Genomic DNA, 72,089 nt, shown 5'->3' on the forward strand with positions numbered 1-72,089 from the left:
CCCGGGTTCGATTCCCGGTCAGGGAAGTTAAATGCTTTTATCCCCGTTCGAATCTGGCTCACCTTTTGGATAGTAGCAATAATGTAACGTTAAAATAAATTAAAAAACTATCCTTCGAGCCGGATTCGAACCAGCGACCTAAGGATGGCTACTAGTAAACCTCTACAATCCTCCGCTCTACCAACTGAGCTATCGAAGGTGAAATGCTTGCTGGTTTGTGTCGATGAGCTAGCAAATGGGACTGTTGACAAGAGTTTATTTCAATTAGGCTGTTGCAACTATTGGCACCAAGTGTTTAAAACCAACCCATCTCAATAGTGAACAAATAGATATAGATATATACATTGAACATAAAACTTTTCTGTCAAAGCAGTAAGTCCATTAACAGTGTTTAAGGCCAAGACATTTGTGGTCCTTTTTCCGAATAATTTCTCTTGCCAAATTTTGCATCATTGACTGCCGTTCTACTTAGAAAATTATTTTAAATACACCAAAAATAAAACTGTCACAAGTCACATCATAAACATTTAATTTCCAATACAGGTCTACTAACCAAGTTTTGTTGTGTTTGTTTTTTGTTACTTCTTTCTTTGCAGCTTTTTGGCTCTGTGAAATTTTTCACTGGAGAACTCAAATCTTGACTAATTAAAACCAGTGGCAGTCACAGAGAGAAAATCTGCAAAACCTTTGGCTATTTAACTGACATCTTGTGAAGAAAAATTGTATCTGGCCATAGATATTCTCTGCTGACTCTGAAAATCAGTCTACAAGCTCTTGGAAGTAATGTGCTCACCTGCTAGAAGGTATGTGGGGTCCATGTCTAGGCACCAATGGGCATCAGAGTCATTGCCCTCAGACCGCATAGATGGAGTGGTAATGACCAAGACCAGCCGCTGGAGGATTGCTCTGCTCATCGCCTCCCTGGTGGTCTAGTGGCTAGGATTCGGCGCTCTCACCGCCGCGGCCCGGATTCGATTCCCGGTCAGGGAAGTTAAATGCTTTTATCCCCGTTCGAATCTGGCTCACCTTTTGCATAGATGCAATAATCTAACGTTAAAATAAATTAAAAAACTATCCTTCTAGCCGGATTCGAACCAGCGACCTAAGGATGGCTACTAGCAAACCTCTACAGTCCACCGCTCTACCAACTGAGCTATCGAAGGTGAGATGCTTGCTGGTTTGTGTCGATGAGCTAGCAAATGGGACTGTTGACAAGAGTTTATTTCAATTAGGCTGTTGCAACCATTGGCACCAAGTGTTTAAAACCAACCCATCTCAATAGTGAACAAATAGATATAGATATATACATTGAACATAAAACTTTTCTATCAAAGCAGTAAGTCCATTAACAGTGTTTAAGGCCAAGACATTTGTGGTCCTTTTTCCGAATAATTTCTCTTGCCAAATTTTGCATCATTGACTGCCGTTCTACTTAGAAAATTATTTTAAATACACCAAAAATAAAACTGCCACAAGTCACATCATGAACATTTAATTTCCAATACAGGTCTACTAACCAAGTTTTGTTGTGTTTGTTTTTTGTTACTTCTTTCTTTGCAGCTTTTTGGCTCTGTGAAATTATTCACTGGAGAACTCAAATCTTGACTAATTAAAACCAGTGGCAGTCACAGAGAGAAAATCTGCAAAACCTTTGGCTATTTAACTGACATCTTGTGGAGAAAAATTGTATCTGGCCATAGATATTCTCTGCTGACTCTGAAAATCAGTCTACAAGCTCTTGGAAGTAATGCGCTCACCTGCTAGAAGGTATGTGGGGTCCGTGTCTAGGCACCAATGGGCATCAGAGTCATTGCCCTCAGACCGCGTAGATGGAGTGGTAATGACCAAGATCAGCGGCTGGAGGATTGCTCTGCTCATCGCCTCCCTGGTGGTCTAGTGGCTAGGATTCGGCGCTCTCACCGCCGCGGCCCGGGTTCGATTCCCGGTCAGGGAAGTTAAATGCTTTTATCCCCGTTCGAATCTGGCTCACCTTTTGGATAGTAGCAATAATGTAACGTTAAAATAAATTTAAAAACTATCCTTCGAGCCGGATTCGAACCAGCGACCTAAGGATGGCTACTAGTAAACCTCTACAGTCCACCGCTCTACCAACTGAGCTATCGAAGGTGAGATGCTTGCTGGTTTGTGTCGATGAGCTAGCAAATGGGACTGTTGACAAGAGTTTATTTCAATTAGGCTGTTGCAACCATTGGCACCAAGTGTTTAAAACCAACCCATCTCAATAGTGAACAAATAGATATAGATATATACATTGAACATAAAACTTTTCTATCAAAGCAGTAAGTCCATTAACAGTGTTTAAGGCCAAGACATTTGTGGTCCTTTTTCCGAATAATTTCTCTTGCCAAATTTTGCATCATTGACTGCCGTTCTACTTAGAAAATTATTTTAAATACACCAAAAATAAAACTGCCACAAGTCACATCATAAACATTTAATTTCCAATACAGGTCTACTAACCAAGTTTTGTTGTGTTTGTTTTTTGTTACTTCTTTCTTTGCAGCTTTTTGGCTCTGTGAAATTATTCACTGGAGAACTCAAATCTTGACTAATTAAAACCAGTGGCAGTCACAGAGAGAAAATCTGCAAAACCTTTGGCTATTTAACTGACATCTTGTGGAGAAAAATTGTATCTGGCCATAGATATTCTCTGCTGACTCTGAAAATCAGTCTACAAGCTCTTGGAAGTAATGCGCTCACCTGCTAGAAGGTATGTGGGGTCCGTGTCTAGGCACCAATGGGCATCAGAGTCATTGCCCTCAGACCGCGTAGATGGAGTGGTAATGACCAAGATCAGCCGCTGGAGGATTGCTCTGCTCATCGCCTCCCTGGTGGTCTAGTGGCTAGGATTCGGCGCTCTCACCGCCGCGGCCCGGGTTCGATTCCCGGTCAGGGAAGTTAAATGCTTTTATCCCCGTTCGAATCTGGCTCACCTTTTGGATAGTAGCAATAATGTAACGTTAAAATAAATTAAAAAACTATCCTTCGAGCCGGATTCGAACCAGCGACCTAAGGATGGCTACTAGTAAACCTCTACAATCCTCCGCTCTACCAACTGAGCTATCGAAGGTGAAATGCTTGCTGGTTTGTGTCGATGAGCTAGCAAATGGGACTGTTGACAAGAGTTTATTTCAATTAGGCTGTTGCAACTATTGGCACCAAGTGTTTAAAACCAACCCATCTCAATAGTGAACAAATAGATATAGATATATACATTGAACATAAAACTTTTCTGTCAAAGCAGTAAGTCCATTAACAGTGTTTAAGGCCAAGACATTTGTGGTCCTTTTTCCGAATAATTTCTCTTGCCAAATTTTGCATCATTGACTGCCGTTCTACTTAGAAAATTATTTTAAATACACCAAAAATAAAACTGTCACAAGTCACATCATAAACATTTAATTTCCAATACAGGTCTACTAACCAAGTTTTGTTGTGTTTGTTTTTTGTTACTTCTTTCTTTGCAGCTTTTTGGCTCTGTGAAATTTTTCACTGGAGAACTCAAATCTTGACTAATTAAAACCAGTGGCAGTCACAGAGAGAAAATCTGCAAAACCTTTGGCTATTTAACTGACATCTTGTGAAGAAAAATTGTATCTGGCCATAGATATTCTCTGCTGACTCTGAAAATCAGTCTACAAGCTCTTGGAAGTAATGCGCTCACCTGCTAGAAGGTATGTGGGGTCCATGTCTAGGCACCAATGGGCATCAGAGTCATTGCCCTCAGACCGCATAGATGGAGTGGTAATGACCAAGACCAGCCGCTGGAGGATTGTTCTGCTCATCGCCTCCCTGGTGGTCTAGTGGCTAGGATTCGGCGCTCTCACCGCCGCGGCCCGGATTCGATTCCCGGTCAGGGAAGTTAAATGCTTTTATCCCCGTTCGAATCTGGCTCACCTTTTGCATAGATGCAATAATCTAACGTTAAAATAAATTAAAAAACTATCCTTCTAGCCGGATTCGAACCAGCGACCTAAGGATGGCTACTAGCAAACCTCTACAGTCCACCGCTCTACCAACTGAGCTATCGAAGGTGAGATGCTTGCTGGTTTGTGTCGATGAGCTAGCAAATGGGACTGTTGACAAGAGTTTATTTCAATTAGGCTGTTGCAACCATTGGCACCAAGTGTTTAAAACCAACCCATCTCAATAGTGAACAAATAGATATAGATATATACATTGAACATAAAACTTTTCTATCAAAGCAGTAAGTCCATTAACAGTGTTTAAGGCCAAGACATTTGTGGTCCTTTTTCCGAATAATTTCTCTTGCCAAATTTTGCATCATTGACTGCCGTTCTACTTAGAAAATTATTTTAAATACACCAAAAATAAAACTGCCACAAGTCACATCATGAACATTTAATTTCCAATACAGGTCTACTAACCAAGTTTTGTTGTGTTTGTTTTTTGTTACTTCTTTCTTTGCAGCTTTTTGGCTCTGTGAAATTATTCACTGGAGAACTCAAATCTTGACTAATTAAAACCAGTGGCAGTCACAGAGAGAAAATCTGCAAAACCTTTGGCTATTTAACTGACATCTTGTGGAGAAAAATTGTATCTGGCCATAGATATTCTCTGCTGACTCTGAAAATCAGTCTACAAGCTCTTGGAAGTAATGCGCTCACCTGCTAGAAGGTATGTGGGGTCCGTGTCTAGGCACCAATGGGCATCAGAGTCATTGCCCTCAGACCGCGTAGATGGAGTGGTAATGACCAAGATCAGCGGCTGGAGGATTGCTCTGCTCATCGCCTCCCTGGTGGTCTAGTGGCTAGGATTCGGCGCTCTCACCGCCGCGGCCCGGGTTCGATTCCCGGTCAGGGAAGTTAAATGCTTTTATCCCCGTTCGAATCTGGCTCACCTTTTGGATAGTAGCAATAATGTAACGTTAAAATAAATTTAAAAACTATCCTTCGAGCCGGATTCGAACCAGCGACCTAAGGATGGCTACTAGTAAACCTCTACAGTCCACCGCTCTACCAACTGAGCTATCGAAGGTGAGATGCTTGCTGGTTTGTGTCGATGAGCTAGCAAATGGGACTGTTGACAAGAGTTTATTTCAATTAGGCTGTTGCAACCATTGGCACCAAGTGTTTAAAACCAACCCATCTCAATAGTGAACAAATAGATATAGATATATACATTGAACATAAAACTTTTCTATCAAAGCAGTAAGTCCATTAACAGTGTTTAAGGCCAAGACATTTGTGGTCCTTTTTCCGAATAATTTCTCTTGCCAAATTTTGCATCATTGACTGCCGTTCTACTTAGAAAATTATTTTAAATACACCAAAAATAAAACTGCCACAAGTCACATCATAAACATTTAATTTCCAATACAGGTCTACTAACCAAGTTTTGTTGTGTTTGTTTTTTGTTACTTCTTTCTTTGCAGCTTTTTGGCTCTGTGAAATTATTCACTGGAGAACTCAAATCTTGACTAATTAAAACCAGTGGCAGTCACAGAGAGAAAATCTGCAAAACCTTTGGCTATTTAACTGACATCTTGTGGAGAAAAATTGTATCTGGCCATAGATATTCTCTGCTGACTCTGAAAATCAGTCTACAAGCTCTTGGAAGTAATGCGCTCACCTGCTAGAAGGTATGTGGGGTCCGTGTCTAGGCACCAATGGGCATCAGAGTCATTGCCCTCAGACCGCGTAGATGGAGTGGTAATGACCAAGATCAGCCGCTGGAGGATTGCTCTGCTCATCGCCTCCCTGGTGGTCTAGTGGCTAGGATTCGGCGCTCTCACCGCCGCGGCCCGGGTTCGATTCCCGGTCAGGGAAGTTAAATGCTTTTATCCCCGTTCGAATCTGGCTCACCTTTTGGATAGTAGCAATAATGTAACGTTAAAATAAATTAAAAAACTATCCTTCGAGCCGGATTCGAACCAGCGACCTAAGGATGGCTACTAGTAAACCTCTACAATCCTCCGCTCTACCAACTGAGCTATCGAAGGTGAAATGCTTGCTGGTTTGTGTCGATGAGCTAGCAAATGGGACTGTTGACAAGAGTTTATTTCAATTAGGCTGTTGCAACTATTGGCACCAAGTGTTTAAAACCAACCCATCTCAATAGTGAACAAATAGATATAGATATATACATTGAACATAAAACTTTTCTGTCAAAGCAGTAAGTCCATTAACAGTGTTTAAGGCCAAGACATTTGTGGTCCTTTTTCCGAATAATTTCTCTTGCCAAATTTTGCATCATTGACTGCCGTTCTACTTAGAAAATTATTTTAAATACACCAAAAATAAAACTGTCACAAGTCACATCATAAACATTTAATTTCCAATACAGGTCTACTAACCAAGTTTTGTTGTGTTTGTTTTTTGTTACTTCTTTCTTTGCAGCTTTTTGGCTCTGTGAAATTTTTCACTGGAGAACTCAAATCTTGACTAATTAAAACCAGTGGCAGTCACAGAGAGAAAATCTGCAAAACCTTTGGCTATTTAACTGACATCTTGTGAAGAAAAATTGTATCTGGCCATAGATATTCTCTGCTGACTCTGAAAATCAGTCTACAAGCTCTTGGAAGTAATGTGCTCACCTGCTAGAAGGTATGTGGGGTCCATGTCTAGGCACCAATGGGCATCAGAGTCATTGCCCTCAGACCGCATAGATGGAGTGGTAATGACCAAGACCAGCCGCTGGAGGATTGCTCTGCTCATCGCCTCCCTGGTGGTCTAGTGGCTAGGATTCGGCGCTCTCACCGCCGCGGCCCGGATTCGATTCCCGGTCAGGGAAGTTAAATGCTTTTATCCCCGTTCGAATCTGGCTCACCTTTTGCATAGATGCAATAATCTAACGTTAAAATAAATTAAAAAACTATCCTTCGAGCCGGATTCGAACCAGCGACCTAAGGATGGCTACTAGTAAACCTCTACAATCCTCCGCTCTACCAACTGAGCTATCGAAGGTGAAATGCTTGCTGGTTTGTGTCGATGAGCTAGCAAATGGGACTGTTGACAAGAGTTTATTTCAATTAGGCTGTTGCAACCATTGGCACCAAGTGTTTAAAACCAACCCATCTCAATAGTGAACAAATAGATATAGATATATACATTGAACATAAAACTTTTCTATCAAAGCAGTAAGTCCATTAACAGTGTTTAAGGCCAAGACATTTGTGGTCCTTTTTCCGAATAATTTCTCTTGCCAAATTTTGCATCATTGACTGCCGTTCTACTTAGAAAATTATTTTAAATACACCAAAAATAAAACTGCCACAAGTCACATCATGAACATTTAATTTCCAATACAGGTCTACTAACCAAGTTTTGTTGTGTTTGTTTTTTGTTACTTCTTTCTTTGCAGCTTTTTGGCTCTGTGAAATTATTCACTGGAGAACTCAAATCTTGACTAATTAAAACCAGTGGCAGTCACAGAGAGAAAATCTGCAAAACCTTTGGCTATTTAACTGACATCTTGTGGAGAAAAATTGTATCTGGCCATAGATATTCTCTGCTGACTCTGAAAATCAGTCTACAAGCTCTTGGAAGTAATGCGCTCACCTGCTAGAAGGTATGTGGGGTCCGTGTCTAGGCACCAATGGGCATCAGAGTCATTGCCCTCAGACCGCGTAGATGGAGTGGTAATGACCAAGATCAGCGGCTGGAGGATTGCTCTGCTCATCGCCTCCCTGGTGGTCTAGTGGCTAGGATTCGGCGCTCTCACCGCCGCGGCCCGGGTTCGATTCCCGGTCAGGGAAGTTAAATGCTTTTATCCCCGTTCGAATCTGGCTCACCTTTTGGATAGTAGCAATAATGTAACGTTAAAATAAATTTAAAAACTATCCTTCGAGCCGGATTCGAACCAGCGACCTAAGGATGGCTACTAGTAAACCTCTACAGTCCACCGCTCTACCAACTGAGCTATCGAAGGTGAGATGCTTGCTGGTTTGTGTCGATGAGCTAGCAAATGGGACTGTTGACAAGAGTTTATTTCAATTAGGCTGTTGCAACCATTGGCACCAAGTGTTTAAAACCAACCCATCTCAATAGTGAACAAATAGATATAGATATATACATTGAACATAAAACTTTTCTATCAAAGCAGTAAGTCCATTAACAGTGTTTAAGGCCAAGACATTTGTGGTCCTTTTTCCGAATAATTTCTCTTGCCAAATTTTGCATCATTGACTGCCGTTCTACTTAGAAAATTATTTTAAATACACCAAAAATAAAACTGCCACAAGTCACATCATAAACATTTAATTTCCAATACAGGTCTACTAACCAAGTTTTGTTGTGTTTGTTTTTTGTTACTTCTTTCTTTGCAGCTTTTTGGCTCTGTGAAATTATTCACTGGAGAACTCAAATCTTGACTAATTAAAACCAATGGCAGTCACAGAGAGAAAATCTGCAAAACCTTTGGCTATTTAACTGACATCTTGTGGAGAAAAATTGTATCTGGCCATAGATATTCTCTGCTGACTCTGAAAATCAGTCTACAAGCTCTTGGAAGTAATGCGCTCACCTGCTAGAAGGTATGTGGGGTCCGTGTCTAGGCACCAATGGGCATCAGAGTCATTGCCCTCAGACCGCGTAGATGGAGTGGTAATGACCAAGATCAGCCGCTGGAGGATTGCTCTGCTCATCGCCTCCCTGGTGGTCTAGTGGCTAGGATTCGGCGCTCTCACCGCCGCGGCCCGGGTTCGATTCCCGGTCAGGGAAGTTAAATGCTTTTATCCCCGTTCGAATCTGGCTCACCTTTTGGATAGTAGCAATAATGTAACGTTAAAATAAATTAAAAAACTATCCTTCGAGCCGGATTCGAACCAGCGACCTAAGGATGGCTACTAGTAAACCTCTACAATCCTCCGCTCTACCAACTGAGCTATCGAAGGTGAAATGCTTGCTGGTTTGTGTCGATGAGCTAGCAAATGGGACTGTTGACAAGAGTTTATTTCAATTAGGCTGTTGCAACTATTGGCACCAAGTGTTTAAAACCAACCCATCTCAATAGTGAACAAATAGATATAGATATATACATTGAACATAAAACTTTTCTGTCAAAGCAGTAAGTCCATTAACAGTGTTTAAGGCCAAGACATTTGTGGTCCTTTTTCCGAATAATTTCTCTTGCCAAATTTTGCATCATTGACTGCCGTTCTACTTAGAAAATTATTTTAAATACACCAAAAATAAAACTGTCACAAGTCACATCATAAACATTTAATTTCCAATACAGGTCTACTAACCAAGTTTTGTTGTGTTTGTTTTTTGTTACTTCTTTCTTTGCAGCTTTTTGGCTCTGTGAAATTTTTCACTGGAGAACTCAAATCTTGACTAATTAAAACCAGTGGCAGTCACAGAGAGAAAATCTGCAAAACCTTTGGCTATTTAACTGACATCTTGTGAAGAAAAATTGTATCTGGCCATAGATATTCTCTGCTGACTCTGAAAATCAGTCTACAAGCTCTTGGAAGTAATGCGCTCACCTGCTAGAAGGTATGTGGGGTCCATGTCTAGGCACCAATGGGCATCAGAGTCATTGCCCTCAGACCGCATAGATGGAGTGGTAATGACCAAGACCAGCCGCTGGAGGATTGTTCTGCTCATCGCCTCCCTGGTGGTCTAGTGGCTAGGATTCGGCGCTCTCACCGCCGCGGCCCGGATTCGATTCCCGGTCAGGGAAGTTAAATGCTTTTATCCCCGTTCGAATCTGGCTCACCTTTTGCATAGATGCAATAATCTAACGTTAAAATAAATTAAAAAACTATCCTTCTAGCCGGATTCGAACCAGCGACCTAAGGATGGCTACTAGCAAACCTCTACAGTCCACCGCTCTACCAACTGAGCTATCGAAGGTGAGATGCTTGCTGGTTTGTGTCGATGAGCTAGCAAATGGGACTGTTGACAAGAGTTTATTTCAATTAGGCTGTTGCAACCATTGGCACCAAGTGTTTAAAACCAACCCATCTCAATAGTGAACAAATAGATATAGATATATACATTGAACATAAAACTTTTCTATCAAAGCAGTAAGTCCATTAACAGTGTTTAAGGCCAAGACATTTGTGGTCCTTTTTCCGAATAATTTCTCTTGCCAAATTTTGCATCATTGACTGCCGTTCTACTTAGAAAATTATTTTAAATACACCAAAAATAAAACTGCCACAAGTCACATCATGAACATTTAATTTCCAATACAGGTCTACTAACCAAGTTTTGTTGTGTTTGTTTTTTGTTACTTCTTTCTTTGCAGCTTTTTGGCTCTGTGAAATTATTCACTGGAGAACTCAAATCTTGACTAATTAAAACCAGTGGCAGTCACAGAGAGAAAATCTGCAAAACCTTTGGCTATTTAACTGACATCTTGTGGAGAAAAATTGTATCTGGCCATAGATATTCTCTGCTGACTCTGAAAATCAGTCTACAAGCTCTTGGAAGTAATGCGCTCACCTGCTAGAAGGTATGTGGGGTCCGTGTCTAGGCACCAATGGGCATCAGAGTCATTGCCCTCAGACCGCGTAGATGGAGTGGTAATGACCAAGATCAGCCGCTGGAGGATTGCTCTGCTCATCGCCTCCCTGGTGGTCTAGTGGCTAGGATTCGGCGCTCTCACCGCCGCGGCCCGGGTTCGATTCCCGGTCAGGGAAGTTAAATGCTTTTATCCCCGTTCGAATCTGGCTCACCTTTGGATAGTAGCAATAATGTAACGTTAAAATAAATTTAAAAACTATCCTTCGAGCCGGATTCGAACCAGCGACCTAAGGATGGCTACTAGTAAACCTCTACAATCCTCCGCTCTACCAACTGAGCTATCGAAGGTGAAATGCTTGCTGGTTTGTGTCGATGAGCTAGCAAATGGGACTGTTGACAAGAGTTTATTTCAATTAGGCTGTTGCAACTATTGGCACCAAGTGTTTAAAACCAACCCATCTCAATAGTGAACAAATAGATATAGATATATACATTGAACATAAAACTTTTCTGTCAAAGCAGTAAGTCCATTAACAGTGTTTAAGGCCAAGACATTTGTGGTCCTTTTTCCGAATAATTTCTCTTGCCAAATTTTGCATCATTGACTGCCGTTCTACTTAGAAAATTATTTTAAATACACCAAAAATAAAACTGTCACAAGTCACATCATAAACATTTAATTTCCAATACAGGTCTACTAACCAAGTTTTGTTGTGTTTGTTTTTTGTTACTTCTTTCTTTGCAGCTTTTTGGCTCTGTGAAATTTTTCACTGGAGAACTCAAATCTTGACTAATTAAAACCAGTGGCAGTCACAGAGAGAAAATCTGCAAAACCTTTGGCTATTTAACTGACATCTTGTGAAGAAAAATTGTATCTGGCCATAGATATTCTCTGCTGACTCTGAAAATCAGTCTACAAGCTCTTGGAAGTAATGCGCTCACCTGCTAGAAGGTATGTGGGGTCCATGTCTAGGCACCAATGGGCATCAGAGTCATTGCCCTCAGACCGCATAGATGGAGTGGTAATGACCAAGACCAGCCGCTGGAGGATTGCTCTGCTCATCGCCTCCCTGGTGGTCTAGTGGCTAGGATTCGGCGCTCTCACCGCCGCGGCCCGGATTCGATTCCCGGTCAGGGAAGTTAAATGCTTTTATCCCCGTTCGAATCTGGCTCACCTTTTGCATAGATGCAATAATCTAACGTTAAAATAAATTTAAAAACTATCCTTCGAGCCGGATTCGAACCAGCGACCTAAGGATGGCTACTAGCAAACCTCTACAGTCCACCGCTCTACCAACTGAGCTATCGAAGGTGAGATGCTTGCTGGTTTGTGTCGATGAGCTAGCAAATGGGACTGTTGACAAGAGTTTATTTCAATTAGGCTGTTGCAACCATTGGCACCAAGTGTTTAAAACCAACCCATCTCAATAGTGAACAAATAGATATAGATATATACATTGAACATAAAACTTTTCTATCAAAGCAGTAAGTCCATTAACAGTGTTTAAGGCCAAGACATTTGTGGTCCTTTTTCCGAATAATTTCTCTTGCCAAATTTTGCATCATTGACTGCCGATCTACTTAGAAAATTATTTTAAATACACCAAAAATAAAACTGCCACAAGTCACATCATAAACATTTAATTTCCAATACAGGTCTACTAACCAAGTTTTGTTGTGTTTGTTTTTTGTTACTTCTTTCTTTGCAGCTTTTTGGCTCTGTGAAATTATTCACTGGAGAACTCAAATCTTGACTAATTAAAACCAGTGGCAGTCACAGAGAGAAAATCTGCAAAACCTTTGGCTATTTAACTGACATCTTGTGGAGAAAAATTGTATCTGGCCATAGATATTCTCTGCTGACTCTGAAAATCAGTCTACAAGCTCTTGGAAGTAATGCGCTCACCTGCTAGAAGGTATGTGGGGTCCGTGTCTAGGCACCAATGGGCATCAGAGTCATTGCCCTCAGACCGCGTAGATGGAGTGGTAATGACCAAGATCAGCCGCTGGAGGATTGCTCTGCTCATCGCCTCCCTGGTGGTCTAGTGGCTAGGATTCGGCGCTCTCACCGCCGCGGCCCGGGTTCGATTCCCGGTCAGGGAAGTTAAATGCTTTTATCCCCGTTCGAATCTGGCTCACCTTTTGGATAGTAGCAATAATGTAACGTTAAAATAAATTTAAAAACTATCCTTCGAGCCGGATTCGAACCAGCGACCTAAGGATGGCTACTAGTAAACCTCTACAATCCTCCGCTCTACCAACTGAGCTATCGAAGGTGAAATGCTTGCTGGTTTGTGTCGATGAGCTAGCAAATGGGACTGTTGACAAGAGTTTATTTCAATTAGGCTGTTGCAACTATTGGCACCAAGTGTTTAAAACCAACCCATCTCAATAGTGAACAAATAGATATAGATATATACATTGAACATAAAACTTTTCTGTCAAAGCAGTAAGTCCATTAACAGTGTTTAAGGCCAAGACATTTGTGGTCCTTTTTCCGAATAATTTCTCTTGCCAAATTTTGCATCATTGACTGCCGTTCTACTTAGAAAATTATTTTAAATACACCAAAAATAAAACTGTCACAAGTCACATCATAAACATTTAATTTCCAATACAGGTCTACTAACCAAGTTTTGTTGTGTTTGTTTTTTGTTACTTCTTTCTTTGCAGCTTTTTGGCTCTGTGAAATTTTTCACTGGAGAACTCAAATCTTGACTAATTAAAACCAGTGGCAGTCACAGAGAGAAAATCTGCAAAACCTTTGGCTATTTAACTGACATCTTGTGAAGAAAAATTGTATCTGGCCATAGATATTCTCTGCTGACTCTGAAAATCAGTCTACAAGCTCTTGGAAGTAATGCGCTCACCTGCTAGAAGGTATGTGGGGTCCATGTCTAGGCACCAATGGGCATCAGAGTCATTGCCCTCAGACCGCATAGATGGAGTGGTAATGACCAAGACCAGCCGCTGGAGGATTGCTCTGCTCATCGCCTCCCTGGTGGTCTAGTGGCTAGGATTCGGCGCTCTCACCGCCGCGGCCCGGATTCGATTCCCGGTCAGGGAAGTTAAATGCTTTTATCCCCGTTCGAATCTGGCTCACCTTTTGCATAGATGCAATAATCTAACGTTAAAATAAATTTAAAAACTATCCTTCGAGCCGGATTCGAACCAGCGACCTAAGGATGGCTACTAGCAAACCTCTACAGTCCACCGCTCTACCAACTGAGCTATCGAAGGTGAGATGCTTGCTGGTTTGTGTCGATGAGCTAGCAAATGGGACTGTTGACAAGAGTTTATTTCAATTAGGCTGTTGCAACCATTGGCACCAAGTGTTTAAAACCAACCCATCTCAATAGTGAACAAATAGATATAGATATATACATTGAACATAAAACTTTTCTATCAAAGCAGTAAGTCCATTAACAGTGTTTAAGGCCAAGACATTTGTGGTCCTTTTTCCGAATAATTTCTCTTGCCAAATTTTGCATCATTGACTGCCGATCTACTTAGAAAATTATTTTAAATACACCAAAAATAAAACTGCCACAAGTCACATCATAAACATTTAATTTCCAATACAGGTCTACTAACCAAGTTTTGTTGTGTTTGTTTTTTGTTACTTCTTTCTTTGCAGCTTTTTGGCTCTGTGAAATTATTCACTGGAGAACTCAAATCTTGACTAATTAAAACCAGTGGCAGTCACAGAGAGAAAATCTGCAAAACCTTTGGCTATTTAACTGACATCTTGTGGAGAAAAATTGTATCTGGCCATAGATATTCTCTGCTGACTCTGAAAATCAGTCTACAAGCTCTTGGAAGTAATGCGCTCACCTGCTAGAAGGTATGTGGGGTCCGTGTCTAGGCACCAATGGGCATCAGAGTCATTGCCCTCAGACCGCGTAGATGGAGTGGTAATGACCAAGATCAGCCGCTGGAGGATTGCTCTGCTCATCGCCTCCCTGGTGGTCTAGTGGCTAGGATTCGGCGCTCTCACCGCCGCGGCCCGGGTTCGATTCCCGGTCAGGGAAGTTAAATGCTTTTATCCCCGTTCGAATCTGGCTCACCTTTTGGATAGTAGCAATAATGTAACGTTAAAATAAATTTAAAAACTATCCTTCGAGCCGGATTCGAACCAGCGACCTAAGGATGGCTACTAGTAAACCTCTACAATCCTCCGCTCTACCAACTGAGCTATCGAAGGTGAAATGCTTGCTGGTTTGTGTCGATGAGCTAGCAAATGGGACTGTTGACAAGAGTTTATTTCAATTAGGCTGTTGCAACTATTGGCACCAAGTGTTTAAAACCAACCCATCTCAATAGTGAACAAATAGATATAGATATATACATTGAACATAAAACTTTTCTGTCAAAGCAGTAAGTCCATTAACAGTGTTTAAGGCCAAGACATTTGTGGTCCTTTTTCCGAATAATTTCTCTTGCCAAATTTTGCATCATTGACTGCCGTTCTACTTAGAAAATTATTTTAAATACACCAAAAATAAAACTGTCACAAGTCACATCATAAACATTTAATTTCCAATACAGGTCTACTAACCAAGTTTTGTTGTGTTTGTTTTTTGTTACTTCTTTCTTTGCAGCTTTTTGGCTCTGTGAAATTTTTCACTGGAGAACTCAAATCTTGACTAATTAAAACCAGTGGCAGTCACAGAGAGAAAATCTGCAAAACCTTTGGCTATTTAACTGACATCTTGTGAAGAAAAATTGTATCTGGCCATAGATATTCTCTGCTGACTCTGAAAATCAGTCTACAAGCTCTTGGAAGTAATGCGCTCACCTGCTAGAAGGTATGTGGGGTCCATGTCTAGGCACCAATGGGCATCAGAGTCATTGCCCTCAGACCGCATAGATGGAGTGGTAATGACCAAGACCAGCCGCTGGAGGATTGCTCTGCTCATCGCCTCCCTGGTGGTCTAGTGGCTAGGATTCGGCGCTCTCACCGCCGCGGCCCGGATTCGATTCCCGGTCAGGGAAGTTAAATGCTTTTATCCCCGTTCGAATCTGGCTCACCTTTTGCATAGATGCAATAATCTAACGTTAAAATAAATTTAAAAACTATCCTTCGAGCCGGATTCGAACCAGCGACCTAAGGATGGCTACTAGCAAACCTCTACAGTCCACCGCTCTACCAACTGAGCTATCGAAGGTGAGATGCTTGCTGGTTTGTGTCGATGAGCTAGCAAATGGGACTGTTGACAAGAGTTTATTTCAATTAGGCTGTTGCAACCATTGGCACCAAGTGTTTAAAACCAACCCATCTCAATAGTGAACAAATAGATATAGATATATACATTGAACATAAAACTTTTCTATCAAAGCAGTAAGTCCATTAACAGTGTTTAAGGCCAAGACATTTGTGGTCCTTTTTCCGAATAATTTCTCTTGCCAAATTTTGCATCATTGACTGCCGTTCTACTTAGAAAATTATTTTAAATACACCAAAAATAAAACTGCCACAAGTCACATCATAAACATTTAATTTCCAATACAGGTCTACTAACCAAGTTTTGTTGTGTTTGTTTTTTGTTACTTCTTTCTTTGCAGCTTTTTGGCTCTGTGAAATTATTCACTGGAGAACTCAAATCTTGACTAATTAAAACCAGTGGCAGTCACAGAGAGAAAATCTGCAAAACCTTTGGCTATTTAACTGACATCTTGTGGAGAAAAATTGTATCTGGCCATAGATATTCTCTGCTGACTCTGAAAATCAGTCTACAAGCTCTTGGAAGTAATGCGCTCACCTGCTAGAAGGTATGTGGGGTCCGTGTCTAGGCACCAATGGGCATCAGAGTCATTGCCCTCAGACCGCGTAGATGGAGTGGTAATGACCAAGATCAGCCGCTGGAGGATTGCTCTGCTCATCGCCTCCCTGGTGGTCTAGTGGCTAGGATTCGGCGCTCTCACCGCCGCGGCCCGGGTTCGATTCCCGGTCAGGGAAGTTAAATGCTTTTATCCCCGTTCGAATCTGGCTCACCTTTTGGATAGTAGCAATAATGTAACGTTAAAATAAATTTAAAAACTATCCTTCGAGCCGGATTCGAACCAGCGACCTAAGGATGGCTACTAGTAAACCTCTACAATCCTCCGCTCTACCAACTGAGCTATCGAAGGTGAAATGCTTGCTGGTTTGTGTCGATGAGCTAGCAAATGGGACTGTTGACAAGAGTTTATTTCAATTAGGCTGTTGCAACTATTGGCACCAAGTGTTTAAAACCAACCCATCTCAATAGTGAACAAATAGATATAGATATATACATTGAACATAAAACTTTTCTGTCAAAGCAGTAAGTCCATTAACAGTGTTTAAGGCCAAGACATTTGTGGTCCTTTTTCCGAATAATTTCTCTTGCCAAATTTTGCATCATTGACTGCCGTTCTACTTAGAAAATTATTTTAAATACACCAAAAATAAAACTGTCACAAGTCACATCATAAACATTTAATTTCCAATACAGGTCTACTAACCAAGTTTTGTTGTGTTTGTTTTTTGTTACTTCTTTCTTTGCAGCTTTTTGGCTCTGTGAAATTTTTCACTGGAGAACTCAAATCTTGACTAATTAAAACCAGTGGCAGTCACAGAGAGAAAATCTGCAAAACCTTTGGCTATTTAACTGACATCTTGTGAAGAAAAATTGTATCTGGCCATAGATATTCTCTGCTGACTCTGAAAATCAGTCTACAAGCTCTTGGAAGTAATGCGCTCACCTGCTAGAAGGTATGTGGGGTCCATGTCTAGGCACCAATGGGCATCAGAGTCATTGCCCTCAGACCGCATAGATGGAGTGGTAATGACCAAGACCAGCCGCTGGAGGATTGCTCTGCTCATCGCCTCCCTGGTGGTCTAGTGGCTAGGATTCGGCGCTCTCACCGCCGCGGCCCGGATTCGATTCCCGGTCAGGGAAGTTAAATGCTTTTATCCCCGTTCGAATCTGGCTCACCTTTTGCATAGATGCAATAATCTAACGTTAAAATAAATTTAAAAACTATCCTTCGAGCCGGATTCGAACCAGCGACCTAAGGATGGCTACTAGCAAACCTCTACAGTCCACCGCTCTACCAACTGAGCTATCGAAGGTGAGATGCTTGCTGGTTTGTGTCGATGAGCTAGCAAATGGGACTGTTGACAAGAGTTTATTTCAATTAGGCTGTTGCAACCATTGGCACCAAGTGTTTAAAACCAACCCATCTCAATAGTGAACAAATAGATATAGATATATACATTGAACATAAAACTTTTCTATCAAAGCAGTAAGTCCATTAACAGTGTTTAAGGCCAAGACATTTGTGGTCCTTTTTCCGAATAATTTCTCTTGCCAAATTTTGAATCATTGACTGCCGTTCTACTTAGAAAATTATTTTAAATACACCAAAAATAAAACTGCCACAAGTCACATCATAAACATTTAATTTCCAATACAGGTCTACTAACCAAGTTTTGTTGTGTTTGTTTTTTGTTACTTCTTTCTTTGCAGCTTTTTGGCTCTGTGAAATTATTCACTGGAGAACTCAAATCTTGACTAATTAAAACCAGTGGCAGTCACAGAGAGAAAATCTGCAAAACCTTTGGCTATTTAACTGACATCTTGTGGAGAAAAATTGTATCTGGCCATAGATATTCTCTGCTGACTCTGAAAATCAGTCTACAAGCTCTTGGAAGTAATGCGCTCACCTGCTAGAAGGTATGTGGGGTCCGTGTCTAGGCACCAATAGGCATCAGAGTCATTGCCCTCAGACCGCGTAGATGGAGTGGTAATGACCAAGATCAGCCGCTGGAGGATTGCTCTGCTCATCGCCTCCCTGGTGGTCTAGTGGCTAGGATTCGGCGCTCTCACCGCCGCGGCCCGGGTTCGATTCCCGGTCAGGGAAGTTAAATGCTTTTATCCCCGTTCGAATCTGGCTCACCTTTTGGATAGTAGCAATAATGTAACGTTAAAATAAATGTAAAAACTATCCTTCGAGCCGGATTCGAACCAGCGACCTAAGGATGGCTACTAGTAAACCTCTACAATCCTCCGCTCTACCAACTGAGCTATCGAAGGTGAAATGCTTGCTGGTTTGTGTCGATGAGCTAGCAAATGGGACTGTTGACAAGAGTTTATTTCAATTAGGCTGTTGCAACCATTGGCACCAAGTGTTTAAAACCAACCCATCTCAATAGTGAACAAATAGATATAGATATATACATTGAACATAAAACTTTTCTATCAAAGCAGTAAGTCCATTAACAGTGTTTAAGGCCAAGACATTTGTGGTCCTTTTTCCGAATAATTTCTCTTGCCAAATTTTGCATCATTGACTGCCGTTCTACTTAGAAAATTATTTTAAATACACCAAAAATAAAACTGCCACAAGTCACATCATAAACATTTAATTTCCAATACAGGTCTACTAACCAAGTTTTGTTGTGTTTGTTTTTTGTTACTTCTTTCTTTGCAGCTTTTTGGCTCTGTGAAATTATTCACTGGAGAACTCAAATCTTGACTAATTAAAAACAGTGGCAGTCACAGAGAGAAAATCTGCAAAACCTTTGGCTATTTAACTGACATCTTGTGGAGAAAAATTGTATCTGGCCATAGATATTCTCTGCTGACTCTGAAAATCAGTCTACAAGCTCTTGGAAGTAATGCGCTCACCTGCTAGAAGGTATGTGGGGTCCGTGTCTAGGCACCAATGGGCATCAGAGTCATTGCCCTCAGACCGCGTAGATGGAGTGGTAATGACCAAGATCAGCCGCTGGAGGATTGCTCTGCTCATCGCCTCCCTGGTGGTCTAGTGGCTAGGATTCGGCGCTCTCACCGCCGCGGCCCGGGTTCGATTCCCGGTCAGGGAAGTTAAATGCTTTTATCCCCGTTCGAATCTGGCTCACCTTTTGGATAGTAGCAATAATGTAACGTTAAAATAAATTTAAAAACTATCCTTCGAGCCGGATTCGAACCAGCGACCTAAGGATGGCTACTAGTAAACCTCTACAATCCTCCGCTCTACCAACTGAGCTATCGAAGGTGAAATGCTTGCTGGTTTGTGTCGATGAGCTAGCAAATGGGACTGTTGACAAGAGTTTATTTCAATTAGGCTGTTGCAACTATTGGCACCAAGTGTTTAAAACCAACCCATCTCAATAGTGAACAAATAGATATAGATATATACATTGAACATAAAACTTTTCTGTCAAAGCAGTAAGTCCATTAACAGTGTTTAAGGCCAAGACATTTGTGGTCCTTTTTCCGAATAATTTCTCTTGCCAAATTTTGCATCATTGACTGCCGTTCTACTTAGAAAATTATTTTAAATACACCAAAAATAAAACTGTCACAAGTCACATCATAAACATTTAATTTCCAATACAGGTCTACTAACCAAGTTTTGTTGTGTTTGTTTTTTGTTACTTCTTTCTTTGCAGCTTTTTGGCTCTGTGAAATTTTTCACTGGAGAACTCAAATCTTGACTAATTAAAACCAGTGGCAGTCACAGAGAGAAAATCTGCAAAACCTTTGGCTATTTAACTGACATCTTGTGAAGAAAAATTGTATCTGGCCATAGATATTCTCTGCTGACTCTGAAAATCAGTCTACAAGCTCTTGGAAGTAATGCGCTCACCTGCTAGAAGGTATGTGGGGTCCATGTCTAGGCACCAATGGGCATCAGAGTCATTGCCCTCAGACCGCATAGATGGAGTGGTAATGACCAAGACCAGCCGCTGGAGGATTGCTCTGCTCATCGCCTCCCTGGTGGTCTAGTGGCTAGGATTCGGCGCTCTCACCGCCGCGGCCCGGATTCGATTCCCGGTCAGGGAAGTTAAATGCTTTTATCCCCGTTCGAATCTGGCTCACCTTTTGCATAGATGCAATAATCTAACGTTAAAATAAATTTAAAAACTATCCTTCGAGCCGGATTCGAACCAGCGACCTAAGGATGGCTACTAGCAAACCTCTACAGTCCACCGCTCTACCAACTGAGCTATCGAAGGTGAGATGCTTGCTGGTTTGTGTCGATGAGCTAGCAAATGGGACTGTTGACAAGAGTTTATTTCAATTAGGCTGTTGCAACCATTGGCACCAAGTGTTTAAAACCAACCCATCTCAATAGTGAACAAATAGATATAGATATATACATTGAACATAAAACTTTTCTATCAAAGCAGTAAGTCCATTAACAGTGTTTAAGGCCAAGACATTTGTGGTCCTTTTTCCGAATAATTTCTCTTGCCAAATTTTGCATCATTGACTGCCGTTCTACTTAGAAAATTATTTTAAATACACCAAAAATAAAACTGCCACAAGTCACATCATAAACATTTAATTTCCAATACAGGTCTACTAACCAAGTTTTGTTGTGTTTGTTTTTTGTTACTTCTTTCTTTGCAGCTTTTTGGCTCTATGAAATTATTCACTGGAGAACTCAAATCTTGACTAATTAAAACCAGTGGCAGTCACAGAGAGAAAATCTGCAAAACCTTTGGCTATTTAACTGACATCTTGTGGAGAAAAATTGTATCTGGCCATAGATATTCTCTGCTGACTCTGAAAATCAGTCTACAAGCTCTTGGAAGTAATGCGCTCACCTGCTAGAAGGTATGTGGGGTCCGTGTCTAGGCACCAATGGGCATCAGAGTCATTGCCCTCAGACCGCGTAGATGGAGTGGTAATGACCAAGATCAGCCGCTGGAGGATTGCTCTGCTCATCGCCTCCCTGGTGGTCTAGTGGCTAGGATTCGGCGCTCTCACCGCCGCGGCCCGGGTTCGATTCCCGGTCAGGGAAGTTAAATGCTTTTATCCCCGTTCGAATCTGGCTCACCTTTTGGATAGTAGCAATAATGTAACGTTAAAATAAATTTAAAAACTATCCTTCGAGCCGGATTCGAACCAGCGACCTAAGGATGGCTACTAGTAAACCTCTACAATCCTCCGCTCTACCAACTGAGCTATCGAAGGTGAAATGCTTGCTGGTTTGTGTCGATGAGCTAGCAAATGGGACTGTTGACAAGAGTTTATTTCAATTAGGCTGTTGCAACTATTGGCACCAAGTGTTTAAAACCAACCCATCTTAATAGTGAACAAATAGATATAGATATATACATTGAACATAAAACTTTTCTGTCAAAGCAGTAAGTCCATTAACAGTGTTTAAGGCCAAGACATTTGTGGTCCTTTTTCCGAATAATTTCTCTTGCCAAATTTTGCATCATTGACTGCCGTTCTACTTAGAAAATTATTTTAAATACACCAAAAATAAAACTGTCACAAGTCACATCATAAACATTTAATTTCCAATACAGGTCTACTAACCAAGTTTTGTTGTGTTTGTTTTTTGTTACTTCTTTCTTTGCAGCTTTTTGGCTCTGTGAAATTTTTCACTGGAGAACTCAAATCTTGACTAATTAAAACCAGTGGCAGTCACAGAGAGAAAATCTGCAAAACCTTTGGCTATTTAACTGACATCTTGTGGAGAAAAATTGTATCTGGCCATAGATATTCTCTGCTGACTCTGAAAATCAGTCTACAAGCTCTTGGAAGTAATGCGCTCACCTGCTAGAAGGTATGTGGGGTCCATGTCTAGGCACCAATGGGCATCAGAGTCATTGCCCTCAGACCGCATAGATGGAGTGGTAATGACCAAGACCAGCCGCTGGAGGATTGCTCTGCTCATCGCCTCCCTGGTGGTCTAGTGGCTAGGATTCGGCGCTCTCACCGCCGCGGCCCGGATTCGATTCCCGGTCAGGGAAGTTAAATGCTTTTATCCCCGTTCGAATCTGGCTCACCTTTTGCATAGATGCAATAATCTAACGTTAAAATAAATTTAAAAACTATCCTTCGAGCCGGATTCGAACCAGCGACCTAAGGATGGCTACTAGCAAACCTCTACAGTGCACCGCTCTACCAACTGAGCTATCGAAGGTGAGATGCTTGCTGGTTTGTGTCGATGAGCTAGCAAATGGGACTGTTGACAAGAGTTTATTTCAATTAGGCTGTTGCAACCATTGGCACCAAGTGTTTAAAACCAACCCATCTCAATAGTGAACAAATAGATATAGATATATACATTGAACATAAAACTTTTCTATCAAAGCAGTAAGTCCATTAACAGTGTTTAAGGCCAAGACATTTGTGGTCCTTTTTCCGAATAATTTCTCTTGCCAAATTTTGCATCATTGACTGCCGTTCTACTTAGAAAATTATTTTAAATACACCAAAAATAAAACTGCCACAAGTCACATCATAAACATTTAATTTCCAATACAGGTCTACTAACCAAGTTTTGTTGTGTTTGTTTTTTGTTACTTCTTTCTTTGCAGCTTTTTGGCTCTGTGAAATTATTCACTGGAGAACTCAAATCTTGACTAATTAAAAACAGTGGCAGTCACAGAGAGAAAATCTGCAAAACCTTTGGCTATTTAACTGACATCTTGTGGAGAAAAATTGTATCTGGCCATAGATATTCTCTGCTGACTCTGAAAATCAGTCTACAAGCTCTTGGAAGTAATGCGCTCACCTGCTAGAAGGTATGTGGGGTCCGTGTCTAGGCACCAATGGGCATCAGAGTCATTGCCCTCAGACCGCGTAGATGGAGTGGTAATGACCAAGATCAGCCGCTGGAGGATTGCTCTGCTCATCGCCTCCCTGGTGGTCTAGTGGCTAGGATTCGGCGCTCTCACCGCCGCGGCCCGGGTTCGATTCCCGGTCAGGGAAGTTAAATGCTTTTATCCCCGTTCGAATCTGGCTCACCTTTTGGATAGTAGCAATAATGTAACGTTAAAATAAATTTAAAAACTATCCTTCGAGCCGGATTCGAACCAGCGACCTAAGGATGGCTACTAGTAAACCTCTACAATCCTCCGCTCTACCAACTGAGCTATCGAAGGTGAAATGCTTGCTGGTTTGTGTCGATGAGCTAGCAAATGGGACTGTTGACAAGAGTTTATTTCAATTAGGCTGTTGCAACTATTGGCACCAAGTGTTTAAAACCAACCCATCTCAATAGTGAACAAATAGATATAGATATATACATTGAACATAAAACTTTTCTGTCAAAGCAGTAAGTCCATTAACAGTGTTTAAGGCCAAGACATTTGTGGTCCTTTTTCCGAATAATTTCTCTTGCCAAATTTTGCATCATTGACTGCCGTTCTACTTAGAAAATTATTTTAAATACACCAAAAATAAAACTGTCACAAGTCACATCATAAACATTTAATTTCCAATACAGGTCTACTAACCAAGTTTTGTTGTGTTTGTTTTTTGTTACTTCTTTCTTTGCAGCTTTTTGGCTCTGTGAAATTTTTCACTGGAGAACTCAAATCTTGACTAATTAAAACCAGTGGCAGTCACAGAGAGAAAATCTGCAAAACCCTTGGCTATTTAACTGACATCTTGTGAAGAAAAATTGTATCTGGCCATAGATATTCTCTGCTGACTCTGAAAATCAGTCTACAAGCTCTTGGAAGTAATGCGCTCACCTGCTAGAAGGTATGTGGGGTCCATGTCTAGGCACCAATGGGCATCAGAGTCATTGCCCTCAGACCGCATAGATGGAGTGGTAATGACCAAGACCAGCCGCTGGAGGATTGCTCTGCTCATCGCCTCCCTGGTGGTCTAGTGGCTAGGATTCGGCGCTCTCACCGCCGCGGCCCGGATTCGATTCCCGGTCAGGGAAGTTAAATGCTTTTATCCCCGTTCGAATCTGGCTCACCTTTTGCATAGATGCAATAATCTAACGTTAAAATAAATTTAAAAACTATCCTTCGAGCCGGATTCGAACCAGCGACCTAAGGATGGCTACTAGCAAACCTCTACAGTGCACCGCTCTACCAACTGAGCTATCGAAGGTGAGATGCTTGCTGGTTTGTGTCGATGAGCTAGCAAATGGGACTGTTGACAAGAGTTTATTTCAATTAGGCTGTTGCAACCATTGGCACCAAGTGTTTAAAACCAACCCATCTCAATAGTGAACAAATAGATATAGATATATACATTGAACATAAAACTTTTCTATCAAAGCAGTAAGTCCATTAACAGTGTTTAAGGCCAAGACATTTGTGGTCCTTTTTCCGAATAATTTCTCTTGCCAAATTTTGCATCATTGACTGCCGTTCTACTTAGAAAATTATTTTAAATACACCAAAAATAAAACTGCCACAAGTCACATCATAAACATTTAATTTCCAATACAGGTCTACTAACCAAGTTTTGTTGTGTTTGTTTTTTGTTACTTCTTTCTTTGCAGCTTTTTGGCTCTGTGAAATTATTCACTGGAGAACTCAAATCTTGACTAATTAAAAACAGTGGCAGTCACAGAGAGAAAATCTGCAAAACCTTTGGCTATTTAACTGACATCTTGTGGAGAAAAATTGTATCTGGCCATAGATATTCTCTGCTGACTCTGAAAATCAGTCTACAAGCTCTTGGAAGTAATGCGCTCACCTGCTAGAAGGTATGTGGGGTCCGTGTCTAGGCACCAATGGGCATCAGAGTCATTGCCCTCAGACCGCGTAGATGGAGTGGTAATGACCAAGATCAGCCGCTGGAGGATTGCTCTGCTCATCGCCTCCCTGGTGGTCTAGTGGCTAGGATTCGGCGCTCTCACCGCCGCGGCCCGGGTTCGATTCCCGGTCAGGGAAGTTAAATGCTTTTATCCCCGTTCGAATCTGGCTCACCTTTTGGATAGTAGCAATAATGTAACGTTAAAATAAATTTAAAAACTATCCTTCGAGCCGGATTCGAACCAGCGACCTAAGGATGGCTACTAGTAAACCTCTACAATCCTCCGCTCTACCAACTGAGCTATCGAAGGTGAAATGCTTGCTGGTTTGTGTCGATGAGCTAGCAAATGGGACTGTTGACAAGAGTTTATTTCAATTAGGCTGTTGCAACTATTGGCACCAAGTGTTTAAAACCAACCCATCTCAATAGTGAACAAATAGATATAGATATATACATTGAACATAAAACTTTTCTGTCAAAGCAGTAAGTCCATTAACAGTGTTTAAGGCCAAGACATTTGTGGTCCTTTTTCCGAATAATTTCTCTTGCCAAATTTTGCATCATTGACTGCCGTTCTACTTAGAAAATTATTTTAAATACACCAAAAATAAAACTGTCACAAGTCACATCATAAACATTTAATTTCCAATACAGGTCTACTAACCAAGTTTTGTTGTGTTTGTTTTTTGTTACTTCTTTCTTTGCAGCTTTTTGGCTCTGTGAAATTTTTCACTGGAGAACTCAAATCTTGACTAATTAAAACCAGTGGCAGTCACAGAGAGAAAATCTGCAAAACCCTTGGCTATTTAACTGACATCTTGTGAAGAAAAATTGTATCTGGCCATAGATATTCTCTGCTGACTCTGAAAATCAGTCTACAAGCTCTTGGAAGTAATGCGCTCACCTGCTAGAAGGTATGTGGGGTCCATGTCTAGGCACCAATGGGCATCAGAGTCATTGCCCTCAGACCGCATAGATGGAGTGGTAATGACCAAGACCAGCCGCTGGAGGATTGCTCTGCTCATCGCCTCCCTGGTGGTCTAGTGGCTAGGATTCGGCGCTCTCACCGCCGCGGCCCGGATTCGATTCCCGGTCAGGGAAGTTAAATGCTTTTATCCCCGTTCGAATCTGGCTCACCTTTTGCATAGATGCAATAATCTAACGTTAAAATAAATTTAAAAACTATCCTTCGAGCCGGATTCGAACCAGCGACCTAAGGATGGCTACTAGCAAACCTCTACAGTCCACCGCTCTACCAACTGAGCTATCAAAGGTGAGATGCTTGCTGGTTTGTGTCGATGAGCTAGCAAATGGGACTGTTGACAAGAGTTTATTTCAATTAGGCTGTTGCAACCATTGGCACCAAGTGTTTAAAACCAACCCATCTCAATAGGGAACAAATAGATATAGATATATACATTGAACATAAAACTTTTCTATCAAAGCAGTAAGTCCATTAACAGTGTTTAAGGCCAAGACATTTGTGGTCCTTTTTCCGAATAATTTCTCTTGCCAAATTTTGCATCATTGACTGCCGTTCTACTTAGAAAATTATTTTAAATACACCAAAAATAAAACTGCCACAAGTCACATCATAAACATTTAATTTCCAATACAGGTCTACTAACCAAGTTTTGTTGTGTTTGTTTTTTGTTACTTCTTTCTTTGCAGCTTTTTGGCTCTGTGAAATTATTCACTGGAGAACTCAAATCTTGACTAATTAAAACCAGTGGCAGTCACAGAGAGAAAATCTGCAAAACCTTTGGCTATTTAACTGACATCTTGTGGAGAAAAATTGTATCTGGCCATAGATATTCTCTGCTGACTCTGAAAATCAGTCTACAAGCTCTTGGAAGTAATGCGCTCACCTGCTAGAAGGTATGTGGGGTCCGTGTCTAGGCACCAATGGGCATCAGAGTCATTGCCCTCAGACCGCGTAGATGGAGTGGTAATGACCAAGATCAGCCGCTGGAGGATTGCTCTGCTCATCGCCTCCCTGGTGGTCTAGTGGCTAGGATTCGGCGCTCTCACCGCCGCGGCCCGGGTTCGATTCCCGGTCAGGGAAGTTAAATGCTTTTATCCCCGTTCGAATCTGGCTCACCTTTTGGATAGTAGCAATAATGTAACGTTAAAATAAATTTAAAAACTATCCTTCGAGCCGGATTCGAACCAGCGACCTAAGGATGGCTACTAGTAAACCTCTACAATCCTCCGCTCTACCAACTGAGCTATCGAAGGTGAAATGCTTGCTGGTTTGTGTCGATGAGCTAGCAAATGGGACTGTTGACAAGAGTTTATTTCAATTAGGCTGTTGCAACTATTGGCACCAAGTGTTTAAAACCAACCCATCTCAATAGTGAACAAATAGATATAGATATATACATTGAACATAAAACTTTTCTGTCAAAGCAGTAAGTCCATTAACAGTGTTTAAGGCCAAGACATTTGTGGTCCTTTTTCCGAATAATTTCTCTTGCCAAATTTTGCATCATTGACTGCCGTTCTACTTAGAAAATTATTTTAAATACACCAAAAATAAAACTGTCACAAGTCACATCATAAACATTTAATTTCCAATACAGGTCTACTAACCAAGTTTTGTTGTGTTTGTTTTTTGTTACTTCTTTCTTTGCAGCTTTTTGGCTCTGTGAAATTTTTCACTGGAGAACTCAAATCTTGACTAATTAAAACCAGTGGCAGTCACAGAGAGAAAATCTGCAAAACCTTTGGCTATTTAACTGACATCTTGTGAAGAAAAATTGTATCTGGCCATAGATATTCTCTGCTGACTCTGAAAATCAGTCTACAAGCTCTTGGAAGTAATGCGCTCACCTGCTAGAAGGTATGTGGGGTCCATGTCTAGGCACCAATGGGCATCAGAGTCATTGCCCTCAGACCGCATAGATGGAGTGGTAATGACCAAGACCAGCCGCTGGAGGATTGCTCTGCTCATCGCCTCCCTGGTGGTCTAGTGGCTAGGATTCGGCGCTCTCACCGCCGCGGCCCGGATTCGATTCCCGGTCAGGGAAGTTAAATGCTTTTATCCCCGTTCGAATCTGGCTCACCTTTTGCATAGATGCAATAATCTAACGTTAAAATAAATTTAAAAACTATCCTTCGAGCCGGATTCGAACCAGCGACCTAAGGATGGCTACTAGCAAACCTCTACAGTCCACCGCTCTACCAACTGAGCTATCGAAGGTGAGATGCTTGCTGGTTTGTGTCGATGAGCTAGCAAATGGGACTGTTGACAAGAGTTTATTTCAATTAGGCTGTTGCAACCATTGGCACCAAGTGTTTAAAACCAACCCATCTCAATAGTGAACAAATAGATATAGATATATACATTGAACATAAAACTTTTCTATCAAAGCAGTAAGTCCATTAACAGTGTTTAAGGCCAAGACATTTGTGGTCCTTTTTCCGAATAATTTCTCTTGCCAAATTTTGCATCATTGACTGCCGTTCTACTTAGAAAATTATTTTAAATACACCAAAAATAAAACTGCCACAAGTCACATCATAAACATTTAATTTCCAATACAGGTCTACTAACCAAGTTTTGTTGTGTTTGTTTTTTGTTACTTCTTTCTTTGCAGCTTTTTGGCTCTGTGAAATTATTCACTGGAGAACTCAAATCTTGACTAATTAAAAACAGTGGCAGTCACAGAGAGAAAATCTGCAAAACCTTTGGCTATTTAACTGACATCTTGTGGAGAAAAATTGTATCTGGCCATAGATATTCTCTGCTGACTCTGAAAATCAGTCTACAAGCTCTTGGAAGTAATGCGCTCACCTGCTAGAAGGTATGTGGGGTCCGTGTCTAGGCACCAATGGGCATCAGAGTCATTGCCCTCAGACCGCGTAGATGGAGTGGTAATGACCAAGATCAGCCGCTGGAGGATTGCTCTGCTCATCGCCTCCCTGGTGGTCTAGTGGCTAGGATTCGGCGCTCTCACCGCCGCGGCCCGGGTTCGATTCCCGGTCAGGGAAGTTAAATGCTTTTATCCCCGTTCGAATCTGGCTCACCTTTTGGATAGTAGCAATAATGTAACGTTAAAATAAATTTAAAAACTATCCTTCGAGCCGGATTCGAACCAGCGACCTAAGGATGGCTACTAGTAAACCTCTACAATCCTCCGCTCTACCAACTGAGCTATCGAAGGTGAAATGCTTGCTGGTTTGTGTCGATGAGCTAGCAAATGGGACTGTTGACAAGAGTTTATTTCAATTAGGCTGTTGCAACTATTGGCACCAAGTGTTTAAAACCAACCCATCTCAATAGTGAACAAATAGATATAGATATATACATTGAACATAAAACTTTTCTGTCAAAGCAGTAAGTCCATTAACAGTGTTTAAGGCCAAGACATTTGTGGTCCTTTTTCCGAATAATTTCTCTTGCCAAATTTTGCATCATTGACTGCCGTTCTACTTAGAAAATTATTTTAAATACACCAAAAATAAAACTGTCACAAGTCACATCATAAACATTTAATTTCCAATACAGGTCTACTAACCAAGTTTTGTTGTGTTTGTTTTTTGTTACTTCTTTCTTTGCAGCTTTTTGGCTCTGTGAAATTTTTCACTGGAGAACTCAAATCTTGACTAATTAAAACCAGTGGCAGTCACAGAGAGAAAATCTGCAAAACCCTTGGCTATTTAACTGACATCTTGTGAAGAAAAATTGTATCTGGCCATAGATATTCTCTGCTGACTCTGAAAATCAGTCTACAAGCTCTTGGAAGTAATGCGCTCACCTGCTAGAAGGTATGTGGGGTCCATGTCTAGGCACCAATGGGCATCAGAGTCATTGCCCTCAGACCGCATAGATGGAGTGGTAATGACCAAGACCAGCCGCTGGAGGATTGCTCTGCTCATCGCCTCCCTGGTGGTCTAGTGGCTAGGATTCGGCGCTCTCACCGCCGCGGCCCGGATTCGATTCCCGGTCAGGGAAGTTAAATGCTTTTATCCCCGTTCGAATCTGGCTCACCTTTTGCATAGATGCAATAATCTAACGTTAAAATAAATTTAAAAACTATCCTTCGAGCCGGATTCGAACCAGCGACCTAAGGATGGCTACTAGCAAACCTCTACAGTCCACCGCTCTACCAACTGAGCTATCGAAGGTGAGATGCTTGCTGGTTTGTGTCGATGAGCTAGCAAATGGGACTGTTGACAAGAGTTTATTTCAATTAGGCTGTTGCAACCATTGGCACCAAGTGTTTAAAACCAACCCATCTCAATAGGGAACAAATAGATATAGATATATACATTGAACATAAAACTTTTCTATCAAAGCAGTAAGTCCATTAACAGTGTTTAAGGCCAAGACATTTGTGGTCCTTTTTCCGAATAATTTCTCTTGCCAAATTTTGCATCATTGACTGCCGTTCTACTTAGAAAATTATTTTAAATACACCAAAAATAAAACTGCCACAAGTCACATCATAAACATTTAATTTCCAATACAGGTCTACTAACCAAGTTTTGTTGTGTTTGTTTTTTGTTACTTCTTTCTTTGCAGCTTTTTGGCTCTGTGAAATTATTCACTGGAGAACTCAAATCTTGACTAATTAAAAACAGTGGCAGTCACAGAGAGAAAATCTGCAAAACCTTTGGCTATTTAACTGACATCTTGTGGAGACAAATTGTATCTGGCCATAGATATTCTCTGCTGACTCTGAAAATCAGTCTACAAGCTCTTGGAAGTAATGCGCTCACCTGCTAGAAGGTATGTGGGGTCCGTGTCTAGGCACCAATGGGCATCAGAGTCATTGCCCTCAGACCGCGTAGATGGAGTGGTAATGACCAAGATCAGCCGCTGGAGGATTGCTCTGCTCATCGCCTCCCTGGTGGTCTAGTGGCTAGGATTCGGCGCTCTCACCGCCGCGGCCCGGGTTCGATTCCCGGTCAGGGAAGTTAAATGCTTTTATCCCCGTTCGAATCTGGCTCACCTTTTGGATAGTAGCAATAATGTAACGTTAAAATAAATTTAAAAACTATCCTTCGAGCCGGATTCGAACCAGCGACCTAAGGATGGCTACTAGTAAACCTCTACAATCCTCCGCTCTACCAACTGAGCTATCGAAGGTGAAATGCTTGCTGGTTTGTGTCGATGAGCTAGCAAATGGGACTGTTGACAAGAGTTTATTTCAATTAGGCTGTTGCAACTATTGGCACCAAGTGTTTAAAACCAACCCATCTCAATAGTGAACAAATAGATATAGATATATACATTGAACATAAAACTTTTCTGTCAAAGCAGTAAGTCCATTAACAGTGTTTAAGGCCAAGACATTTGTGGTCCTTTTTCCGAATAATTTCTCTTGCCAAATTTTGCATCATTGACTGCCGTTCTACTTAGAAAATTATTTTAAATACACCAAAAATAAAACTGTCACAAGTCACATCATAAACATTTAATTTCCAATACAGGTCTACTAACCAAGTTTTGTTGTGTTTGTTTTTTGTTACTTCTTTCTTTGCAGCTTTTTGGCTCTGTGAAATTATTCACTGGAGAACTCAAATCTTGACTAATTAAAACCAGTGGCAGTCACAGAGAGAAAATCTGCAAAACCTTTGGCTATTTTACTGACATCTTGTGGAGAAAAATTGTATCTGGCCATAGATATTCTCTGCTGACTCTGAAAATCAGTCTACAAGCTCTTGGAAGTAATGCGCTCACCTGCTAGAAGGTATGTGGGGTCCGTGTCTAGGCACCAATGGGCATCAGAGTCATTGCCCTCAGACCGCGTAGATGGAGTGGTAATGACCAAGACCAGCCGCTGGAGGATTGCTCTGCTCATCGCCTCCCTGGTGGTCTAGTGGCTAGGATTCGGCGCTCTCACCGCCGCGGCCCGGGTTCGATTCCCGGTCAGGGAAGTTAAATGCTTTTATCCCCGTTCGAATCTGGCTCACCTTTTGGATAGTTGCAATAATGTAACGTTAAAATAAATTTAAAAACTATCCTTCGAGCCGGATTCGAACCAGCGACCTAAGGATGGCTACTAGTAAACCTCTACAATCCTCCGCTCTAACAACTGAGCTATCGAAGGTGAAATGCTTGCAGGTTTGTGTCGATGAGCTAGCAAATGGGACTGTTGACAAGAGTTTATTTCAATTAGGCTGTTGCAACCATTGGCACCAAGTGTTTAAAACCAACCCATCTCAATAGTGAACAAATAGATATAGATATATACATTGAACATAAAACTTTTCTGTCAAAGCAGTAAGTCCATTAACAGTGTTCAAGGCCATGACATTTGTGGTCCTTTTTCTGAATAATTTCTCTTGCCAAATTTTGCATCATTGACTGCCGTTCTACTTAGAAAATTATTTTAAATACACCAAAAATAAACCTGTCACAAGTCACATCATAAACATTTATTTTCCAATACAGGTCTACTAACCAAGTTTTGTTGTGTTTGTTTTTTGTTACTTCTTTCTTTGCAGCTTTTTGGCTCTGTGAAATTTTTCACTGGAGAACTCAAATCTTGACTAATTAAAACCAGTGGCAGTCACAGAGAGAAAATCTGCAAAACCTTTGGCTATTTAACTGACATCTTGTGAAGAAAAATTGTATCTGGCCATAGATATTCTCTGCTGACTCTGAAAATCAGTCTACAAGCTCTTGGAAGTAATGCGCTCACCTGCTAGAAGGTATGTGGGGTCCGTGTCTAGGCACCAATAGGCATCAGAGTCATTGCCCTCAGACCGCGTAGATGGAGTGGTAATGACCAAGACCAGCCGCTGGAGGATTGCTCTGCTCATCGCCTCCCTGGTGGTCTAGTGGCTAGGATTCGGTGCTCTCACCGCCGCGGCCCGAGTTCGGTTCCCGGTCAGGGAAGTTAAATGCTTTCATCCCCGTTCTAATCTGGCTCACCTTTTGGATAGATGCAATAATCTAAAGTAAAAATAAATTTAAAAACTATCCTTCGAGCCGGATTCGAACCAGTGACCTAAGGATGGCTACTAGCAAACCTCTACAGTCCTCCGCGCTACCAACTGAGCTATCGAAGGTGAAATGCTTAATGGTTTGTGTCGATAAACTAGCAAATGGGACTGTTGACAAGAGTGTATTTCAATTAGGCTGTTGCAACCATTGGCACCAAGTGTTTAAAACCAACCCATCTCAATAGTGAACAAATAGATATAGATATATACATTGAACATAAAACTTTTCTGTCAAAGCAGTAAGTCCATTAACAGTGTTCAAGGCCATGACATTTGTGGTCCTTTTTCTGAATAATTTCACTTGCCAAATTTTGCATCATTGACTGCCGTTCTACTTAGAAAATTATTTTAAATACACCAAAAATAAAACTGTCACAAGTCACATCATAAACATTTAATTTCCAATACAGGTCTACTAACCAAGTTTTGTTGTGTTTGTTTTTTGTTACTTCTTTCTTTGCAGCTTTTTGGCTCTGTGAAATTATTCACTGGAGAACTCAAATCTTGACTAATTAAAACCAATGACAGTCACAGAGAGAAAATCTGCAAAACCTTTGGCTATTTAACTGACATCTTGTGGAGAAAAATTGTATCTGGCAATAGATATTCTCTGCTGACTCTGAAAATCAGTCTACAAGCTCTTGGAAGTAATGCGCTCACCTGCTAAAAGGTATGTGGGGTCCGTGTCTAGGCACCAATGGGCATCAGAGTCATTGCCCTCAGACCGCGTAGATGGAGTGGTAATGACCAAGACCAGCCGCTGGAGGATTGCTCTGCTCATCGCCTCCTTGGTGGTCTAGTGGCTAGGGTTCGGCGCTCTCACCGCCACGGCCCGGGTTCGATTCCCGGTCAGGGAAGTTAAATGCTTTTATCCCCGTTCGAATCTGGCTCACCTTTTGGATAGTTGCAATAATATATCGTAAAATAAATGTAAAAACTATCCTTCGAGCCGGATTCGAACCAGCGACCTAAGGATGGCTACTAGTAAACCTCTACAATCCTCCGCTCTACCAACTGAGCTATCGAAGGTGAAATGCTTGCTGGTTTGTGTCGATGAGCTAGCAAATGGGACTGTTGACAAGAGTTTATTTCAATTAGGCTGTTGCAACTATTGGCACCAAGTGTTTAAAACCAACCCATCTCAATAGTGAACAAATAGATATAGATATATACATTGAACATAAAACTTTTCTGTCAAAGCAGTAAGTCCATTAACAGTGTTTAAGGCCAAGACATTTGTGGTCCTTTTTCCGAATAATTTCTCTTGCTAAATTTTGCATCATTGACTGCCGTTCTACTTAGAAAATTATTTTAAATACACCAAAAATAAAACTGCCACAAGTCACATCATAAACATTTAATTTCCAATACAGGTCTACTAACCAAGTTTTGTTGTGTTTGTTTTTTGTTACTTCTTTCTTTGCAGCTTTTTGGCTCTGTGAAATTATTCACTGGAGAACTCAAATCTTGACTAATTAAAACCAGTGGCAGTCACAGAGAGAAAATCTGCAAAAACTTTGGCTATTTAACTGACATCTTGTGGAGAAAAATTGTATCTGGCAATAGATATTCTCTGCTGACTCTGAAAATCAGTCTACAAGCTCTTGGAAGTAATGCGCTCACCTGCTAGAAGGTATGTGGGGTCCGTGTCTAGGCACCAATGGGCATCAGAGTCATTGCCCTCAGACCACGTAGATGGAGTGGTAATGACCAAGACCAGCCGCTGGAGGATTGCTCTGCTCATCGCCTCCTTGGTGGTCTAGTGGCTAGGATTCGGCGCTCTCACCGCCGCGGCCCGGGTTCGATTCCCGGTCAGGGAAGTTAAATGCTTTTATCCCCGTTCGAATCTGGCTCACCTTTTGGATAGTAGCAATAATGTAACGTTAAAATAAATTTAAAAACTATCCTTCGAGCCGGATTCGAACCAGCGACCTAAGGATGGCTACTAGTAAACCTCTACAATCCTCCGCTCTACCAACTGAGCTATCGAAGGTGAAATGCTTGCTGGTTTGTGTCGATGAGCTAGCAAATGGAACTGTTGACAAGAGTTTATTTCAATTAGGCTGTTGCAACTATTGGCACCAAGTGTTTAAAACCAACCCATCTCAAAAGTGAACAAATAGATATAGATATATACATTGAACATAAAACTTTTCTGTCAAAGCAGTAAGTCCATTAACAGTGTTTAAGGCCAAGACATTTGTGGTCCTTTTTCCGAATAATTTCTCTTGCCAAATTTTGCATCATTGACTGCCGTTCTACTTAGAAAATTATTTTAAATACACCAAAAATAAAACTGTCACAAGTCACATCATAAACATTTAATTTCCAATACAGGTCTACTAACCAAGTTTTGTTGTGTTTGTTTTTTGTTACTTCTTTCTTTGCAGCTTTTTGGCTCTGTGAAATTATTCACTGGAGAACTCAAATCTTGACTAATTAAAACCAGTGGCAGTCACAGAGAGAAAATCTGCAAAACCTTTGGCTATTTTACTGACATCTTGTGGAGAAAAATTGTATCTGGCCATAGATATTCTCTTCTGACTCTGAAAATCAGTCTACAAGCTCTTGTAAGTAATGCGCTCACCTGCTAGAAGGTATGTGGGGTCCGTGTCTAGGCACCAATGGGCATCAGAGTCATTGCCCTCAGACCGCGTAGATGGAGTGGTAATGACCAAGACCAGCCGCTGGAGGATTGCTCTGCTCATCGCCTCCCTGGTGGTCTAGTGGCTAGGATTCGGCGCTCTCACCGCCGCGGCCCGGGTTCGATTCCCGGTCAGGGAAGTTAAATGCTTTTATCCCCGTTCGAATCTGGCTCACCTTTTGGATAGTAGCAATAATGTAACGTTAAAATAAATTTAAAAACTATCCTTCGAGCCGGATTCGAACCAGCGACCTAAGGATGGCTACTAGCAAACCTGTACAGTCCTCCGCTCTACCAACTGAGCTATCGAAGGTGAAATGCTTGCTGGGTTGTGTCGATGAGCTAGCAAATGGGACTGTTGACAAGAGTTTATTTCAATTAGGCTGTTGCAACTATTGGCACCAAGTGTTTAAAACCAACCCATCTCAAAAGTGAACAAATAGATATAGATATATACATTGAACATAAAACTTTTCTGTCAAAGCAGTAAGTCCATTAACAGTGTTTAAGGCCAAGACATTTGTGGTCCTTTTTCCGAATAATTTCTCTTGCCAAATTTTGCATCATTGACTGCCGTTCTACTTAGAAAATTATTTTAAATACACCAAAAATAAAACTGTCACAAGTCACATCATAAACATTTAATTTCCAATACAGGTCTACTAACCAAGTTTTGTTGTGTTTGTTTTTTGTTACTTCTTTCTTTGCAGCTTTTTGGCTCTGTGAAATTATTCACTGGAGAACTCAAATCTTGACTAATTAAAACCAGTGGCAGTCACAGAGAGAAAATCTGCAAAACCTTTGGCTATTTTACTGACATCTTGTGGAGAAAAATTGTATCTGGCCATAGATATTCTCTTCTGACTCTGAAAATCAGTCTACAAGCTCTTGTAAGTAATGCGCTCACCTGCTAGAAGGTATGTGGGGTCCGTGTCTAGGCACCAATGGGCATCAGAGTCATTGCCCTCAGACCGCGTAGATGGAGTGGTAATGACCAAGACCAGCCGCTGGAGGATTGCTCTGCTCATCGCCTCCCTGGTGGTCTAGTGGCTAGGATTCGGCGCTCTCACCGCCGCGGCCCGGGTTCGATTCCCGGTCAGGGAAGTTAAATGCTTTTATCCCCGTTCGAATCTGGCTCACCTTTTGGATAGTAGCAATAATGTAACGTTAAAATAAATTTAAAAACTATCCTTCGAGCCGGATTCGAACCAGCGACCTAAGGATGGCTACTAGCAAACCTGTACAGTCCTCCGCTCTACCAACTGAGCTATCGAAGGTGAAATGCTTGCTGGGTTGTGTCGATGAGCTAGCAAATGGGACTGTTGACAAGAGTTTATTTCAATTAGGCTGTTGCAACCATTGGCACCAAGTGTTTAAAACCAACCCATCTCAATAGTGAACAAATAGATATAGATATATACATTGAACATAAAACTTTTCTGTCAAAGCAGTAAGTCCATTAACAGTGTTTAAGGCCATGACATTTGTGGTCCTTTTTCCGAATAATTTCTCTTGCCAAATTTTGCATCATTGACTGCCGTTCTACTTAGAAAATAATTTTTAATACACCAAAAATAAAACTGCCACAAGTCACATCATAAACATTTAATTTCCAATACAGGTCTACTAACCAAGTTTTGTTGTGTTTGTTTTTTGTTACTTCTTTCTTTGCAGCTTTTTGGCTCTGTGAAATTATTCACTGGAGAACTCAAATCTTGACTAATTAAAACCAGTGGCAGTCACAGAGAGAAAATCTGCAAAACCTTTGGCTATTTAACTGACATCTTGTGGAGAAAAAGTGTATCTGGCCATAGATATTCTCTTCTGACTCTGAAAATCAGTCTACAAGCTCTTGGAAGTAATGCGCTCACCTGCTAGAAGGTATGTGGGGTCCGTGTCTAGGCACCAATGGGCATCAGAGTCATTGCCCTCAGACCGCGTAGATGGAGTGGTAATGACCAAGACCAGCCGCTGGAGGATTGCTCTCCTCATCGCCTCCCTGGTGGTCTAGTGGCTAGGATTCGGTGCTCTCACCGCCGCGGCCAGGGTTCGATTCCCGGTCAGGGAAGTTAAATGCTTTATCCCCGTTCGAATCTGGCTCACCTTTTGGATAGATGCAATAATCTAATGTTAAAATAAATTTAAAAACTATCCTTCGAGCCGGATTCGAACCAGCGACCTAAGGATGGCTACTAGCAAACCTCTACAGTCCTCCGCTCTACCAACTGAGCTATCGAAGGTGAAATGCTTGCTGGTTTGTGTCGATGAGCTAGCAAATGGGACTGTTGACAAGAGTTTATTTCAATAAGGCTGTTGCAACCATTGGCACCAAGTGTTTAAAACCAACCCATCTCAATAGTGAACAAATAGATATAGATATATACATTGAACATAAAACTTTTCTGTCAAAGCAGTAAGTCCATTAACAGTGTTCAAGGCCATGACATTTGTGGTCCTTTTTCCGAATAATTTCTCTTGCCAAATTTTGCATCATTGACTGCCGTTCTACTTAGAAAATTATTTTAAATACACCAAAAATAAAACTGCCACAAGTCACATCATAAACATTTAATTTCCAATACAGGTCTACTAACCAAGTTTTGTTGTGTTTGTTTTTTGTTACTTCTTTCTTTGCAGCTTTTTGGCTCTGTGAAATTTTTCACTGGAGAACTCAAATCTTGACTAATTAAAACCAGTGGCAGTCACAGAGAGAAAATCTGCAAAACCTTTGGCTATTTTACTGACATCTTGTGGGGAAAAATTGTATCTGGCCATAGATATTCTCTGCTGACTCTGAAAATCAGTCTACAAGCTCTTGGAAGTAATGCGCTCACCTGCTAGAAGGTATGTGGGGTCCGTGTCTAGGCACCAATGGGCATCAGAGTCATTGCCCTCAGACCGCGTAGATGGAGTGGTAATGACCAAGACCAGCCGCTGGAGGATTGCTCTGCTCATCGCCTCCCTGGTGGTCTAGTGGCTAGGATTCGGCGCTCTCACCGCCGCGGCCTGGGTTCGATTCCCGGTCAGGGAAGTTAAATGCTTTCATCCCCGTTCTAATCTGGCTCACCTTTTGGATAGATACAATAATCTAACGTTAAAATAAATTTAAAAACTATTCTTCGAGCCGGATTCGAACCAGTGACCTAAGGATGGCTTCTAGCAAACCTCTACAGTCCTCCGCTCTACCAACTGAGCTATCGAAGGTGAAATGCTTAATGGTTTGTGTCGATAAACTAGCAAATGGGACTGTTGACAAGAGTTTATTTCAATTAGGCTGTTGCAACCATTGGCACCAAGTGTTTAAAACCAACCCATCTCAATAGTGAACAAATAGATATAGATATATACATTGAACATAAAACTTTTCTGTCAAAGCAGTAAGTCCATTAACAGTGTTCAAGGCCATGACATTTGTGGTCCTTTTTCTGAATAATTTCTCTTGCCAAATTTTGCATCATTGACTGCCGTTCTACTTAGAAAATTATTTTAAATACACCAAAAATAAAACTGTCACAAGTCACATCATAAACATTTAATTTCCAATACAGGTCTACTAACCAAGTTTTGTTGTGTTTGTTTTTTGTTACTTCTTTCTTTGCAGCTTTTTGGCTCTGTGAAATTATTCACTGGAGAACTCAAATCTTGACTAATTAAAACCAGTGGCAGTCACAGAGAGAAAATCTGCAAAACCTTTGGCTATTTAACTGACATCTTGTGGAGAAAAATTGTATCTGGCAATAGATATTCTCTGCTGACTCTGAAAATCAGTCTACAAGCTCTTGGAAGTAATGCGCTCACCTGCTAAAAGGTATGTGGGGTCCGTGTCTAGGCACCAATGGGCATCAGAGTCATTGCCCTCAGACCGCGTAGATGGAGTGGTAATGACCAAGACCAGCCGCTGGAGGATTGCTCTGCTCATCGCCTCCCTGGTGGTCTGGTGGCTAGGATTCGGCGCTCTCACCGCCGCGGCCCGGGTTCGATTCCCGGTCAGGGAAGTTAAATGCTTTTATCCCCGTTCGAATCTGGCTCACCTTTTGGATAGATGCAATAATCTAACGTTAAAATAAATTTAAAAACTATCCTTCGAGCAGGATTCGAACCAGCGACCTAAGGATGGCTACTAGCAAACCTCTACAGTCCTCCGCTCTACCAACTGAGCTATCGAAGGTGAAATGCTTGCTGGTTTGTGTCGATTAGTTAGCAAATGGGACTGTTGACAAGCGTTTATTTCAATTAGGCTGTTGCAACCATTGGCACCAAGTGTTTAAAACCAACCCATCTCAATAGTGAACAAATAGATATAGATATATACATTGAACATAAAACTTTTCTGTCAAAGCAGTAAGTCCATTAACAGTGTTCAAGGCCATGACATTTGTGGTCCTTTTTCCGAATAATTTCTCTTGCCAAATTTTGCATCATTGACTGCCGTTCTACTTAGAAAATTATTTTAAATACACCAAAAATAAAACTGCCACAAGTCACATCATAAACATTTAATTTCCAATACAGGTCTACTAACCAAGTTTTGTTGTGTTTGTTTTTTGTTACTTCTTTCTTTGCAGCTTTTTGGCTCTGTGAAATTATTCACTGAAGAACTCAAATCTTGACTAATTAAAACCAGTGGCAGTCACAGAGAGAAAATCTGCAAAACCTTTGGCTATTTAACTGACATCTTGTGGAGAAAAATTGTATCTGGCCATAGATATTCTCTGCTGACTCTGAAAATCAGTCTACAAGCTCTTGGAAGTAATGCGCTCACCTGCTAAAAGGTATGTGGGGTCCGTGTCTAGGCACCAATGGGCATCAGAGTCATTGCCCTCAGACCGCGTAGATGGAGTGGTAATGACCAAGACCAGCCGCTGGAGGATTGCTCTGCTCATCGCCTCCCTGGTGGTCTAGTGGCTAGGATTCGGCGCTCTCACCGCCGCGGCCCGGGGTTCGATTCCTGGTCAGGGAAGTTAAATGCTTTTATCCCCGTTCGAATCTGGCTCACCTTTTGGATAGATGCAATAATGTAACGTTAAAATAAATTTAAAAACTATCCTTCGAGCCGGATTCGAACCAGCGACCTAAGGATGGCTACTAGCAAACCTCTACAGTCCTCCGCTCTACCAACTGAGCTATCGAAGGTGAAATGCTTGCTGGTTTGTGTCTATGAGCTAGCAAATGGGACTGTTGACAAGAGTTTATTTCAATTAGGCTGTTGCAACCATTGGCACCAAGTGTTTAAAACCAACCCATCTCAATAGTGAACAAATAGATATAGATATATACATTGAACATAAAACTTTTCTGTCAAAGCAGTAAGTCCATTAACAGTGTTTAAGGCCATGACATTTGTGGTCTTTTTTCCGAATAATTTCTCTTGCCAAATTTTGCATCATTGACTGCCGTTCTACTTAGAAAATTATTTTTAATACACCAAAAATAAAACTGCCACAAGTCACATCATAAACATTTAATTTCCAATACAGGTCTACTAACCAAGTTTTGTTGTGTTTGTTTTTTGTTACTTCTTTCTTTGCAGCTTTTTGGCTCTGTGAAATTATTCACTGGAGAACTCAAATCTTGACTAATTAAAACCAGTGGCAGTCACAGAGAGAAAATCTGCAAAACCTTTGGCTATTTAACTGACATCTTGTGGAGAAAAATTGTATCTGGCCATAGATATTCTCTGCTGACTCTGAAAATCAGTCTACAAGCTCTTGGAAGTAATGCGCTCACCTGCTAGAAGGTATGTGGGGTCCGTGTCTAGGCACCAATGGCCATCAGAGTCATTGCCCTCAGACCGCGTAGATGGAGTGGTAATGACCAAGACCAGCCGCTGGAGGATTGCTCTGCTCATCGCCTCCCTGGTGGTCTAGTGGCTAGGATTCGGCGCTCTCACCGCCGCGGCCAGGGTTCGATTCCCGGTCAGGGAAGTTAAATGCTTTTATCCCCGTTCGAATCTGGCTCACCTTTTGGATAGTTGCAATAATCTAACGTTAAAATAAATTTAAAAACTATCCTTCGAGCCGGATTCGAACCAGCGACCTAAGGATGGCTACTAGCAAACCTCTACAGTCCTCCGCTCTACCAACTGAGTTATCGAAGGTGAAATGCTTGCTGGTTTGTGTCGATGAGCTAGCAAATGGGACTGTTGACAAGAGTTTATTTCAATTAGGCTGTTGCAACCATTGGCACCAAGTGTTTAAAACCAACCCATCTCAATAGTGAACAAATAGATATAGATATATACATTGAACATAAAACTTTTCTGTCAAAGCAGTAAGTCCATTAACAGTGTTCAAGGCCATGACATTTGTGGTCCTTTTTCCGAATAATTTCTTTTGCAAAATTTTGCATCATTGACTGCCGTTCTACTTAGAAAATTATTTTAAATACACCAAAAATAAAACTGCCACAAGTCACATCATAAACATTTAATTTCCAATACAGGTCTACTAACCAAGTTTTGTTGTGTTTGTTTTTTGTTACTTCTTTCTTTGCAGCTTTTTGGCTCTGTGAAATTATTCACTGGAGAACTCAAATCTTGACTAATTAAAACCAGTGGCAGTCACAGAGAGAAAATCTGCAAAACCTTTGGCTATTTAACTGACATCTTGTGGAGAAAAATTGTATCTGGCAATAGATATTCTCTGCTGACTCTGAAAATCAGTCTACAAGCTCTTGGAAGTAATGAGCTCACCTGCTAAAAGGTATGTGGGGTCCGTGTCTAGGCACCAATGGGCATCAGAGTCATTGCCCTCAGACCGCGTAGATTGAGTGGTAATGACCAAGACCAGCCGCTGGAGGATTGCTCTGCTCATCGCCTCCCTGGTGGTCTAGTGGCTAGGATTCGGCGCTCTCACCGCCGCGGCCCGGGTTCGATTCCCGGTCAGGGAAGTTAAATGCTTTTATCCCCGTTCGAATATGGCTCACCTTTTGGATAGCTGCAATAATCTAACGTTAAAATAAATTTAAAAACTATCCTTCGAGCCGGATTCGAACCAGCGACCTAAGGATGGCTACTAGCAAACCTCTACAGTCCTCCGCTCTACCAACTGAGCTATCGAAGGTGAAATGCTTGCTGGTTTGTGTCGATGAGCTAGCAAATGGGACTGTTGACAAGAGTTTATTTCAATTAGGCTGTTGCAACCATTGGCACCAAGTGTTTAAAACCAACCCATCTCAATAGTGAACAAATAGATATAGATATATACATTGAACATAAAACTTTTCTGTCAAAGCAGTAAGTCCATTAACAGTGTTCAAGGCCATGACATTTGTGGTCCTTTTTCTGAATAATTTCTCTTGCCAAATTTTGCATCATTGACTGCCGTTCTACTTAGAAAATTATTTTAAATACACCAAAAATAAAACTGTCACAAGTCACATCATAAACATTTAATTTCCAATACAGGTCTACTAACCAAGTTTTGTTGTGTTTGTTTTTTGTTACTTCTTTCTTTGCAGCTTTTTGGCTCTGTGAAATTATTCACTGGAGAACTCAAATCTTGACTAATTAAAACCAGTGGCAGTCACAGAGAGAAAATCTGCAAAACCTTTGGCTATTTAACTGACATCTTGTGGAGAAAAATTGTATCTGGCCATAGATATTCTCTGCTGACTCTGAAAATCAGTCTACAAGCTCTTGGAAGTAATGCGCTCACCTGCTAGAAGGTATGTGGGGTCCGTGTCTAGGCACCAATGGGCATCAGAGTCATTGCCCTCAGACCGCGTAGATGGAGTGGTAATGACCAAGACCAGCCGCTGGAGGATTGCTCTGCTCATCGCCTCCCTGGTGGTCTAGTGGCTAGGATTCGGCGCTCTCACCGCCGCGGCCCGGGTTCGATTCCCGGTCAGGGAAGTTAAATGCTTTCATCCCCGTTCTAATCTGGCTCACCTTTTGGATAGATGCAATAATCTAACGTTAAAATAAATTTAAAAACTATCCTTCGAGCCGGATTCGAACCAGTGACCTAAGGATGGCTTCTAGCAAACCTCTACAGTCCTCCGCTCTACCAACTGAGCTATCGAAGGTGAAATGCTTAATGGTTTGTGTCGATAAACTAGCAAATGGGACTGTTGACAAGAGTTTATTTCAATTAGGCTGTTGCAACCATTGGCACCAAGTGTTTAAAACCAACCCATCTCAATAGTGAACAAATAGATATAGATATATACATTGAACATAAAACTTTTCTGTCAAAGCAGTAAGTCCATTAACAGTGTTCAAGGCCATGACATTTGTGGTCCTTTTTCTGAATAATTTCTCTTGCCAAATTTTGCATCATTGACTGCCGTTCTACTTAGAAAATTATTTTAAATACACCAAAAATAAAACTGCCACAAGTCACATCATAAACATTTAATTTCCAATACAGGTCTACTAACCAAGTTTTGTTGTGTTTGTTTTTTGTTACTTCTTTCTTTGCAGCTTTTTGGCTCTGTGAAATTATTCACTGGAGAACTCAAATCTTGACTAATTAAAACCAGTGGCAGTCACAGAGAGAAAATCTGCAAAACCTTTGGCTATTTAACTGACATCTTGTGGAGAAAAATTGTATCTGGCAATAGATATTCTCTGCTGACTCTGAAAATCAGTCTACAAGCTCTTGGAAGTAATGCGCTCACCTGCTAGAAGGTATGTGGGGTCCATGTCTAGGCACCAATGGGCATCAGAGTCATTGCCCTCAGACCGCATAGATGGAGTGGTAATGACCAAGACCAGCCGCTGGAGGATTGCTCTGCTCATCGCCTCCCTGGTGGTCTAGTGGCTAGGATTCGGCGCTCTCACCGCCGCGGCCCGGATTCGATTCCCGGTCAGGGAAGTTAAATGCTTTTATCCCCGTTCGAATCTGGCTCACCTTTTGCATAGATGCAATAATCTAACGTTAAAATAAATTTAAAAACTATCCTTCGAGCCGGATTCGAACCAGCGACCTAAGGATGGCTACTAGCAAACCTCTACAGTCCACCGCTCTACCAACTGAGCTATCGAAGGTGAGATGCTTGCTGGTTTGTGTCGATGAGCTAGCAAATGGGACTGTTGACAAGAGTTTATTTCAATTAGGCTGTTGCAACCATTGGCACCAAGTGTTTAAAACCAACCCATCTCAATAGGGAACAAATAGATATAGATATATACATTGAACATAAAACTTTTCTATCAAAGCAGTAAGTCCATTAACAGTGTTTAAGGCCAAGACATTTGTGGTCCTTTTTCCGAATAATTTCTCTTGCCAAATTTTGCATCATTGACTGCCGTTCTACTTAGAAAATTATTTTAAATACACCAAAAATAAAACTGCCACAAGTCACATCATAAACATTTAATTTCCAATACAGGTCTACTAACCAAGTTTTGTTGTGTTTGTTTTTTGTTACTTCTTTCTTTGCAGCTTTTTGGCTCTGTGAAATTATTCACTGGAGAACTCAAATCTTGACTAATTAAAAACAGTGGCAGTCACAGAGAGAAAATCTGCAAAACCTTTGGCTATTTAACTGACATCTTGTGGAGACAAATTGTATCTGGCCATAGATATTCTCTGCTGACTCTGAAAATCAGTCTACAAGCTCTTGGAAGTAATGCGCTCACCTGCTAGAAGGTATGTGGGGTCCGTGTCTAGGCACCAATGGGCATCAGAGTCATTGCCCTCAGACCGCGTAGATGGAGTGGTAATGACCAAGATCAGCCGCTGGAGGATTGCTCTGCTCATCGCCTCCCTGGTGGTCTAGTGGCTAGGATTCGGCGCTCTCACCGCCGCGGCCCGGGTTCGATTCCCGGTCAGGGAAGTTAAATGCTTTTATCCCCGTTCGAATCTGGCTCACCTTTTGGATAGTAGCAATAATGTAACGTTAAAATAAATTTAAAAACTATCCTTTGAGCCGGATTCGAACCAGCGACCTAAGGATGGCTACTAGTAAACCTCTACAATCCTCCGCTCTACCAACTGAGCTATCGAAGGTGAAATGCTTGCTGGTTTGTGTCGATGAGCTAGCAAATGGGACTGTTGACAAGAGTTTATTTCAATTAGGCTGTTGCAACTATTGGCACCAAGTGTTTAAAACCAACCCATCTCAATAGTGAACAAATAGATATAGATATATACATTGAACATAAAACTTTTCTGTCAAAGCAGTAAGTCCATTAACAGTGTTTAAGGCCAAGACATTTGTGGTCCTTTTTCCGAATAATTTCTCTTGCCAAATTTTGCATCATTGACTGCCGTTCTACTTAGAAAATTATTTTAAATACACCAAAAATAAAACTGTCACAAGTCACATCATAAACATTTAATTTCCAATACAGGTCTACTAACCAAGTTTTGTTGTGTTTGTTTTTTGTTACTTCTTTCTTTGCAGCTTTTTGGCTCTGTGAAATTATTCACTGGAGAACTCAAATCTTGACTAATTAAAACCAGTGGCAGTCACAGAGAGAAAATCTGCAAAACCTTTGGCTATTTTACTGACATCTTGTGGAGAAAAATTGTATCTGGCCATAGATATTCTCTGCTGACTCTGAAAATCAGTCTACAAGCTCTTGGAAGTAATGCGCTCACCTGCTAGAAGGTATGTGGGGTCCGTGTCTAGGCACCAATGGGCATCAGAGTCATTGCCCTCAGACCGCGTAGATGGAGTGGTAATGACCAAGACCAGCCGCTGGAGGATTGCTCTGCTCATCGCCTCCCTGGTGGTCTAGTGGCTAGGATTCGGCGCTCTCACCGCCGCGGCCCGGGTTCGATTCCCGGTCAGGGAAGTTAAATGCTTTTATCCCCGTTCGAATCTGGCTCACCTTTTGGATAGTTGCAATAATGTAACGTTAAAATAAATTTAAAAACTATCCTTCGAGCCGGATTCGAACCAGCGACCTAAGGATGGCTACTAGTAAACCTCTACAATCCTCCGCTCTAACAACTGAGCTATCGAAGGTGAAATGCTTGCAGGTTTGTGTCGATGAGCTAGCAAATGGGACTGTTGACAAGAGTTTATTTCAATTAGGCTGTTGCAACCATTGGCACCAAGTGTTTAAAACCAACCCATCTCAATAGTGAACAAATAGATATAGATATATACATTGAACATAAAACTTTTCTGTCAAAGCAGTAAGTCCATTAACAGTGTTCAAGGCCATGACATTTGTGGTCCTTTTTCTGAATAATTTCTCTTGCCAAATTTTGCATCATTGACTGCCGTTCTACTTAGAAAATTATTTTAAATACACCAAAAATAAACCTGTCACAAGTCACATCATAAACATTTATTTTCCAATACAGGTCTACTAACCAAGTTTTGTTGTGTTTGTTTTTTGTTACTTCTTTCTTTGCAGCTTTTTGGCTCTGTGAAATTATTCACTGGAGAACTCAAATCTTGACTAATTAAAACCAGTGGCAGTCACAGAGAGAAAATCTGCAAAACCTTTGGCTATTTAACTGACATCTTGTGAAGAAAAATTGTATCTGGCCATAGATATTCTCTGCTGACTCTGAAAATCAGTCTACAAGCTCTTGGAAGTAATGCGCTCACCTGCTAGAAGGTATGTGGGGTCCGTGTCTAGGCACCAATAGGCATCAGAGTCATTGCCCTCAGACCGCGTAGATGGAGTGGTAATGACCAAGACCAGCCGCTGGAGGATTGCTCTGCTCATCGCCTCCCTGGTGGTCTAGTGGCTAGGATTCGGTGCTCTCACCGCCGCGGCCCGAGTTCGGTTCCCGGTCAGGGAAGTTAAATGCTTTCATCCCCGTTCTAATCTGGCTCACCTTTTGGATAGATGCAATAATCTAAAGTAAAAATAAATTTAAAAACTATCCTTCGAGCCGGATTCGAACCAGTGACCTAAGGATGGCTACTAGCAAACCTCTACAGTCCTCCGCGCTACCAACTGAGCTATCGAAGGTGAAATGCTTAATGGTTTGTGTCGATAAACTAGCAAATGGGACTGTTGACAAGAGTGTATTTCAATTAGGCTGTTGCAACCATTGGCACCAAGTGTTTAAAACCAACCCATCTCAATAGTGAACAAATAGATATAGATATATACATTGAACATAAAACTTTTCTGTCAAAGCAGTAAGTCCATTAACAGTGTTCAAGGCCATGACATTTGTGGTCCTTTTTCTGAATAATTTCACTTGCCAAATTTTGCATCATTGACTGCCGTTCTACTTAGAAAATTATTTTAAATACACCAAAAATAAAACTGTCACAAGTCACATCATAAACATTTAATTTCCAATACAGGTCTACTAACCAAGTTTTGTTGTGTTTGTTTTTTGTTACTTCTTTCTTTGCAGCTTTTTGGCTCTGTGAAATTATTCACTGGAGAACTCAAATCTTGACTAATTAAAACCAATGACAGTCACAGAGAGAAAATCTGCAAAACCTTTGGCTATTTAACTGACATCTTGTGGAGAAAAATTGTATCTGGCAATAGATATTCTCTGCTGACTCTGAAAATCAGTCTACAAGCTCTTGGAAGTAATGCGCTCACCTGCTAAAAGGTATGTGGGGTCCGTGTCTAGGCACCAATGGGCATCAGAGTCATTGCCCTCAGACCGCGTAGATGGAGTGGTAATGACCAAGACCAGCCGCTGGAGGATTGCTCTGCTCATCGCCTCCTTGGTGGTCTAGTGGCTAGGGTTCGGCGCTCTCACCGCCACGGCCCGGGTTCGATTCCCGGTCAGGGAAGTTAAATGCTTTTATCCCCGTTCGAATCTGGCTCACCTTTTGGATAGTTGCAATAATATATCGTAAAATAAATGTAAAAACTATCCTTCGAGCCGGATTCGAACCAGCGACCTAAGGATGGCTACTAGTAAACCTCTACAATCCTCCGCTCTACCAACTGAGCTATCGAAGGTGAAATGCTTGCTGGTTTGTGTCGATGAGCTAGCAAATGGGACTGTTGACAAGAGTTTATTTCAATTAGGCTGTTGCAACTATTGGCACCAAGTGTTTAAAACCAACCCATCTCAATAGTGAACAAATAGATATAGATATATACATTGAACATAAAACTTTTCTGTCAAAGCAGTAAGTCCATTAACAGTGTTTAAGGCCAAGACATTTGTGGTCCTTTTTCCGAATAATTTCTCTTGCTAAATTTTGCATCATTGACTGCCGTTCTACTTAGAAAATTATTTTAAATACACCAAAAATAAAACTGCCACAAGTCACATCATAAACATTTAATTTCCAATACAGGTCTACTAACCAAGTTTTGTTGTGTTTGTTTTTTGTTACTTCTTTCTTTGCAGCTTTTTGGCTCTGTGAAATTATTCACTGGAGAACTCAAATCTTGACTAATTAAAACCAGTGGCAGTCACAGAGAGAAAATCTGCAAAAACTTTGGCTATTTAACTGACATCTTGTGGAGAAAAATTGTATCTGGCAATAGATATTCTCTGCTGACTCTGAAAATCAGTCTACAAGCTCTTGGAAGTAATGCGCTCACCTGCTAGAAGGTATGTGGGGTCCGTGTCTAGGCACCAATGGGCATCAGAGTCATTGCCCTCAGACCACGTAGATGGAGTGGTAATGACCAAGACCAGCCGCTGGAGGATTGCTCTGCTCATCGCCTCCTTGGTGGTCTAGTGGCTAGGATTCGGTGCTCTCACCGCCGCGGCCCGGGTTCGATTCCCGGTCAGGGAAGTTAAATGCTTTTATCCCCGTTCGAATCTGGCTCACCTTTTGGATAGTAGCAATAATGTAACGTTAAAATAAATTTAAAAACTATCCTTCGAGCCGGATTCGAACCAGCGACCTAAGGATGGCTACTAGTAAACCTCTACAATCCTCCGCTCTACCAACTGAGCTATCGAAGGTGAAATGCTTGCTGGTTTGTGTCGATGAGCTAGCAAATGGAACTGTTGACAAGAGTTTATTTCAATTAGGCTGTTGCAACTATTGGCACCAAGTGTTTAAAACCAACCCATCTCAAAAGTGAACAAATAGATATAGATATATACATTGAACATAAAACTTTTCTGTCAAAGCAGTAAGTCCATTAACAGTGTTTAAGGCCAAGACATTTGTGGTCCTTTTTCCGAATAATTTCTCTTGCCAAATTTTGCATCATTGACTGCCGTTCTACTTAGAAAATTATTTTAAATACACCAAAAATAAAACTGTCACAAGTCACATCATAAACATTTAATTTCCAATACAGGTCTACTAACCAAGTTTTGTTGTGTTTGTTTTTTGTTACTTCTTTCTTTGCAGCTTTTTGGCTCTGTGAAATTATTCACTGGAGAACTCAAATCTTGACTAATTAAAACCAGTGGCAGTCACAGAGAGAAAATCTGCAAAACCTTTGGCTATTTTACTGACATCTTGTGGAGAAAAATTGTATCTGGCCATAGATATTCTCTTCTGACTCTGAAAATCAGTCTACAAGCTCTTGGAAGTAATGCGCTCACCTGCTAGAAGGTATGTGGGGTCCGTGTCTAGGCACCAATGGGCATCAGAGTCATTGCCCTCAGACCGCGTAGATGGAGTGGTAATGACCAAGACCAGCCGCTGGAGGATTGCTCTGCTCATCGCCTCCCTGGTGGTCTAGTGGCTAGGATTCGGCGCTCTCACCGCCGCGGCCCGGGTTCGATTCCCGGTCAGGGAAGTTAAATGCTTTTATCCCCGTTCGAATCTGGCTCACCTTTTGGATAGTAGCAATAATGTAACGTTAAAATAAATTTAAAAACTATCCTTCGAGCCGGATTCGAACCAGCGACCTAAGGATGGCTACTAGCAAACCTGTACAGTCCTCCGCTCTACCAACTGAGCTATCGAAGGTGAAATGCTTGCTGGGTTGTGTCGATGAGCTAGCAAATGGGACTGTTGACAAGAGTTTATTTCAATTAGGCTGTTGCAACCATTGGCACCAAGTGTTTAAAACCAACCCATCTCAATAGTGAACAAATAGATATAGATATATACATTGAACATAAAACTTTTCTGTCAAAGCAGTAAGTCCATTAACAGTGTTTAAGGCCATGACATTTGTGGTCCTTTTTCCGAATAATTTCTCTTGCCAAATTTTGCATCATTGACTGCCGTTCTACTTAGAAAATAATTTTTAATACACCAAAAATAAAACTGCCACAAGTCACATCATAAACATTTAATTTCCAATACAGGTCTACTAACCAAGTTTTGTTGTGTTTGTTTTTTGTTACTTCTTTCTTTGCAGCTTTTTGGCTCTGTGAAATTATTCACTGGAGAACTCAAATCTTGACTAATTAAAACCAGTGGCAGTCACAGAGAGAAAATCTGCAAAACCTTTGGCTATTTAACTGACATCTTGTGGAGAAAAAGTGTATCTGGCCATAGATATTCTCTTCTGACTCTGAAAATCAGTCTACAAGCTCTTGGAAGTAATGCGCTCACCTGCTAGAAGGTATGTGGGGTCCGTGTCTAGGCACCAATGGGCATCAGAGTCATTGCCCTCAGACCGCGTAGATGGAGTGGTAATGACCAAGACCAGCCGCTGGAGGATTGCTCTCCTCATCGCCTCCCTGGTGGTCTAGTGGCTAGGATTCGGTGCTCTCACCGCCGCGGCCAGGGTTCGATTCCCGGTCAGGGAAGTTAAATGCTTTATCCCCGTTCGAATCTGGCTCACCTTTTGGATAGATGCAATAATCTAATGTTAAAATAAATTTAAAAACTATCCTTCGAGCCGGATTCGAACCAGCGACCTAAGGATGGCTACTAGCAAACCTCTACAGTCCTCCGCTCTACCAACTGAGCTATCGAAGGTGAAATGCTTGCTGGTTTGTGTCGATGAGCTAGCAAATGGGACTGTTGACAAGAGTTTATTTCAATAAGGCTGTTGCAACCATTGGCACCAAGTGTTTAAAACCAACCCATCTCAATAGTGAACAAATAGATATAGATATATACATTGAACATAAAACTTTTCTGTCAAAGCAGTAAGTCCATTAACAGTGTTCAAGGCCATGACATTTGTGGTCCTTTTTCCGAATAATTTCTCTTGCCAAATTTTGCATCATTGACTGCCGTTCTACTTAGAAAATTATTTTAAATACACCAAAAATAAAACTGCCACAAGTCACATCATAAACATTTAATTTCCAATACAGGTCTACTAACCAAGTTTTGTTGTGTTTGTTTTTTGTTACTTCTTTCTTTGCAGCTTTTTGGCTCTGTGAAATTTTTCACTGGAGAACTCAAATCTTGACTAATTAAAACCAGTGGCAGTCACAGAGAGAAAATCTGCAAAACCTTTGGCTATTTTACTGACATCTTGTGGGGAAAAATTGTATCTGGCCATAGATATTCTCTGCTGACTCTGAAAATCAGTCTACAAGCTCTTGGAAGTAATGCGCTCACCTGCTAGAAGGTATGTGGGGTCCGTGTCTAGGCACCAATGGGCATCAGAGTCATTGCCCTCAGACCGCGTAGATGGAGTGGTAATGACCAAGACCAGCCGCTGGAGGATTGCTCTGCTCATCGCCTCCCTGGTGGTCTAGTGGCTAGGATTCGGCGCTCTCACCGCCGCGGCCTGGGTTCGATTCCCGGTCAGGGAAGTTAAATGCTTTCATCCCCGTTCTAATCTGGCTCACCTTTTGGATAGATACAATAATCTAACGTTAAAATAAATTTAAAAACTATTCTTCGAGCCGGATTCGAACCAGTGACCTAAGGATGGCTTCTAGCAAACCTCTACAGTCCTCCGCTCTACCAACTGAGCTATCGAAGGTGAAATGCTTAATGGTTTGTGTCGATAAACTAGCAAATGGGACTGTTGACAAGAGTTTATTTCAATTAGGCTGTTGCAACCATTGGCACCAAGTGTTTAAAACCAACCCATCTCAATAGTGAACAAATAGATATAGATATATACATTGAACATAAAACTTTTCTGTCAAAGCAGTAAGTCCATTAACAGTGTTCAAGGCCATGACATTTGTGGTCCTTTTTCTGAATAATTTCTCTTGCCAAATTTTGCATCATTGACTGCCGTTCTACTTAGAAAATTATTTTAAATACACCAAAAATAAAACTGTCACAAGTCACATCATAAACATTTAATTTCCAATACAGGTCTACTAACCAAGTTTTGTTGTGTTTGTTTTTTGTTACTTCTTTCTTTGCAGCTTTTTGGCTCTGTGAAATTATTCACTGGAGAACTCAAATCTTGACTAATTAAAACCAGTGGCAGTCACAGAGAGAAAATCTGCAAAACCTTTGGCTATTTAACTGACATCTTGTGGAGAAAAATTGTATCTGGCAATAGATATTCTCTGCTGACTCTGAAAATCAGTCTACAAGCTCTTGGAAGTAATGCGCTCACCTGCTAAAAGGTATGTGGGGTCCGTGTCTAGGCACCAATGGGCATCAGAGTCATTGCCCTCAGACCGCGTAGATGGAGTGGTAATGACCAAGACCAGCCGCTGGAGGATTGCTCTGCTCATCGCCTCCCTGGTGGTCTGGTGGCTAGGATTCGGCGCTCTCACCGCCGCGGCCCGGGTTCGATTCCCGGTCAGGGAAGTTAAATGCTTTTATCCCCGTTCGAATCTGGCTCACCTTTTGGATAGATGCAATAATCTAACGTTAAAATAAATTTAAAAACTATCCTTCGAGCAGGATTCGAACCAGCGACCTAAGGATGGCTACTAGCAAACCTCTACAGTCCTCCGCTCTACCAACTGAGCTATCGAAGGTGAAATGCTTGCTGGTTTGTGTCGATTAGTTAGCAAATGGGACTGTTGACAAGCGTTTATTTCAATTAGGCTGTTGCAACCATTGGCACCAAGTGTTTAAAACCAACCCATCTCAATAGTGAACAAATAGATATAGATATATACATTGAACATAAAACTTTTCTGTCAAAGCAGTAAGTCCATTAACAGTGTTCAAGGCCATGACATTTGTGGTCCTTTTTCCGAATAATTTCTCTTGCCAAATTTTGCATCATTGACTGCCGTTCTACTTAGAAAATTATTTTAAATACACCAAAAATAAAACTGCCACAAGTCACATCATAAACATTTAATTTCCAATACAGGTCTACTAACCAAGTTTTGTTGTGTTTGTTTTTTGTTACTTCTTTCTTTGCAGCTTTTTGGCTCTGTGAAATTATTCACTGAAGAACTCAAATCTTGACTAATTAAAACCAGTGGCAGTCACAGAGAGAAAATCTGCAAAACCTTTGGCTATTTAACTGACATCTTGTGGAGAAAAATTGTATCTGGCCATAGATATTCTCTGCTGACTCTGAAAATCAGTCTACAAGCTCTTGGAAGTAATGCGCTCACCTGCTAAAAGGTATGTGGGGTCCGTGTCTAGGCACCAATGGGCATCAGAGTCATTGCCCTCAGACCGCGTAGATGGAGTGGTAATGACCAAGACCAGCCGCTGGAGGATTGCTCTGCTCATCGCCTCCCTGGTGGTCTAGTGGCTAGGATTCGGCGCTCTCACCGCCGCGGCCCGGGGTTCGATTCCTGGTCAGGGAAGTTAAATGCTTTTATCCCCGTTCGAATCTGGCTCACCTTTTGGATAGATGCAATAATGTAACGTTAAAATAAATTTAAAAACTATCCTTCGAGCCGGATTCGAACCAGCGACCTAAGGATGGCTACTAGCAAACCTCTACAGTCCTCCGCTCTACCAACTGAGCTATCGAAGGTGAAATGCTTGCTGGTTTGTGTCTATGAGCTAGCAAATGGGACTGTTGACAAGAGTTTATTTCAATTAGGCTGTTGCAACCATTGGCACCAAGTGTTTAAAACCAACCCATCTCAATAGTGAACAAATAGATATAGATATATACATTGAACATAAAACTTTTCTGTCAAAGCAGTAAGTCCATTAACAGTGTTTAAGGCCATGACATTTGTGGTCTTTTTTCCGAATAATTTCTCTTGCCAAATTTTGCATCATTGACTGCCGTTCTACTTAGAAAATTATTTTTAATACACCAAAAATAAAACTGCCACAAGTCACATCATAAACATTTAATTTCCAATACAGGTCTACTAACCAAGTTTTGTTGTGTTTGTTTTTTGTTACTTCTTTCTTTGCAGCTTTTTGGCTCTGTGAAATTATTCACTGGAGAACTCAAATCTTGACTAATTAAAACCAGTGGCAGTCACAGAGAGAAAATCTGCAAAACCTTTGGCTATTTAACTGACATCTTGTGGAGAAAAATTGTATCTGGCCATAGATATTCTCTGCTGACTCTGAAAATCAGTCTACAAGCTCTTGGAAGTAATGCGCTCACCTGCTAGAAGGTATGTGGGGTCCGTGTCTAGGCACCAATGGCCATCAGAGTCATTGCCCTCAGACCGCGTAGATGGAGTGGTAATGACCAAGACCAGCCGCTGGAGGATTGCTCTGCTCATCGCCTCCCTGGTGGTCTAGTGGCTAGGATTCGGCGCTCTCACCGCCGCGGCCAGGGTTCGATTCCCGGTCAGGGAAGTTAAATGCTTTTATCCCCGTTCGAATCTGGCTCACCTTTTGGATAGTTGCAATAATCTAACGTTAAAATAAATTTAAAAACTATCCTTCGAGCCGGATTCGAACCAGCGACCTAAGGATGGCTACTAGCAAACCTCTACAGTCCTCCGCTCTACCAACTGAGTTATCGAAGGTGAAATGCTTGCTGGTTTGTGTCGATGAGCTAGCAAATGGGACTGTTGACAAGAGTTTATTTCAATTAGGCTGTTGCAACCATTGGCACCAAGTGTTTAAAACCAACCCATCTCAATAGTGAACAAATAGATATAGATATATACATTGAACATAAAACTTTTCTGTCAAAGCAGTAAGTCCATTAACAGTGTTCAAGGCCATGACATTTGTGGTCCTTTTTCCGAATAATTTCTTTTGCAAAATTTTGCATCATTGACTGCCGTTCTACTTAGAAAATTATTTTTAATACACCAAAAATAAAACTGCCACAAGTCACATCATAAACATTTAATTTCCAATACAGGTCTACTAACCAAGTTTTGTTGTGTTTGTTTTTTGTTACTTCTTTCTTTGCAGCTTTTTGGCTCTGTGAAATTATTCACTGGAGAACTCAAATCTTGACTAATTAAAACCAGTGGCAGTCACAGAGAGAAAATCTGCAAAACCTTTGGCTATTTAACTGACATCTTGTGGAGAAAAATTGTATCTGGCCATAGATATTCTCTGCTGACTCTGAAAATCAGTCTACAAGCTCTTGGAAGTAATGCGCTCACCTGCTAGAAGGTATGTGGGGTCCGTGTCTAGGCACCAATGGCCATCAGAGTCATTGCCCTCAGACCGCGTAGATGGAGTGGTAATGACCAAGACCAGCCGCTGGAGGATTGCTCTGCTCGTCGCCTCCCTGGTGGTCTAGTGGCTAGGATTCGGCGCTCTCACCGCCGCGGCCAGGGTTCGATTCCCGGTCAGGGAAGTTAAATGCTTTTATCCCCGTTCGAATCTGGCTCACCTTTTGGATAGTTGCAATAATCTAACGTTAAAATAAATTTAAAAACTATCCTTCGAGCCGGATTCGAACCAGCGACCTAAGGATGGCTACTAGCAAACCTCTACAGTCCTCCGCTCTACCAACTGAGTTATCGAAGGTGAAATGCTTGCTGGTTTGTGTCGATGAGCTAGCAAATGGGACTGTTGACAAGAGTTTATTTCAATTAGGCTGTTGCAACCATTGGCACCAAGTGTTTAAAACCAACCCATCTCAATAGTGAACAAATAGATATAGATATATACATTGAACATAAAACTTTTCTGTCAAAGCAGTAAGTCCATTAACAGTGTTCAAGGCCATGACATTTGTGGTCCTTTTTCCGAATAATTTCTTTTGCAAAATTTTGCATCATTGACTGCCGTTCTACTTAGAAAATTATTTTAAATACACCAAAAATAAAACTGCCACAAGTCACATCATAAACATTTAATTTCCAATACAGGTCTACTAACCAAGTTTTGTTGTGTTTGTTTTTTGTTACTTCTTTCTTTGCAGCTTTTTGGCTCTGTGAAATTATTCACTGGAGAACTCAAATCTTGACTAATTAAAACCAGTGGCAGTCACAGAGAGAAAATCTGCAAAACCTTTGGCTATTTAACTGACATCTTGTGGAGAAAAATTGTATCTGGCAATAGATATTCTCTGCTGACTCTGAAAATCAGTCTACAAGCTCTTGGAAGTAATGAGCTCACCTGCTAAAAGGTATGTGGGGTCCGTGTCTAGGCACCAATGGGCATCAGAGTCATTGCCCTCAGACCGCGTAGATTGAGTGGTAATGACCAAGACCAGCCGCTGGAGGATTGCTCTGCTCATCGCCTCCCTGGTGGTCTAGTGGCTAGGATTCGGCGCTCTCACCGCCGCGGCCCGGGTTCGATTCCCGGTCAGGGAAGTTAAATGCTTTTATCCCCGTTCGAATATGGCTCACCTTTTGGATAGCTGCAATAATCTAACGTTAAAATAAATTTAAAAACTATCCTTCGAGCCGGATTCGAACCAGCGACCTAAGGATGGCTACTAGCAAACCTCTACAGTCCTCCGCTCTACCAACTGAGCTATCGAAGGTGAAATGCTTGCTGGTTTGTGTCGATGAGCTAGCAAATGGGACTGTTGACAAGAGTTTATTTCAATTAGGCTGTTGCAACCATTGGCACCAAGTGTTTAAAACCAACCCATCTCAATAGTGAACAAATAGATATAGATATATACATTGAACATAAAACTTTTCTGTCAAAGCAGTAAGTCCATTAACAGTGTTCAAGGCCATGACATTTGTGGTCCTTTTTCTGAATAATTTCTCTTGCCAAATTTTGCATCATTGACTGCCGTTCTACTTAGAAAATTATTTTAAATACACCAAAAATAAAACTGTCACAAGTCACATCATAAACATTTAATTTCCAATACAGGTCTACTAACCAAGTTTTGTTGTGTTTGTTTTTTGTTACTTCTTTCTTTGCAGCTTTTTGGCTCTGTGAAATTATTCACTGGAGAACTCAAATCTTGACTAATTAAAACCAGTGGCAGTCACAGAGAGAAAATCTGCAAAACCTTTGGCTATTTAACTGACATCTTGTGGAGAAAAATTGTATCTGGCCATAGATATTCTCTGCTGACTCTGAAAATCAGTCTACAAGCTCTTGGAAGTAATGCGCTCACCTGCTAGAAGGTATGTGGGGTCCGTGTCTAGGCACCAATGGGCATCAGAGTCATTGCCCTCAGACCGCGTAGATGGAGTGGTAATGACCAAGACCAGCCGCTGGAGGATTGCTCTGCTCATCGCCTCCCTGGTGGTCTAGTGGCTAGGATTCGGCGCTCTCACCGCCGCGGCCCGGGTTCGATTCCCGGTCAGGGAAGTTAAATGCTTTCATCCCCGTTCTAATCTGGCTCACCTTTTGGATAGATGCAATAATCTAACGTTAAAATAAATTTAAAAACTATCCTTCGAGCCGGATTCGAACCAGTGACCTAAGGATGGCTTCTAGCAAACCTCTACAGTCCTCCGCTCTACCAACTGAGCTATCGAAGGTGAAATGCTTAATGGTTTGTGTCGATAAACTAGCAAATGGGACTGTTGACAAGAGTTTATTTCAATTAGGCTGTTGCAACCATTGGCACCAAGTGTTTAAAACCAACCCATCTCAATAGTGAACAAATAGATATAGATATATACATTGAACATAAAACTTTTCTGTCAAAGCAGTAAGTCCATTAACAGTGTTCAAGGCCATGACATTTGTGGTCCTTTTTCTGAATAATTTCTCTTGCCAAATTTTGCATCATTGACTGCCGTTCTACTTAGAAAATTATTTTAAATACACCAAAAATAAAACTGCCACAAGTCACATCATAAACATTTAATTTCCAATACAGGTCTACTAACCAAGTTTTGTTGTGTTTGTTTTTTGTTACTTCTTTCTTTGCAGCTTTTTGGCTCTGTGAAATTATTCACTGGAGAACTCAAATCTTGACTAATTAAAACCAGTGGCAGTCACAGAGAGAAAATCTGCAAAACCTTTGGCTATTTAACTGACATCTTGTGGAGAAAAATTGTATCTGGCCATAGATATTCTCTGCTGACTCTGAAAATCAGTCTACAAGCTCTTGGAAGTAATGCGCTCACCTGCTAAAAGGTATGTGGGGTCCGTGTCTAGGCACCAATGGGCATCAGAGTCATTGCCCTCAGACCGCGTAGATGGAGTGGTAATGACCAAGACCAGCCGCTGGAGGATTGCTCTGCTCATCGCCTCCCTGGTGGTCTAGTGGCTAGGATTCGGCGCTCTCACCGCCGCGGCCCGGGGTTCGATTCCCGGTCAGGGAAGTTAAATGCTTTTATCCCCGTTCGAATCTGGCTCACCTTTTGGATAGATGCAATAATCTAACGTTAAAATAAATTTAAAAACTATCCTTCGAGCCGGATTCGAACCAGCGACCTAAGGATGGCTACTAACAAACCTGTACAGTCCTCCGCTCTACCAACTGAGCTATCGAAGGTGAAATGCTTGCTGGTTTGTGTCTATGAGCTAGCAAATGGGACTGTTGACAAGAGTTTATTTCAATTAGGCTGTTGCAACCATTGGCACCAAGTGTTTAAAACCAACCCATCTCAATAGTGAACAAATAGATATAGATATATACATTGAACATAAAACTTTTCTGTCAAAGCAGTAAGTCCATTAACAGTGTTTAAGGCCATGACATTTGTGGTCTTTTTTCCGAATAATTTCTCTTGCCAAATTTTGCATCATTGACTGCCGTTCTACTTAGAAAATTATTTTAAATACACCAAAAATAAAACTGCCACAAGTCACATCATAAACATTTAATTTCCAATACAGGTCTACTAACCAAGTTTTGTTGTGTTTGTTTTTTGTTACTTCTTTCTTTGCAGCTTTTTGGCTCTGTGAAATTATTCACTGAAGAACTCAAATCTTGACTAATTAAAACCAGTGGCAGTCACAGAGAGAAAATCTGCAAAACCTTTGGCTATTTAACTGACATCTTGTGGAGAAAAATTGTATCTGGCCATAGATATTCTCTGCTGACTCTGAAAATCAGTCTACAAGCTCTTGGAAGTAATGCGCTCACCTGCTAAAAGGTATGTGGGGTCCGTGTCTAGGCACCAATGGGCATCAGAGTCATTGCCCTCAGACCGCGTAGATGGAGTGGTAATGACCAAGACCAGCCGCTGGAGGATTGCTCTGCTCATCGCCTCCCTGGTGGTCTAGTGGCTAGGATTCGGCGCTCTCACCGCCGCGGCCCGGGGTTCGATTCCTGGTCAGGGAAGTTAAATGCTTTTATCCCCGTTCGAATCTGGCTCACCTTTTGGATAGATGCAATAATGTAACGTTAAAATAAATTTAAAAACTATCCTTCGAGCCGGATTCGAACCAGCGACCTAAGGATGGCTACTAGCAAACCTCTACAGTCCTCCGCTCTACCAACTGAGCTATCGAAGGTGAAATGCTTGCTGGTTTGTGTCTATGAGCTAGCAAATGGGACTGTTGACAAGAGTTTATTTCAATTAGGCTGTTGCAACCATTGGCACCAAGTGTTTAAAACCAACCCATCTCAATAGTGAACAAATAGATATAGATATATACATTGAACATAAAACTTTTCTGTCAAAGCAGTAAGTCCATTAACAGTGTTTAAGGCCATGACATTTGTGGTCTTTTTTCCGAATAATTTCTCTTGCCAAATTTTGCATCATTGACTGCCGTTCTACTTAGAAAATTATTTTTAATACACCAAAAATAAAACTGCCACAAGTCACATCATAAACATTTAATTTCCAATACAGGTCTACTAACCAAGTTTTGTTGTGTTTGTTTTTTGTTACTTCTTTCTTTGCAGCTTTTTGGCTCTGTGAAATTATTCACTGGAGAACTCAAATCTTGACTAATTAAAACCAGTGGCAGTCACAGAGAGAAAATCTGCAAAACCTTTGGCTATTTAACTGACATCTTGTGGAGAAAAATTGTATCTGGCCATAGATATTCTCTGCTGACTCTGAAAATCAGTCTACAAGCTCTTGGAAGTAATGCGCTCACCTGCTAGAAGGTATGTGGGGTCCGTGTCTAGGCACCAATGGCCATCAGAGTCATTGCCCTCAGACCGCGTAGATGGAGTGGTAATGACCAAGACCAGCCGCTGGAGGATTGCTCTGCTCATCGCCTCCCTGGTGGTCTAGTGGCTAGGATTCGGCGCTCTCACCGCCGCGGCCAGGGTTCGATTCCCGGTCAGGGAAGTTAAATGCTTTTATCCCCGTTCGAATCTGGCTCACCTTTTGGATAGTTGCATAATCTAACGTTAAAATAAATTTAAAAACTATCCTTCGAGCCGGATTCGAACCAGCGACCTAAGGATGGCTACTAGCAAACCTCTACAGTCCTCCGCTCTACCAACTGAGTTATCGAAGGTGAAATGCTTGCTGGTTTGTGTCGATGAGCTAGCAAATGGGACTGTTGACAAGAGTTTATTTCAATTAGGCTGTTGCAACCATTGGCACCAAGTGTTTAAAACCAACCCATCTCAATAGTGAACAAATAGATATAGATATATACATTGAACATAAAACTTTTCTGTCAAAGCAGTAAGTCCATTAACAGTGTTCAAGGCCATGACATTTGTGGTCCTTTTTCCGAATAATTTCTTTTGCAAAATTTTGCATCATTGACTGCCGTTCTACTTAGAAAATTATTTTTAATACACCAAAAATAAAACTGCCACAAGTCACATCATAAACATTTAATTTCCAATACAGGTCTACTAACCAAGTTTTGTTGTGTTTGTTTTTTGTTACTTCTTTCTTTGCAGCTTTTTGGCTCTGTGAAATTATTCACTGGAGAACTCAAATCTTGACTAATTAAAACCAGTGGCAGTCACAGAGAGAAAATCTGCAAAACCTTTGGCTATTTAACTGACATCTTGTGGAGAAAAATTGTATCTGGCCATAGATATTCTCTGCTGACTCTGAAAATCAGTCTACAAGCTCTTGGAAGTAATGCGCTCACCTGCTAGAAGGTATGTGGGGTCCGTGTCTAGGCACCAATGGCCATCAGAGTCATTGCCCTCAGACCGCGTAGATGGAGTGGTAATGACCAAGACCAGCCGCTGGAGGATTGCTCTGCTCATCGCCTCCCTGGTGGTCTAGTGGCTAGGATTCGGCGCTCTCACCGCCGCGGCCAGGGTTCGATTCCCGGTCAGGGAAGTTAAATGCTTTTATCCCCGTTCGAATCTGGCTCACCTTTTGGATAGTTGCAATAATCTAACGTTAAAATAAATTTAAAAACTATCCTTCGAGCCGGATTCGAACCAGCGACCTAAGGATGGCTACTAGCAAACCTCTACAGTCCTCCGCTCTACCAACTGAGTTATCGAAGGTGAAATGCTTGCTGGTTTGTGTCGATGAGCTAGCAAATGGGACTGTTGACAAGAGTTTATTTCAATTAGGCTGTTGCAACCATTGGCACCAAGTGTTTAAAACCAACCCATCTCAATAGTGAACAAATAGATATAGATATATACATTGAACATAAAACTTTTCTGTCAAAGCAGTAAGTCCATTAACAGTGTTCAAGGCCATGACATTTGTGGTCCTTTTTCCGAATAATTTCTTTTGCAAAATTTTGCATCATTGACTGCCGTTCTACTTAGAAAATTATTTTAAATACACCAAAAATAAAACTGCCACAAGTCACATCATAAACATTTAATTTCCAATACAGGTCTACTAACCAAGTTTTGTTGTGTTTGTTTTTTGTTACTTCTTTCTTTGCAGCTTTTTGGCTCTGTGAAATTATTCACTGGAGAACTCAAATCTTGACTAATTAAAACCAGTGGCAGTCACAGAGAGAAAATCTGCAAAACCTTTGGCTATTTAACTGACATCTTGTGGAGAAAAATTGTATCTGGCAATAGATATTCTCTGCTGACTCTGAAAATCAGTCTACAAGCTCTTGGAAGTAATGAGCTCACCTGCTAAAAGGTATGTGGGGTCCGTGTCTAGGCACCAATGGGCATCAGAGTCATTGCCCTCAGACCGCATAGATTGAGTGGTAATGACCAAGACCAGCCGCTGGAGGATTGCTCTGCTCATCGCCTCCCTGGTGGTCTAGTGGCTAGGATTCGGCGCTCTCACCGCCGCGGCCCGGGTTCGATTCCCGGTCAGGGAAGTTAAATGCTTTTATCCCCGTTCGAATATGGCTCACCTTTTGGATAGCTGCAATAATCTAACGTTAAAATAAATTTAAAAACTATCCTTCGAGCCGGATTCGAACCAGCGACCTAAGGATGGCTACTAGCAAACCTCTACAGTCCTCCGCTCTACCAACTGAGCTATCGAAGGTGAAATGCTTGCTGGTTTGTGTCGATGAGCTAGCAAATGGGACTGTTGACAAGAGTTTATTTCAATTAGGCTGTTGCAACCATTGGCACCAAGTGTTTAAAACCAACCCATCTCAATAGTGAACAAATAGATATAGATATATACATTGAACATAAAACTTTTCTGTCAAAGCAGTAAGTCCATTAACAGTGTTCAAGGCCATGACATTTGTGGTCCTTTTTCTGAATAATTTCTCTTGCCAAATTTTGCATCATTGACTGCCGTTCTACTTAGAAAATTATTTTAAATACACCAAAAATAAAACTGTCACAAGTCACATCATAAACATTTAATTTCCAATACAGGTCTACTAACCAAGTTTTGTTGTGTTTGTTTTTTGTTACTTCTTTCTTTGCAGCTTTTTGGCTCTGTGAAATTATTCACTGGAGAACTCAAATCTTGACTAATTAAAACCAGTGGCAGTCACAGAGAGAAAATCTGCAAAACCTTTGGCTATTTAACTGACATCTTGTGGAGAAAAATTGTATCTGGCCATAGATATTCTCTGCTGACTCTGAAAATCAGTCTACAAGCTCTTGGAAGTAATGCGCTCACCTGCTAAAAGGTATGTGGGGTCCGTGTCTAGGCACCAATGGGCATCAGAGTCATTGCCCTCAGACCGCGTAGATGGAGTGGTAATGACCAAGACCAGCCGCTGGAGGATTGCTCTGCTCATCGCCTCCCTGGTGGTCTAGTGGCTAGGATTCGGCGCTCTCACCGCCGCGGCCCGGGGTTCGATTCCTGGTCAGGGAAGTTAAATGCTTTTATCCCCGTTCGAATCTGGCTCACCTTTTGGATAGATGCAATAATGTAACGTTAAAATAAATTTAAAAACTATCCTTCGAGCCGGATTCGAACCAGCGACCTAAGGATGGCTACTAGCAAACCTCTACAGTCCTCCGCTCTACCAACTGAGCTATCGAAGGTGAAATGCTTGCTGGTTTGTGTCTATGAGCTAGCAAATGGGACTGTTGACAAGAGTTTATTTCAATTAGGCTGTTGCAACCATTGGCACCAAGTGTTTAAAACCAACCCATCTCAATAGTGAACAAATAGATATAGATATATACATTGAACATAAAACTTTTCTGTCAAAGCAGTAAGTCCATTAACAGTGTTTAAGGCCATGACATTTGTGGTCTTTTTTCCGAATAATTTCTCTTGCCAAATTTTGCATCATTGACTGCCGTTCTACTTAGAAAATTATTTTTAATACACCAAAAATAAAACTGCCACAAGTCACATCATAAACATTTAATTTCCAATACAGGTCTACTAACCAAGTTTTGTTGTGTTTGTTTTTTGTTACTTCTTTCTTTGCAGCTTTTTGGCTCTGTGAAATTATTCACTGGAGAACTCAAATCTTGACTAATTAAAACCAGTGGCAGTCACAGAGAGAAAATCTGCAAAACCTTTGGCTATTTAACTGACATCTTGTGGAGAAAAATTGTATCTGGCCATAGATATTCTCTGCTGACTCTGAAAATCAGTCTACAAGCTCTTGGAAGTAATGCGCTCACCTGCTAGAAGGTATGTGGGGTCCGTGTCTAGGCACCAATGGCCATCAGAGTCATTGCCCTCAGACCGCGTAGATGGAGTGGTAATGACCAAGACCAGCCGCTGGAGGATTGCTCTGCTCATCGCCTCCCTGGTGGTCTAGTGGCTAGGATTCGGCGCTCTCACCGCCGCGGCCAGGGTTCGATTCCCGGTCAGGGAAGTTAAATGCTTTTATCCCCGTTCGAATCTGGCTCACCTTTTGGATAGTTGCATAATCTAACGTTAAAATAAATTTAAAAACTATCCTTCGAGCCGGATTCGAACCAGCGACCTAAGGATGGCTACTAGCAAACCTCTACAGTCCTCCGCTCTACCAACTGAGTTATCGAAGGTGAAATGCTTGCTGGTTTGTGTCGATGAGCTAGCAAATGGGACTGTTGACAAGAGTTTATTTCAATTAGGCTGTTGCAACCATTGGCACCAAGTGTTTAAAACCAACCCATCTCAATAGTGAACAAATAGATATAGATATATACATTGAACATAAAACTTTTCTGTCAAAGCAGTAAGTCCATTAACAGTGTTCAAGGCCATGACATTTGTGGTCCTTTTTCCGAATAATTTCTTTTGCAAAATTTTGCATCATTGACTGCCGTTCTACTTAGAAAATTATTTTTAATACACCAAAAATAAAACTGCCACAAGTCACATCATAAACATTTAATTTCCAATACAGGTCTACTAACCAAGTTTTGTTGTGTTTGTTTTTTGTTACTTCTTTCTTTGCAGCTTTTTGGCTCTGTGAAATTATTCACTGGAGAACTCAAATCTTGACTAATTAAAACCAGTGGCAGTCACAGAGAGAAAATCTGCAAAACCTTTGGCTATTTAACTGACATCTTGTGGAGAAAAATTGTATCTGGCCATAGATATTCTCTGCTGACTCTGAAAATCAGTCTACAAGCTCTTGGAAGTAATGCGCTCACCTGCTAGAAGGTATGTGGGGTCCGTGTCTAGGCACCAATGGCCATCAGAGTCATTGCCCTCAGACCGCGTAGATGGAGTGGTAATGACCAAGACCAGCCGCTGGAGGATTGCTCTGCTCATCGCCTCCCTGGTGGTCTAGTGGCTAGGATTCGGCGCTCTCACCGCCGCGGCCAGGGTTCGATTCCCGGTCAGGGAAGTTAAATGCTTTTATCCCCGTTCGAATCTGGCTCACCTTTTGGATAGTTGCAATAATCTAACGTTAAAATAAATTTAAAAACTATCCTTCGAGCCGGATTCGAACCAGCGACCTAAGGATGGCTACTAGCAAACCTCTACAGTCCTCCGCTCTACCAACTGAGTTATCGAAGGTGAAATGCTTGCTGGTTTGTGTCGATGAGCTAGCAAATGGGACTGTTGACAAGAGTTTATTTCAATTAGGCTGTTGCAACCATTGGCACCAAGTGTTTAAAACCAACCCATCTCAATAGTGAACAAATAGATATAGATATATACATTGAACATAAAACTTTTCTGTCAAAGCAGTAAGTCCATTAACAGTGTTCAAGGCCATGACATTTGTGGTCCTTTTTCCGAATAATTTCTTTTGCAAAATTTTGCATCATTGACTGCCGTTCTACTTAGAAAATTATTTTAAATACACCAAAAATAAAACTGCCACAAGTCACATCATAAACATTTAATTTCCAATACAGGTCTACTAACCAAGTTTTGTTGTGTTTGTTTTTTGTTACTTCTTTCTTTGCAGCTTTTTGGCTCTGTGAAATTATTCACTGGAGAACTCAAATCTTGACTAATTAAAACCAGTGGCAGTCACAGAGAGAAAATCTGCAAAACCTTTGGCTATTTAACTGACATCTTGTGGAGAAAAATTGTATCTGGCAATAGATATTCTCTGCTGACTCTGAAAATCAGTCTACAAGCTCTTGGAAGTAATGAGCTCACCTGCTAAAAGGTATGTGGGGTCCGTGTCTAGGCACCAATGGGCATCAGAGTCATTGCCCTCAGACCGCATAGATTGAGTGGTAATGACCAAGACCAGCCGCTGGAGGATTGCTCTGCTCATCGCCTCCCTGGTGGTCTAGTGGCTAGGATTCGGCGCTCTCACCGCCGCGGCCCGGGTTCGATTCCCGGTCAGGGAAGTTAAATGCTTTTATCCCCGTTCGAATATGGCTCACCTTTTGGATAGCTGCAATAATCTAACGTTAAAATAAATTTAAAAACTATCCTTCGAGCCGGATTCGAACCAGCGACCTAAGGATGGCTACTAGCAAACCTCTACAGTCCTCCGCTCTACCAACTGAGCTATCGAAGGTGAAATGCTTGCTGGTTTGTGTCGATGAGCTAGCAAATGGGACTGTTGACAAGAGTTTATTTCAATTAGGCTGTTGCAACCATTGGCACCAAGTGTTTAAAACCAACCCATCTCAATAGTGAACAAATAGATATAGATATATACATTGAACATAAAACTTTTCTGTCAAAGCAGTAAGTCCATTAACAGTGTTCAAGGCCATGACATTTGTGGTCCTTTTTCTGAATAATTTCTCTTGCCAAATTTTGCATCATTGACTGCCGTTCTACTTAGAAAATTATTTTAAATACACCAAAAATAAAACTGTCACAAGTCACATCATAAACATTTAATTTCCAATACAGGTCTACTAACCAAGTTTTGTTGTGTTTGTTTTTTGTTACTTCTTTCTTTGCAGCTTTTTGGCTCTGTGAAATTATTCACTGGAGAACTCAAATCTTGACTAATTAAAACCAGTGGCAGTCACAGAGAGAAAATCTGCAAAACCTTTGGCTATTTAACTGACATCTTGTGGAGAAAAATTGTATCTGGCCATAGATATTCTCTGCTGACTCTGAAAATCAGTCTACAAGCTCTTGGAAGTAATGCGCTCACCTGCTAGAAGGTATGTGGGGTCCGTGTCTAGGCACCAATGGGCATCAGAGTCATTGCCCTCAGACCGCGTAGATGGAGTGGTAATGACCAAGACCAGCCGCTGGAGGATTGCTCTGCTCATCGCCTCCCTGGTGGTCTAGTGGCTAGGATTCGGCGCTCTCACCGCCGCGGCCCGGGTTCGATTCCCGGTCAGGGAAGTTAAATGCTTTCATCCCCGTTCTAATCTGGCTCACCTTTTGGATAGATGCAATAATCTAACGTTAAAATAAATTTAAAAACTATCCTTCGAGCCGGATTCGAACCAGTGACCTAAGGATGGCTTCTAGCAAACCTCTACAGTCCTCCGCTCTACCAACTGAGCTATCGAAGGTGAAATGCTTAATGGTTTGTGTCGATAAACTAGCAAATGGGACTGTTGACAAGAGTTTATTTCAATTAGGCTGTTGCAACCATTGGCACCAAGTGTTTAAAACCAACCCATCTCAATAGTGAACAAATAGATATAGATATATACATTGAACATAAAACTTTTCTGTCAAAGCAGTAAGTCCATTAACAGTGTTCAAGGCCATGACATTTGTGGTCCTTTTTCTGAATAATTTCTCTTGCCAAATTTTGCATCATTGACTGCCGTTCTACTTAGAAAATTATTTTAAATACACCAAAAATAAAACTGCCACAAGTCACATCATAAACATTTAATTTCCAATACAGGTCTACTAACCAAGTTTTGTTGTGTTTGTTTTTTGTTACTTCTTTCTTTGCAGCTTTTTGGCTCTGTGAAATTATTCACTGGAGAACTCAAATCTTGACTAATTAAAACCAGTGGCAGTCACAGAGAGAAAATCTGCAAAACCTTTGGCTATTTAACTGACATCTTGTGGAGAAAAATTGTATCTGGCCATAGATATTCTCTGCTGACTCTGAAAATCAGTCTACAAGCTCTTGGAAGTAATGCGCTCACCTGCTAAAAGGTATGTGGGGTCCGTGTCTAGGCACCAATGGGCATCAGAGTCATTGCCCTCAGACCGCGTAGATGGAGTGGTAATGACCAAGACCAGCCGCTGGAGGATTGCTCTGCTCATCGCCTCCCTGGTGGTCTAGTGGCTAGGATTCGGCGCTCTCACCGCCGCGGCCCGGGGTTCGATTCCCGGTCAGGGAAGTTAAATGCTTTTATCCCCGTTCGAATCTGGCTCACCTTTTGGATAGATGCAATAATCTAACGTTAAAATAAATTTAAAAACTATCCTTCGAGCCGGATTCGAACCAGCGACCTAAGGATGGCTACTAACAAACCTGTACAGTCCTCCGCTCTACCAACTGAGCTATCGAAGGTGAAATGCTTGCTGGTTTGTGTCTATGAGCTAGCAAATGGGACTGTTGACAAGAGTTTATTTCAATTAGGCTGTTGCAACCATTGGCACCAAGTGTTTAAAACCAACCCATCTCAATAGTGAACAAATAGATATAGATATATACATTGAACATAAAACTTTTCTGTCAAAGCAGTAAGTCCATTAACAGTGTTTAAGGCCATGACATTTGTGGTCTTTTTTCCGAATAATTTCTCTTGCCAAATTTTGCATCATTGACTGCCGTTCTACTTAGAAAATTATTTTAAATACACCAAAAATAAAACTGCCACAAGTCACATCATAAACATTTAATTTCCAATACAGGTCTACTAACCAAGTTTTGTTGTGTTTGTTTTTTGTTACTTCTTTCTTTGCAGCTTTTTGGCTCTGTGAAATTATTGACTGGAGAACTCAAATCTTGACTAATTAAAACCAGTGGCAGTCACAGAGAGAAAATCTGCAAAACCTTTGGCTATTTAACTGACATCTTGTGGAGAAAAATTGTATCTGGCAATAGATATTCTCTGCTGACTCTGAAAATCAGTCTACAAGCTCTTGGAAGTAATGCGCTCACCTGCTAAAAGGTATGTGGGGTCCGTGTCTAGGCACCAATGGGCATCAGAGTCATTGCCCTCAGACCGCGTAGATGGAGTGGTAATGACCAAGACCAGCCGCTGGAGGATTGCTCTGCTCATCGCCTCCCTGGTGGTCTGGTGGCTAGGATTCGGCGCTCTCACCGCCGCGGCCCGGGTTCGATTCCCGGTCAGGGAAGTTAAATGCTTTTATCCCCGTTCGAATCTGGCTCACCTTTTGGATAGATGCAATAATCTAACGTTAAAATAAATTTAAAAACTATCCTTCGAGCAGGATTCGAACCAGCGACCTAAGGATGGCTACTAGCAAACCTCTACAGTCCTCCGCTCTACCAACTGAGCTATCGAAGGTGAAATGCTTGCTGGTTTGTGTCGATTAGTTAGCAAATGGGACTGTTGACAAGCGTTTATTTCAATTAGGCTGTTGCAACCATTGGCACCAAGTGTTTAAAACCAACCCATCTCAATAGTGAACAAATAGATATAGATATATACATTGAACATAAAACTTTTCTGTCAAAGCAGTAAGTCCATTAACAGTGTTCAAGGCCATGACATTTGTGGTCCTTTTTCCGAATAATTTCTCTTGCCAAATTTTGCATCATTGACTGCCGTTCTACTTAGAAAATTATTTTAAATACACCAAAAATAAAACTGAAAACAAGTCACATCATAAACATTTAATTTCCAATACAGGTCTACTAACCAAGTTTTGTTGTGTTTGTTTTTTGTTACTTCTTTCTTTGCAGCTTTTTGGCTCTGTGAAATTATTCACTGGAGAACTCAAATCTTGACTAATTAAAACCAGTGGCAGTCACAGAGAGAAAATCTGCAAAACCTTTGGCTATTTAACTGACATCTTGTGGAGAAAAATTGTATCTGGCCATAGATATTCTCTGCTGACTCTGAAAATCAGTCTACAAGCTCTTGGAAGTAATGCGCTCACCTGCTAAAAGGTATGTGGGGTCCGTGTCTAGGCACCAATGGGCATCAGAGTCATTGCCCTCAGACCGTGTAGATGGAGTGGTAATGACCAAGACCAGCCGCTGGAGGATTGCTCTGCTCATCGCCTCCCTGGTGGTCTAGTGGCTAGGATTCGGCGCTCTCACCGCCGCGGCCCGGGGTTCGATTCCCGGTCAGGGAAGTTAAATGCTTTTATCCCCGTTCGAATCTGGCTCACCTTTTGGATAGATGCAATAATCTAACGTTAAAATAAATTTAAAAACTATCCTTCGAGCCGGATTCGAACCAGCGACCTAAGGATGGCTACTAGCAAACCTGTACAGTCCTCCGCTCTACCAACTGAGCTATCGAAGGTGAAATGCTTGCTGGTTTGTGTCGATGAGCTAGCAAATGGGACTGTTGACAAGAGTTTATTTCAATTAGGCTGTTGCAACCATTGGCACCAAGTGTTTAAAACCAACCCATCTCAATAGTGAACAAATAGATATAGATATATACATTGAACATAAAACTTTTCTGTCAAAGCAGTAAGTCCATTAACAGTGTTCAAGGCCATGACATTTGTGGTCCTTTTTCCGAATAATTTCTCTTGCCAAATTTTGCATCATTGACTGCCGTTCTACTTAGAAAATTATTTTAAATACACCAAAAATAAAACTGCCACAAGTCACATCATAAACATTTAATTTCCAATACAGGTCTACTAACCAAGTTTTGTTGTGTTTGTTTTTTGTTACTTCTTTCTTTGCAGCTTTTTGGCTCTGTGAAATTATTCACTGGAGAACTCAAATCTTGACTAATTAAAACCAGTGGCAGTCACAGAGAGAAAATCTGCAAAACCTTTGGCTATTTAACTGACATCTTGTGGAGAAAAATTGTATCTGGCCATAGATATTCTCTGCTGACTCTGAAAATCAGTCTACAAGCTCTTGGAAGTAATGCGCTCACCTGCTAAAAGGTATGTGGGGTCCGTGTCTAGGCACCAATGGGCATCAGAGTCATTGCCCTCAGACCGTGTAGATGGAGTGGTAATGACCAAGACCAGCCGCTGGAGGATTGCTCTGCTCATCGCCTCCCTTGTGGTCTAGTGGCTAGGATTCGGCGCTCTCACCGCCGCGGCCCGCGGTTCGATTCCCGGTCAGGGAAGTTAAATGCTTTTATCCCCGTTCGAATCTGGCTCACCTTTTGGATAGATGCAATAATCTAACGTTAAAATAAATTTAAAAACTATCCTTCGAGCCGGATTCGAACCAGCGACCTAAGGATGGCTACTAGCAAACCTGTACAGTCCTCCGCTCTACCAACTGAGCTATCGAAGGTGAAATGCTTGCTGGTTTGTGTCGATGAGCTAGCAAATGGGACTGTTGACAAGAGTTTATTTCAATTAGGCTGTTGCAACCATTGGCACCAAGTGTTTAAAACCAACCCATCTCAATAGTGAACAAATAGATATAGATATATACATTGAACATAAAACTTTTCTGTCAAAGCAGTAAGTCCATTAACAGTGTTTAAGGCCATGACATTTGTGGTCTTTTTTCCGAATAATTTCTCTTGCCAAATTTTGCATCATTGACTGCCGTTCTACTTAGAAAATTATTTTTAATACACCAAAAATAAAACTGCCACAAGTCACATCATAAACATTTAATTTCCAATACAGGTCTACTAACCAAGTTTTGTTGTGTTTGTTTTTTGTTACTTCTTTCTTTGCAGCTTTTTGGCTCTGTGAAATTATTCACTGGAGAACTCAAATCTTGACTAATTAAAACCAGTGGCAGTCACAGAGAGAAAATCTGCAAAACCTTTGGCTATTTAACTGACATCTTGTGGAGAAAAATTTTATCTGGCCATAGATATTCTCTGCTGAC

This window comes from Silurus aristotelis (genome assembly GCF_946808225.1).
Source record: "Silurus aristotelis genome assembly, chromosome: 6".
Lineage (NCBI taxonomy): Eukaryota > Metazoa > Chordata > Actinopteri > Siluriformes > Siluridae > Silurus > Silurus aristotelis.